General features: G+C 31.9%; 6 protein-coding genes across 9 annotated transcripts in view; 3 read left to right on the top strand and 3 right to left on the bottom strand.

Annotated features, from left to right (window-relative positions):
* Nucleotides 1-2,358: 2,358 nt before the first annotated feature.
* LOC132713596 (dolichyl-diphosphooligosaccharide--protein glycosyltransferase subunit STT3A-like) lies at nucleotides 2,359-17,821 on the bottom strand. Its single transcript, XM_060696237.1, has 16 exons — nucleotides 17,693-17,821; nucleotides 14,081-14,196; nucleotides 13,594-13,776; nucleotides 13,029-13,174; nucleotides 12,050-12,247; nucleotides 11,340-11,450; nucleotides 10,742-10,822; nucleotides 10,141-10,297; nucleotides 9,584-9,736; nucleotides 9,175-9,257; nucleotides 8,594-8,761; nucleotides 7,902-8,090; nucleotides 7,273-7,389; nucleotides 5,174-5,276; nucleotides 4,287-4,475; nucleotides 2,359-3,715 (listed from the first exon to the last, which is right to left on the bottom strand). Exons 2-16 carry the CDS (start codon nucleotides 14,187-14,189, stop codon nucleotides 3,570-3,572), a joined length of 2,133 nt encoding a protein of 710 aa, XP_060552220.1. The 5' UTR covers nucleotides 14,190-14,196; nucleotides 17,693-17,821; the 3' UTR covers nucleotides 2,359-3,569.
* Nucleotides 17,822-18,882: 1,061 nt separating this feature from the next.
* Nucleotides 18,883-21,241, top strand: LOC132713602 (uncharacterized). Its single transcript, XM_060696245.1, has 3 exons — nucleotides 18,883-18,980; nucleotides 20,047-20,201; nucleotides 20,720-21,241. Exons 2-3 carry the CDS (start codon nucleotides 20,058-20,060, stop codon nucleotides 20,909-20,911), a joined length of 336 nt encoding a protein of 111 aa, XP_060552228.1. The 5' UTR covers nucleotides 18,883-18,980; nucleotides 20,047-20,057; the 3' UTR covers nucleotides 20,912-21,241.
* A 5,411-nt stretch (nucleotides 21,242-26,652) lies between these two features.
* LOC132713594 (uncharacterized) lies at nucleotides 26,653-28,684 on the bottom strand. The gene is made up of 3 exons (XM_060696234.1): nucleotides 28,532-28,684; nucleotides 27,724-27,903; nucleotides 26,653-27,178 (listed from the first exon to the last, which is right to left on the bottom strand). Exons 2-3 carry the CDS (start codon nucleotides 27,883-27,885, stop codon nucleotides 26,990-26,992), a joined length of 351 nt encoding a protein of 116 aa, XP_060552217.1. The 5' UTR covers nucleotides 27,886-27,903; nucleotides 28,532-28,684; the 3' UTR covers nucleotides 26,653-26,989.
* A 5,464-nt stretch (nucleotides 28,685-34,148) lies between these two features.
* LOC132713591 (lens fiber major intrinsic protein-like) lies at nucleotides 34,149-41,745 on the top strand. Its single transcript, XM_060696232.1, has 7 exons — nucleotides 34,149-34,297; nucleotides 36,950-37,191; nucleotides 37,861-38,048; nucleotides 38,369-38,573; nucleotides 39,224-39,304; nucleotides 40,148-40,259; nucleotides 40,741-41,745. The coding sequence occupies exons 1-7, from the start codon at nucleotides 34,255-34,257 to the stop codon at nucleotides 40,848-40,850; spliced, it is 981 nt and encodes a 326-aa protein (XP_060552215.1). The 5' UTR covers nucleotides 34,149-34,254; the 3' UTR covers nucleotides 40,851-41,745.
* Nucleotides 41,746-43,221: 1,476 nt separating this feature from the next.
* Nucleotides 43,222-48,569, bottom strand: LOC132713593 (RBPJ-interacting and tubulin-associated protein 1-like). The gene is made up of 2 exons (XM_060696233.1): nucleotides 48,339-48,569; nucleotides 43,222-46,176 (listed from the first exon to the last, which is right to left on the bottom strand). Exon 2 carries the CDS (start codon nucleotides 46,158-46,160, stop codon nucleotides 45,483-45,485), a length of 678 nt encoding a protein of 225 aa, XP_060552216.1. The 5' UTR covers nucleotides 46,161-46,176; nucleotides 48,339-48,569; the 3' UTR covers nucleotides 43,222-45,482.
* A 2,627-nt stretch (nucleotides 48,570-51,196) lies between these two features.
* The window catches only part of LOC132713590 (uncharacterized), an 18,034-nt gene continuing 15,725 nt past the window's right edge, over nucleotides 51,197-53,505 (top strand). For 3 of the 4 annotated variants that reach the window (XM_060696231.1, XM_060696230.1, XM_060696229.1), the window contains exon 1: nucleotides 51,223-51,322. In XM_060696231.1, coding sequence (XP_060552214.1) covers nucleotides 51,299-51,322 — 24 coding nt within the window. In that variant the 5' untranslated portion in view covers nucleotides 51,223-51,298. Of the gene's footprint in view, nucleotides 51,323-53,505 lie in introns of all 4 variants that reach the window. The other variant, XM_060696228.1, reaches the window with a different exon arrangement.

Here is a 53,505-nt window from a genome sequence, read left to right as displayed (position 1 = left end):
AACATAATGGGTTTGCGACCAGCATGGATCCAGACCAGCCTGCGCATCCGCGCAGTCTGATCAGGATCCATGCTGTTCGCTATCAGTTTCTCTACTTGTTATAGGGTCTGTAAGCGAACAGCATGGATCCTGGTCTGGATCTATGCTGGTAGCAAACCCATTACGTTGGTTTTGTCATGACACGGCTCATTTAATAGAAAGTTAAATTGTAAAGTGAGACACACACTGCAAACAGCTACAATGTGGGTTATTAATCAGTCAATAATTGCATAACATGTGAACTATTTCTTAAATTGTGACTATACTGTTCTTGATATCTCAGTACATTTTCCTTGAGAAATATTTTGGTTCCTCTGGAGGCATTTGCATTATAATATCGTCTGAATCATACAGAATATACATGTAGCTAGTGCACTGGTATGTTGCCATGCACGGACAATTCTAGTGTGAATTATTCAATTATTTCCGGTTCTTACAGCCATGCCATAATTAAGTTTGAAAACATTCAGTCCAATGCTACAGTCAACGCCAAACTGTATATACATGTATTAAAGGCTTAAGTTTCTATATAGCCTACCATAGAAAGCAAGCTGATTTGTAAACATGAAGATTACATGCCCCCAGTTAATTGCCCTAAGTGTCAAGATCACTTGCACATTAAAAGATTAGTAATTTTGGTATCTGTTATTTAGTTTCCACAGATGTATACATGTATCAATACTTACCACTTGGACTTAAACCCAGCACCTAGGCGGATCACTTGCATATCAACATAGACGTGTGGTTTCGTTGTATTCTTCCAACAATATCAACATACAGGCATTGTTGTCTTTTTGGTATTTAGGATGCAATATGCAGTCTGTAGATTAGAGTTTGCATCAACACTGGCAGAAAATGCCATCCTGAGCCCAACTCCTTAAGATACCTTTGAATAATGCCTTCCTGGTCTCGAACCCAGAACCTCAGAGTTGGCAAATCACTTGTATGTTAACAGACAATTAAGTTGGCACTGTTTGGACTATATTCGGGTGCTGCAATATGTAGTGTGTAGTTGCAAAATTTATATCAAGAGGTTCGGAAAATGCATTTTGGACGGCCAACTAGAAAGCCTAGGTGAACATGTACGTCAAGTTTGGACTGGAAGTTAACATCGCTCCTCTTAACGATGAAAGTCAATTCAATCTATATGTTCCATCTTGTCCTTATATGAATGATGAGGAGAGGACGGCAAATTGTATCCGTGTATAACTAGGTGCTACAAACAAAAAATGTGGACAAGAAAGATACACAGATTGTTTATTATGGATTTCCTATGCCAATTAAGTTTTTCCACTGTTATGACTGCTCGTGCAATTTCTGATCTGAAATTGATTTATGTCTAGGTCAACGCGTGCAACTCGTAGGACTGTTGAATATCCCAATAGTTCTTATTATAAAGGATATGGTTAGTTTCAATTATACAATGTATTGAATAAATCCTTGAAGGGGTATAGGAGGCAAACTTTCGGTCTATACTGTCTATCATGTCAAGCAATTTCTGGAACGAAATAATTGTGCCCTGGCGAAAGAAACACACATTGTTTAATATGAAAGTTATGTAAATTACTTTTTCAAAAGCCTGCCGGACTAAGCTGGAATTCGATACCTTTCATCTCCTTGATCAGTTGCATGCAGAAAGACGAACAAGTCGTCAGGTCTTCAAGATGGCTTGTTAATAGATGCAATCTTACTGTCCAAATGAACAACCAACAGGTAGTTTATGTCAAATCTCTTGCATGCACTGTCATGTATACTCCAACAGATCCTCGCGGCCACCTTTATACTGTCCCGTGTCAGTGGATTGTTGACAAGGTTCTGTTACTTTGTTTTTGGCATTTATATTTTTCAACATTTTTACTAGCAAGATATATTTATTCAGTTTTGGTGTAATCTATAATCAACAAAAGATTTTTCATCAAGGCCTATTATCTCCCTTTACTTAGGTAATCTATAAAGGTGATATATAGGCCCATCTTGTTAGACTTGGCATGCCATTTGCTATCGAATTATGAGAAAAGTAGTACATTGTCCATTGACAGATCTTGTAATATTTTTTACACATTTGCGTTTAATTTGGCCTTCTTGAAGATCTTGTCTTATGACATTTGTGTCACAGTATTAATTAAGACAATGCAGTCATAGAAATCAAAGTTTGCCAGTTATAGCAAAATTCAAAACAAGTCTTCTTGTCCAGTGGGTTGTTGTGTTCAAGTATGTAGATAATCTGTTAACAACAGCATCATGATTGCACCATGACTGTAGCAATAGCTCTACATTTTTTTCTGGTTAAGTCGAGCTTAAAATGAATAAAAAGCCCAATACAATTCAAAATATTTTATTTGATATAAACCTTTTCTTTTGGTGTCTCATACAAAATGCATCTCAAATGATAGATATTTAAAGAAATAGAAAGTACAATGTAAATGAATGAAGAATTCAGGACTTTAACTTAACGCTATATTCAGTAACAATAGTTGTAATTCAATTTAAAACAATAATGAACATTTACTACAATCATATGTACCTAATATAAGTTATCATGTAAGTCAGGAAATATGGTAAGTAATTGATATATAAAATTCATTTTTTTAACAATTAAAATTGTAAAATACTGAATTTAATATATATTTTGTATGCATTAAATAACTGTGAAACAGTTAAGTCATGGAAGAAAAAAATCTTGCAACAATTTTATTCGTACAACACTTAAAACACCTCTCAATCACATCATAAAGAAAATGAACTTGAAAATTTCTAACTATCTGATATAAAACTTGGTAAATATGAAAATTCCATGAAATTTAATAATTTCACCAAAATATATTTTATTATCTAAACCTTTGAAAGCTTCCTTTTGCCTCGCTGTTATTTAACACTGACATATTTTATTAATCTATACACTTGTCAATGTCTAAGAATTAAAAAGTACAAGAATTCAAGAATATTCCATACAAAAACAACCTTGCTGAGCTATCAGTAATAATAGCTAAATATAAAAAATGTTCTCTCCTTAAAACTACATGTTATGAATATTATTTTGTAACAACTTTTATTAAATATCTGATTAGTTAAAATTCCAAATAGAACAATCCACTCAATCCACTATATAAAAACTTGGGTACCAGTAAACTGTATTACTTCTTTCATATGTGAATTACTCATTATGTCTCTTATTACAGAATTTCTTTTCTTATAAATAGGCCTAAGACAAATTTTAACCAATGTAAGTTATAGAATAACTTTTAAAATTGTTACAAAAGTAACTCAAGCTTTAAATTTTTGTCCTTCTGTGATATGAATGTAAGTTCTTAAGTCATGTTAAATTTCTGACATTCATGTCTACCATAAAAGTCATACAAAAACTGTCAACTTTAAAATTTTCTCATTTATTTTTTATTTTAGAGCAGAAAAAAAATCTTCCAAGCTTATCATTACAGAATAACCAGTAAGGTTGTTTTGAGGCATGAAAACTATATAATGAAATAAAAAACTTATCTAATAACATAAACAATATTTGTGTTGTAAAATGTTTATAGTCCTCTATTATCTAAATCTTTAACTTTATAAATGCGGACAAGCCAGTGCTCTGTGGTATACGCTTCCTCTAACACATCAAGTTCAAAATCCTTGTTACCTATCTCAGCATTTCTAACTCTGTCATAACCTGTTGGTTTACCTGAATAAATAAAATATACATATTTATCTTACTACAGCATTCAATGTTGAAGTGTGGGAAATACCTCTGGCTTCAATTGGGAGAAATTAAACAGCATTCCAGGCAATTTGATAAATTTATATCAGTTGAAAAACTTACATACGCATAGCTCTTAACTTTTATTCATAGTGATGTATGATCAAATAACCTGTCTCTTCTTTTAAAGAATAAGTCAAAACTGTCCAAATTATCTCAGATGCTATTTTTTTATAGATATTTTGGCAGCTTTTGGGAATATTTTATTGAAATTGGGAAAAAATAGGTTATTTTGGATCCGAAATGGAACCTTATATCAGACCCTGGTGATTATGCAAAAATGCCCTGTAAGAACAAATTTATTGTACAAATTCAGAGTTCATAGAGGAATCATCCTCCTGAGTACAGATGGAAAAGTGATTAACTTTGGTATATTACCAATATCTCACACTGAGATAAAAAGTGTAAAATATAGAGACTTTAAGTCTTCATGCAAATGCATACTATTATTGTTAATTCGATAAAATGACAAATACAACAAGTAAACTACAAATACCTTGTTCAGTATACACCTGACCAAATCTATAATAACACATCTTGTACATCAAACAGTTCAGTAGTATAGGGGAACCATCTTTGTCCACACGGAATTCACCCTGTGGAGTGTAATAGTCACTTTCCTTGATATGACTGCCACGATCTGTAGACCCACCAATACGTACCATCCATAAAAACTTGTTTATATCTAAAATATTATACCAAGCAAATCATTAGTTAACTTTTAGGTTTACATAAAACTCATTTTAAAATCTTAAGTGGTAACCTGGTAAAGATAAAGGCTCATGTTTTCAAATAAAAATTCATAATATCTGGCTCTTAAACACATTCAATACAAAATTTCAAAATAAATACTTTCTATAAGTTATACAGTACAGACAAAAAAATATTTGAACTTTTAAAATGTTAAGGAATAGTTCTAAAAAATAAGAAATAGAGGATATTTGTTTAGTTCAGTGTAAGATCGGAATATATTTCACCGAGTCAGCGCCAAAAGGTATATTTCATGAGTGGCGCAGCCACGAGTGAAATATGAACTTTTGGTATTCACAAGGTGAAATATATTTCGATCTTACACTAAACTAAACAAATTTTCTTTTTATTATATGCAAAGAAACGTTTTAAAAAGACATTAAACCTAATACTGAATAAAAAGCGCGCCAAATAATAATACAACGTGACGTCATTTACGACGTCACGTCATTAAGTTGGTACCCAGTACTGTGCACGCTGGTGTTTCACCGAAACAACGTAAGGGGCTTAAATTCAAAACAGTGAAATTATCAAAGTGGTAATTGCACTGTTTGAAACAGTGAAATTACCAGTTTTATATCACTGATATATTTCTATAAACCACCAAAAAGCATGTAATAAAATGAAAACTACCATCTGAAGAATATCCTGTGAGACCTCCAAATATAACCAGTACATAATTGACATCTAATTCTCGCATTATTTCATATGCTTTTTCCTCTGTAGATGACATAGCCTGAAAACATAACAACAATAAATGAGGAGAAACAAGCAAATTCGTTGAATTTATATCCCCCGCCGAGTACTGGTTATTATTAACACAACAACTGAAGACATAAGGCTTTATTTATATATTAATCATGGCATAAACAGTAATATTCTTTGAACTTGATAAATATTCAGGGCAATAACAGAGCCATAATTTTGTGTTAAATAGTAAAATCTGGAAATGCCAATGAGATGTATGCATACTACATAACTAATCAAGGGCCATAAATCTGAGTTATAAGTATCTGACCGGGAACAAGGCGACTATATGCACATCTCCTCTTAGTATCCCATAAAGTTTCATTGAATTCCAGCCAGTAGAAGCAGAGAAGTAGCGAGGAAACAAATATTTTTCTATATGGATACTGCATAACTAATCAAGGGCCATAACTCTGAGTTAAAGTGTCTGACAGGAACAAGCTGACAATATGCGCATCCCCTCTTGGTATTGAAGGTTCCCATAAAGTTTCGTTGAATTCCAGCCAGTAGTTGCAGAGAAGTAGCGCGGAAACGATTTTTATTCTATATGCATACTACATAACTAATCAAGGGCCATAACTCTGAGTTAAAGGGTCTGACCGGAACAAGGCGACGATATGCGCATCTCCTCTTGATATTGATGATTCCCATAAAGTTAGTTGAATTCCAGCCAGTAGTTGCAGAGAACTACTCCGGAAACGATTTTTTACTCCATATGCATATTGCATAACTAATCAAGGGCCATAACTCTGAGTTAAAGTGTCTGACCAGAACAAGCCGACGATATGCGCATCTCCTCTTGGTATTGAAGGTTCCCATAAAGTTTCGTTGAATTCCAGCCAGTAGTTGCAGAGAAGTAGCGCGGAAATGATTTTTACTCCATATGCATACTGCATAACTAATCAAGGGCCATAACTCTGAGTTTAAGTGTCTGACCGGAACAAGCCGACGATATGCGCATCTCCTCTTGGTATTGATGATTCCCATAAAGTTTCGTTGAATTCCAGCCAGTAGTTGGAGAGAACTACTCCGGAAACGAAATTCGGACGGACGGATGGACGGACGGACGGACAACGCCAATACTATATCCCCCTCCCGATTCCATCGGCGGGGGATAATAATGACATAGCCAGGGTTTCATCAATATAGTATACATGAACATGACAAAAGCAAAGCTCCTGTAAAAACTAAACAATCAAAATCGCTGACATTATGTGCAAGGCACTTGATGACAATCATTCTGTAAAAGTTTGGTTAAAATCTCATAAAATGTAGAAGTTGTGTCCAAAAAAAAATTGTTAACGCCTATACATGTAGTTGTCACCTAACATTTATATACATGTAATGGCCTTTACTATAAAAGAAACAGAAGAAGTAATAAGCCTTTTAAATTATGTGCTGAATTGCAAAATCTTCAGGAGGTCCAATGCCAGGACCTTTCCTTAACTTTACTTGTGACCTTACTTAGCATACATGTATTTGCAAAAAGTTTGGAGAAATATACTATTCATAAAGGAAAACTTAACTCGGTAGACAATAATGGGTGTTCTGAATTAATTTAACTTTTGACTATGTATTTCTATGGATCATCAATGTAAAGAGATAATAACTATCTCAGATATAATTAAGGATTTTTGATTGTGTACGTTCAAAACTTGTCTGGGGCAAGCCATTGTTTCCCAGAGCAATCGACTTTACACTTTTTACTTAGTACTGGCTGGTTCCAGGAACGTGTCTATAAGCTTATAGCTTCCTACAAGATTGAACTCAACAAAATTCTGTATAATATAGTTATAATCAATATCAATTTGATTACTGATCTGATATATCAATAATAGATATTAATTCAATAAGTAAGTTAAGTATAATGAAAGGAAGGACATACCTGGAACACCCTGTTGAATAATTTCAAAGAGCATATAAAACATTTTATGCCAACTGAACTGTTACTATAACTACCAATTACAAAATATATGTTAACTTACTTGTCCTACACGAGATATATGTGTATTATTCCAAGTGTTATTATCAACAAGTATAGTTCTGTTTGCCATAGCTGTAATCTGGTAACCGTAATCCCACCAGGACATTACTTTAGCATCCTAGAATATAATCAATCATTTGATTAAAGTTAATCTATATTTGATAGTCATGAATGAATAAGCATAACTTGTTATACTAACAACAAGTCTTCAAACTGCTTATAAAGCTTACATACCAATACTTGGAAAAAAGAAAACACTTGCTATCACAAACGCTGGCACATAAATGTGCTGGATTCAAATGAAATTCAATTTCATGAACAAGTAAGCCTTGTTGATGAAAACAATTTTGAAAACAGTATCATGTACACAACTCTTTTCAATTTTGGGTCATTTTTCACAAATAGAATAATTATTTAGGAAAAACAGAGTGAGCAAATGATCTGAAATTTTGTAAGTTATTGATATAGCCCTACATCAAATAGTACAAAAATGTCGAAATCAATATTTCCAGCCCTGTCATGTCAAAAAAACCTCAGTGGAGTCCCGGAAAAGAACATCATTTTTGTTTGTCTTTGACAACAGCTACTTCTACTAGAGATAATATATTAAGGAAGAAAATGCCAGCTTACCTCAGCTGTGTTGTGTCTCAGCCAGTAGTAAGCCTCCCTGAAATCGTCAAAGATAATTCTACCACCATCTCCAGCACGTGCAGACAACACAATAGAAGGACTGGAGTATGCTTCTGATGTAACCCATGTACAATGGAAGGTATAAGTGATCAGGAAAGCTGCCATCATAAACACAACACCTGTGGCAATCTGAAATACATAACAACAATAATATAAAACAGGGATATCAACTGTTATGAATTCATGGTTTTATGTTAAATTTCACGTCCTTTGTTTAAAAATTTTGCCGTTTTGTTTCTCAAAAAGGGGATTCAAGTTTTGTTCATTAATAGTTCTTAACTGGTAGGAGAGTTTCTAACTCACAAAAACATCAGCAAAAACTCATTCAAAATTAGTGTACATTACTACTTATAAATATTTTTGACAGATAATAAGGCCCAATATAAATGGTTGTTTAGAAATGCGGTATAAATCTAGCCGCTAGGTGCTGTGTATATAAAACTATATAAACATCATGATTATCAAATGAAAAGCGACATTACAAATGTGCAGTATTATAATAACAGATATATTAATATTATACTCTTATACTAAAACATGATGTCATGAATAAACAATTTGTTAAGTAATACCAATTATAACCATTTCATAGAAAAAAGATCATCATAAATATAGAATGGAGAAAGAATTACCTCATGTTTTAATGGGTAAGTCTGGTCAATTCTCTTTGGTTTCTTGTCCTTGCTCTTGTTAGGGTTATCAATATTCTTCATATATGTTGACAGGATACCTGACACCCCTATAGCAGACAGAATGCACATGACCGGTGCCAGAACCAACATCAGACGTACCATCACACCCTGAATTACCAACACAAAATAATAAATTCAACTGTAACACTAATATGTTAACTAAGAAATTTTTTACAAACTGGTCACTGGACTGATTGTTCACTAAAGTTTAGCTACAAATGTATTAATGTTACTGTGTATTTGACAGGCAGTAAAAACATGACCTGTTAATTACAGACAGATTACCAAGTATATCACAAAAGAAACACTTTTAACTGTCCTTCATAAATTCTGTAAATTTATCATTTCAACTGTAAGTTTATCATTTCAACTGTACGTTTATCATTTCAACTGCAAGTTTATCATTTCAACTGTATTCTCTAATACCATCTTGTATTTAGTTCTCCATGTAAATAAACTAGAAATTTGCAAAAACATTTAAATTAACAGTAAAACTTTGTTAAGAAAGTAGGCAAACTTACAGCGAAGTAGATACTGGTAACTCCATACATGATGATAAAGATGTTAGCATCTGTAAGCTTCTTAAAACAGAAGTATAGGCCAGCTGAAATAACAATATATGTATACTTTATCTTATCTTTGACTGCATCCATACTGCTAAATAATCATTTTCTAAGGTTTGTTGTGCAATTTACATGCAATATTTATGTAACACATCTGCCCTACATTAAATTCCCGTATGTCTATTGTTGGTTTTAAAGGATATAAAAACAAACAGGTAATTTAGAAATTATGTAGTTCTAAAGTTAAAAGTCTGGTGATATCTTAATTATGCAGTTCGACCTAGTATAAACCTGTCATAGCTACTAAAACTTTACAAGTTAACTATTTACCTGGGAACATATAAAACTTTACAAGTTAACTATATACCTGGGAACATAAATACAAGCAGTTGAAGATCAAAGTAGAAAGATGACCATGTTGTAGGCTGATGTTCTGATACAGATGCTATAATCGGGATGTTGTTCTTCGCATAAGATGGGTCAAGGAGAGAATAAAAACGTCCAGTCCATGGTGAGATTTCTGTTTAATCTGTTAAGGATCTATAACTGTCTATAGTATAAACTTACACCCATTCCTTATTGCTAGAACTGGAGAAAATGAATTCACAGGTTATATAAAATTGTACCTAGGTGCTAAAATAAACTGTTAACACAACTATAACATATTCATCAGTATGCAAATATGCCGGCTTACTGGGTCAAGTTAATAATCAAGGAGCGCAAGTGTCTAATGAACATATTTCTAGTTTTGCTCCCTTTGTGATTAAATGTTCTCCAGGAACATGATACAACTCATGTTCTATATATCATAGAGTCAATACAAAACTATTGTATCTTCAGAAACAAACACAAGTAGTTGCAACAGTTTTGAAGCAATTATATATTAATGCATTACAAATTTATATTCAGTGTTATAAAGGATACTGCCTAGGGCGGTTGCTATGGCAACAGCTAAAGTACCAATGGAGCCAACAAACAAGACAATACTCTTAAAGAGCAGATTAAACTGTTCACCAGTCAGTTTAGATCTTACATAGTCAACAAATGTATGAATCTGACACAATCCAAACACGCCAAGAGCCTAAAATAAATAAGAGAAAAGGTCAAAATTTCATTTGAATTCTACCATTAAACAATATACAATTACTGACTAGCGAGTCATTGAATATGATGAGATTCATATGCAGATGACATATTGACCGAGGTGACAGTATAGGTCATATGGCAACTTTACTGGACAGGTACAGGAAGACCTCAGGTGTCCTTCCATGCATTATTACAATAAAACTGAGACATATTTAAAACTATAATAAAAGCAAAAATCAGCCTAAGCATAAAAGGGCAATGAATATTGTCCCTACATATCTTCACAAAAATTAAAAGAAAATTTCATTACCTCATATGTTGCACTCAAAATTTATTACATACACATAACACTGTTCATTTAAAAGATCAAAAATTTAATGTACAATACAAAATTAAATATAAAGCATTTTGAGGACAGTTTGGTTCCTAGTATACTTACAGCCATATGTTCACTAGATTGTACAGGCTGGAAACCAACAAAAGAGATCTGCATAGAGAGGATTGTACCCAGACAGTATACCTATAAGTGATAAAAAGAATAAATATTAAAACAACATTCTTACTGTGTGCAATTGATCTTCCTATTCAAATAAATAATTTATCTGAAATTTGGTACTTGCAAATAAAGCTTTTGCTATGAAGTAAATCTATCTTGCTTTGTGGAGGCCATTGAATATCTGATTTGTGGGTGTGTTAAGTTAATTTACCTTAATTGCTGGAATAATTACATTCTGGGTGTCCAATTTGCATTAATAAAAGACATATTTTTGTGTGAATCGGCTGATATAAATAGGATATACAGAGAATAACAATTTAGACAGTGGGTTAATAAACTGCATATATGAAAAGATGAGGACCAAGGTAACCCTTTCCCTTTTTTTCAGGGTTTATTTCTCTGCTAATTCCAAAATACACAATTAATGAACAGTTCAAAAGTGTTTTACAGTAAGTAACATACTTATGTTTGCTTATATGTGGTATTTAAACAATGTGAGCAAATAAAGTGACATTATAAGCATTATCTACATTATACATACTGTTGAATAAGCAACATATATTCTGTGAGAGAATCGTCCAGTTAACATGAGGGCCAGCACATGAAGGGGGATCAAGTTGATAAGGAAAACATAGCCTCCCCATGAAGAAACCTGAAATATAAAATGACTATCACCTTAATGCTGCAACTTTTATTTTATTCTCTTTTTCTTTTGCAAAATATATTTTTTAATGTTTGTTTGTTTTTTCATTTTACGCCTTTTTCCAACAGTATTTCAGTCATATAGGCGGGTAGTTTCCTAACCATCGTTCCTGGAGAGTTACACCAGTACCAGACTTCCTTCCTCCGCGCTAAACTACCAAAGCATCTCCCGGGCATCGAACCCACGCCAGAGAGGTAACTGGATTAGAAGTCTACTCCAACCCCTCGACCACGGAGGCGGTTACTATTTTTTAATTCAAGCGACATAACAATTCATTTTAAGTATGTACTGAATATGAAATTCAGGAAGTCAAAAAAAAACACAATTAACATTCTATTCTTTTTGCTATTTTTAGTATTATTTTTCTGATCTTATATCCACAAGTTAAAATATGAAATCTCTTTTTAAGGTTACAAATAGAACAAACACAAAATCTAAAGGCAAGGCATAACACTCTGTCTACGGAGATATCAAAAAAAAAGAAAATAACTTAACATTAAGTGCTTCCAAAATAGAGGCAATCACCTTAGCTAAACAAGTAAACTTACCATATAAAAGTATGCGAGTGCACAGAGGGAAGCCCAGAATACTGAGCCTGTTTTCACAGATTTAATCCACAACATGTAGGTCAGCAGCATACAGAAAATAGCAATACCCTCGTTATCGTAGGAACCTGCCACGGAACGGGAAATATATCCTGGTACTATAGCAATCATAGCTGCCGCAATCAGACCAGCTCCTGCATCCTGTATCAAATTATCATAAAATTTCATTTTGTTTGGTTTCATTATGGTATGATTTTTAAAACTCATCCTGGTAGAACTAAAGATTATTTACCTTTCTCACCAATATAGAGTCAGGCCGGTCTACTGGAACCAAAAATGATCAACCTTTGCCACCAGTAGAGCCAGAAATGGTAATTGAAAAATTATTTTGTAAAGCTCGAGAAGTTTTTATCCTTATGTCCCACTCAATTAGCTCAGTAGGTTGTGGATAAGGTCTTATAAACCCTAGTCCTATGTATGGCATATGTAGTTTTCTTAATAAGCCCTAGAAGTCAGCAAAATCAATGGTTAAACAGAATCTACTGCTAGCTACTTTTCTTACATAAAAACTTTTGAATCACTAAGGAGCACATTATAACTCAATAAACTGGATACTAACAAATCTTGACTTGCTACATTAAAATTTATAGAGAGCACAGCTGCACTGCATATGTAAAATTAATTATTGACAATAGCACACAATGGCCTTTTAGTTTTATTCTATCCTACTGTTTTAAATGAAGCACACTGTTAGTTAATTGCAGAAAAACAGATAAATACTGATATCTTGATGCCCGATAAAATATTCATGAAATTAAACTGGCACTAATTTTTTTCAAATCAGCATAAAACAAGCAGAAAAATATATAATTCAGCCTGAAAGAATTTTTTCTTCTTCAATAAATGGGGTTCTTTCATTTAATAGGTTTCTCTACCTGTGGACCCAAAGTGAATAAAGAAAGAAATATTGCTAATACTTTACCTTAAGCTCCTTTGTAAGTTGATAAGTGACAAGTACTGTGAAACTAGAGAAGAGTGGGGCAAGGAATACACAAACGTTCCTAATCTCTATAGTAATGTTTAGTAGCCAAGCAGCATGGTAAAGTATAGCTGATGTTACCATTAAACCTATGAAAATATGCATAGTTATATATCAACAGTACAATCATTTATATATAAAAGAAATTATATATTTCATACATTAAGCAGTTCGTAACCCCTTGTATGTGGGTAATAATTTCTTTTTTTTCAAATGTATACAAATATGCTGAACAAACTGCAGAATAAAGAGACTGCTCATTCACTTGTTTAACATTGTATAAGAAATACAACTTTTATCTTGATTCTGCTCATATCTTCAAATATGAAATACAACAGTTTATCTATAAAATGTCATTTAATACCTTTAATACTTGTATTTTTATGGTATTTTGTAAAAGGAAAGATTTCTATAAAGTGGAAATGGCTCAGCAGTGGAAAAATGGTAGGTAGAGAGATTGGAAACAGAACGTTTTTTTATACTTTTTAAGAGTGTGAAATGTGCATACCAGGATAAATAGTTCCGCCAATAATACGTCCTAGTGGGTACCAGGCTCTGTCATCAAACCAGTTATGGAAGCTGTAGAAACCTTCTTCAGTTAAAAACCTTGTGGTTCGGTAGTTGAAATAAGGATCAAACTCGTGGATAACACTCTCAAATCGTAACACAGAAAACAGACGTGTTGAAAACGCTGAAATATAAAACATGAAAGATACATCTATTTCTACTCTTACTACAACATGCATAGTTTTAGATTTGAAATTTGAAAAGAAACAAATCTTTACAATCACGCTCTTTTCAACAGTCACTTTATTAATTTCATACTGAATCTGATTCTTTAACAAAGAAATCATTCTTGAGAAAAATAAGAGAGTTTGGCTTATGTTGCTAAATGTTTTACAATTTATTCACTGTCAGAACACTATATTACATTCATTAGCCGATAGTATATTGTCCAGTCAAAATTAAAAGACCTGACAAAAAGTTTTACTCACATAAAACTGCTGCAATTGTAAGTATCATCATTTTCAACAAGGTGTCCTGTTTGTCTGAGCTCATCTTCAGGAACCATTGTGGTCCAAAACCCGAAGTTGAGGACTTCATTTTTCAACTAAAAAAGAAAAAACATAAAATAACACAAAAAAATAGCAAATCTACTTTTATTATATAGAGGATATTTGTTTGTTTCAGTGTAAGATCGAAAAATATTTCACCGAGTGAACACCAGATGCAATATTTTCCACGAGTGGCGTAGCCACGAGTGAAAATATAATAGCTGGGGTTCACGAGTGAAATATTATTTGATCTTACATGTAAAACAAACAAATTTTCTGTTTATTTCATGATTTTTTAACGATTTTTACACCATTTTACTGATTTTTGTCGCGTAACGTCATGCTCTTATCTTCATGACGTCATCAAATAATGACGTCACAATGTTGAAGCAAAATATAATTCCATGATTATTTTTAGATTTTAGATGTTTTTCAGCACAACGTTCGTAAATATTTACGAACTACAGTTATCACGTACATTTTTTATTATGATTGACATCATTTCCGCTGAAAAAAAACATTCATTAATGATAAATATTTTATTTTTACGCCAAATATAGTTCGGCTACTGTGAAATTATATTTGGTAATCATTACTGTGAAATTATCGGAATATCAGGGCTCATCCTGGGGGGAAATTTTAGGGAGAAGTGACTTCCTCGCGAAAATTAGGGAGAATGGAAACAACCCAATGTGTCTGCATTAACATGCATGGCTATACATCCTTTAATTATAATATAAACACAATTAACATCACATATAATATTTCTCCAGTTTATTAATTAATAGTAGTATTAATTAATAGTAGATCTGGCAATGACATCTAAATGTTTTTGAGCTGCAAATATGAATAAAAAAAATTATTTTTGATATCTATTGATCAGCTATTTATAAGCTTTCTCTAAATATGTGTTTATATATTTTCATGTAGATTTGTTGATAATAATGTGTAAGAAAAGATATGATGATAAATTCATTTTTATATTTTTTACTTTCCTCACTTTTAATAGAAGATGACATTGGATATTGATTAATAACATCTGTTCTATTCTGTTCTGGTAACAGAATTTTCTTTCCAATTCCAAAATGTTGTAATGTCACATTTATATGCATATAATTATGCTTATAAAACAATTTTCAAACATCAAAGAATATGTAAAATATGTACTGCAAACATTTGTGCACATTATATTTGATCACTAAAATTACAAACATTCATTTCTTATTGAAAAATTTGACTGAGAAATTGTAGAAAATTAATTTCTAATTACCTCCCTTTATTTTCATGAAATGTTAAATTCGGTAATATCTTTATATTAGAATAATGCTATTTAACATTAATCTTAATCTGAGCGTCATATTTACGATATTAAAACAAATATATATTGAAACAAAAAGAACACTTCTTTCCTGACAAATTTTGTTGTTATATACATTTCATGATATACGACCGATATGTAGTTTAGCCGGGATGTCGTGCCCACGTGCGTAAACTGTGTCAAATTTGGCATTTAATGCCAAACAGCCCCACTGTCTACAACATACCAATCGCAAGATTTTTGCGAATTGGCTTTCTTAAATTTTCGCGTAGGTGTAACTATCAGAATCAGTAACTTTCTTAAGTTGCTCGGTTTCGGCATTTCGCCTTGTAGCCATGACGTGAGCGACATAACAATTTTACAGTAAAAATTGATGTTAACAGACTGAAATCATTCAAGACTATGATTAAGTTTTTAATCCGGTCGCTGATCATTAATGAAATTGATTATTTTTAATTGAATAACAGTTTTGTGATAGCCGCGAAAAATCCATTGCACATCGCCTTTACTCGGGTTAAAACCCCGCCATCGAAGTGCATCGTGTATATCAATTAGGGAAGATTGCACATGTTTAGATAATCGGGAAAAAACAATCTATAATTATCGCCAAATCCCGTATTAAACTCGCAAAACTATCACACAATTATACCGTTTCGGGCCGATGCTCTCATTATTTACTGTTTAGAGTAGGCGGTCTATCGCTTTGCTTACAGGTAGAAGGGTAGTATAAAGCGACGCTCTGATTGGATAATGATAATTAGCGGTCGTCATATGGGCGGATACAATCTCTGCTCTTTACATCGCTAAGTAATTACTATTTGGGAATTAAGATTTTATCGGCGATGTTGACTTCTCTTTGATCAATCGGGAGAGCGAAATTGGAATATACACGGCGAAGTTTTCGCCTGAATCGCCCTTCCGGATGAGCCCTGAATATAATCAACCGTTATAATTCAGTAATCTACTGCAAAACATGTAATAAATACAATTCACAAATACTGTTTAACACGCTAGTATGAAAAAATCCAAAATGCTCTCACAACCTGTTAGCAACATATATTGTGTGCCTAGTAAATGAGATGTCTGGGGTTCAAAACCATGTCTGGATTTCTTCAGGGTTTCTAATGTGTCATCCTTTATCACGGTCTGTGTCTAGGCTCGATAAATGCAATGTAGAATATGAATGCCCAGAGCTCTTCTCATATTGAATGGTCATGAAGCAGAATCTACTTTTTATATCAATAATTAAAATGTTAATTATAGTAGATCTATCATAATAAATTCTATAAACATTGGTTCTTACTTCATCTCAAAGATAATTCAAAGTTCTGTTGATTGACACCAGGAAATCATGGTAAGATTAAACTAAAATGTTTTAAAAGTTACCAAGGGGTGTGTTATTGTTAACGTCTTAGACTTTGCAATCTTTACTGGACTTGGTGGTAAATGGGATTTTTCAGTGTTGTTATATTTTTCTGGTCCTTCGGGATCATTGATGCCAGCACTATTAAGTGTTGAGAATTGAGTACCACTCAAGCCGGTGCTAGGGGGCGTGAGGGATGTTGCACTTATTCATTATCCCTCATGTACAGACTCAATCAAACTGAGTCTGCAATTCTTATGTAATATTGTTGTGATTAATGCTTACGAGGGATCACTTTGTCTCCAGATTTTTATACTTCACAACAGTAGGTGTCAAGTGATGTGTGGCAGCTGTAAAAATTTGCCCCGTACTTCACTTCAGTGTTGTTATATTTTTCTAGTCCTACGTGATCATTGATGCCAGAACTATTAAGTGTTGAGAATTGAGTATTGCTCAAGCCGGTGCTAGGGGGCGTGAGGGATGTTGCACTTATTCATTATACCTCATGTACAGACTCAATCAAACCGAGTCTGCAATTCTTATGTAATTTTGTTGTGATTTGCTTCCTGTAGATTTTTTTTAATTCACGTAGAAAAAGAATCAAAGCAAATTAATGACAGATGTCCCAGTCATGTAAAACGTTAGTTACTAGTAATAAAAAAGGCTAAGCAAGCACATATTAAGGTATGACGTGTTCTGTCTTCGTTAAACCATTAGACAGATTATCTCCCCTGACAGCAGCCACATCATCAATTCAAATGCGTGATTTTGCAAATAAAGGCGAATTTTTCAAGTTTGTCAACACGCAAACATATAGAACCTCAGTTGAATTCACCAATTTACAACAATGCCAGGAAATTAGAAATCTTACTTTTATCAGAAAACCTTTAATTTCCAGGGACTCGCTCTTCGCCGGGCCTATGTGTCAGCTTCTCCTACGTTAAATTGTAACGAGACCGTTGATTGGTCCAATGTATTGGATATTACCTGTAATATTAAAACGGGATTAAAACGTGTAAATCGTTCCTTATCCGTAAAAATTAAGTTTCTCGTAATCACATTAAATATAGCTCTGCGGTTCTCACTGTTAGAGTTTTATGTAATTCTACAATAGACTAAATGTAATTCTACAATGAACTAAATAAATAGCCCATCAAGCTTTTAGCTTAATGGGCTACCCATAGGTGCATAGTATATATTATATTATTTTTTATGATAAAAGTGTGCTCTTTTATGCTGTTTTTATCTCATTTTATATAACTATATAGATATATATGTTTTTCTTAACTGTATGATATTATTATTGCATCATGTGCTATGTTCCTAAATTAATAAATAAATAAAATAAATAAAAAATAACAAACAAGCCACATAAACACGAGCATTCAGTAATTAATTAGTGCAGACGTTTCGGCTCATCAGAACAAAAATGATATTCTTTATGTTATACGTAATTCTACATATTATTGATTTTTTTTCTAAAACTCTATAACAGATTACATGTTCTTTCTTTCTGTGGAAGATTTAATTGCATTGATCTAATTTACTAATTAACTCGTGTGAAAGAAAAAGATATTTTAACCATGGATTTTTATTTTACCGTTATTAACGTCGATGTTCTAAGTTTTAACATACATGTACATATGAAATGTATTAACTTATTAGATTTTAAGCATGATGTAAGCTCTCTAATAGGTCAGGTTGTGATAAAAAAATCTATTCAATTGATTTTAAATGATGGCCTATGGGGGATGGTAAACATATGAATATCAAATTTTGCCTTATATAATAAGGCGGTTATTATAAGGTATCAGCATTAAAACGTTTACTACAATTAATGTGTATCATTCTTGGTAATTATTTTTTTCTTAACATATCGCACAACCGACATGGAATGTGTTAAACGTTGAGAGCTAAAATGTAACCATGAAGTATCAAATAAGAATACATAACCTAGTTAAGATATACAGTAACACATACACATTATCACAAATGTCAACAATTTACCAACCATGTAAGAAAAAAAAACAGCCATTAATTGTGAGGCAATTAAGTTGTGGTAGTAAAGTAGTTTTATATATAAGTTTGTGAGAGGTTGAGTACAGCATATCTCTGTGTTATATTTTTACATTAATATAATATCTTGATCTTCTTAATTGGTAAGACAACCTTTATTTTATTAAAATAATCATGTGTATTTTTTTTATTGTTATTGACGTTTAAAAAGAAATCATGTAACCAAAGATTTGTTTTTTATTAACCATTCTTAGTTTTTACTTTTAATGTAAAGAATTCGGCAAATTAATTAAGCTATTGTACATTTTCGCTGTCAATTTGACTTGAATTATTAATAAATATTAATAATTTCGAAAGATTACCTATCATAATGGTGACTGACCAATATTTGATAATGAAAATGGTTATGATACAACATAAAAACTACCTAAATTACTAAAAGACTGTCCGCATTTTTTTTTAAATTGTGCGTTACTGATACATTCTTAACGATATTTATAGAAATTTCCGTTAGTCACGTGGAATATTGATAATTTTTTCACACTAAAATATAAAATTGAACAGAAGTATAACAAAATGCCAACTTATTTGGATTTTTACAAGTTTGTTCATGTCCATTTACTCTTGGATGGGCATAGTGTCACTTTCAATAAGTTATTTTCACGCAGAAGGTACGTGTTCATGTGCTCGCACGTGACTTAAATATTGCACAAACATCCTGAGCCTGACAAACGTGTAATGTCGGGCATTAAAGCCATATTAAATTAGCACTTTCTGATTAACTTTTTATAACAAACGTAACTCGAAATATTAAATTTCACAAGAACAATATTATCCATGTAGTAAATATTGTTCTACAATATTTTTTAGCATTGGTGTACATTGGGTTGTAACTGGACTCACACGTGCATATCTTCTTATCTCTTTTCTTCTCCTATTTAAATGACACTGGACTGTGTGGATATCAAGCATGCTAACGAACCTGAATATTTGAAAATGATTATACATCGTGTTTAATACGATTTATGTCACGTGATTGTTTTATTGTAGCTAATAAAAATACTTTCAATGAACATTTGATAAACAGGACATTTCTCATCAGACTGTTATGATAAAAAATTATGAATACAATGTATAATACATATAACGGATGGCACTGCTTCGACGTCACAATATCTGTGAGATAATTGGTCTTTGTTCTTCTTTCAGGGACATAAAAGATGCAGATTAAAGCGAACGTTCTGATATTTTATTGTATATGTTTGGTTGCCATGGTACACCTAACTTCAGCCATGTATGGATTGTGTTCAACAGAACATCATTTAAACAACGCCTGCAATGATAATTATGATCGTTGTAAAGAAGTAAGTTCATTTAAACTATATATTTTACCTTATTTATCCGACGTGCCCTCAGTCCGATTTGTCCTGATTTTAATATACCTGATATTATAAAGCTTCAAAAGTGAAGACGCTCGTTTTAGAGTGTATAATGGTTTTTAGGTAAGCACGAATTATTTTTTTCTAAGAAACAATCATAAGTCTACATGTTTGGTGACCCACATGCAGGTCTTAACATATTCAGTCTCTTGAGAATGGGTCGATCATGTGGTTATGGTTCACGAGTCTCATCAGGGACTTTGGACTATTTCATATGAGGAAGCTATCCAGTATTCTTATGGAAGGCCGGTGGTTCTACTCAAGCAATATTTTATCAGAATATCCAAATTATACATTTCTATTGTTATTTATCTATATTTGTAGTACAAATGTACTTATGGAAAATATGTCCATTGAAGACCAATTCACTTTAAGCTGCCAAAGTTCGCAATATTTGTGTACACAAGATTGCCAACTGTTGACTGTTCATATGTTTATTTTAGGTATACAACGGAACTTGTACATATGGTGCTGGCGACCACAATGAAGGTTGCCAATGTATTGTAAGAACATACAGGAATGGGAAATGGATTGAAAAGATTATGACAGAGAACCATTTACCCAAAGACGTTACCAAGACAACGAACAAACCTAATAAAGCCACCACAACATCGAACAAAAAGACGGGCCCTTGATTGACCTTTTATCAAGAATAGAGGATATGACAATAACAATGAGACGTTTAACGCTACTTTTTTTATCAACGTCGATTTCTCTGGAATGAAATAAAAGTTGTTTCCAGCTGAATATATACTGTTATTGATTCATTTAAACTCGAACAATTTATTTTATTTTTCTTGGCGAATCAGTTCCTACTTTTTACTAAACTCGAAAATGAAATCAAACATATGTTTCTGACAAAAATTGTCTGAGGTACGGACGCGATAACATTTATCATTTCATACATGATATATACAGTGCATGACGCGAACAAAATTATTTTTATCTTGGTATAATCACAATGGGGAAAATATGAATTAACTGATAATTATAAATCATATAAGATGTTATATAACACAAACATTTATCAACTGAATTCTTGAAACTGTTTAAACACCCAACTACTCACATGATTTAAAAGTCATGGCATCTTAGAACGTACATGAGGAAAATATAGAAACTGTGTAATGATCGATTCCATTGATAGACAAATATAAAGTAAAGAGATTGTCTGTCAGAAAAAAGCAATTGCGCCCTTTAATTATTCAGTTTAAATTGTATTTTTTTTGTCCTAAAAATTATTTATCTTGACGCAATATGCAGAATTGATAAAAAAAGGTATAAAATAGATGTAATGACCCAAAGTGACATTTTAGTACACGGAAAATTGAAGTTTTAAGTCATATACATGGTATGTAAATGATACTTCAGCCTCCGTGTCAATGGATGCAAACAAACAAAAGCGGTAATGGGTTGTTATATAGTTTTTCTACAATGAATAATTGGCTTAATGAAACTTATATAACAGTGAAAGTCTAGAGCTTTTACATACGTAATTATAAAAAGTGCTTTATTAATGAGTAAAAAAACAACAAACGAAATGTGAGACCAAATGTCCTATTGTTGCCCATATTCAGTTCATGATGAACTGGTAAAGTAATTGATGTTTTCAGGTTAAAATATCATTCACCGAGTCAGTAATTCAGATTGTACCATATTTTACCGACATATTTACAAAACACGTTGATTAATATACTTGGCCTTCAACAATTTATATTGGATACAGCAATTAATTGCCACATTATCATTTAAACAATTATGATGAAACAACAGCTTGCGATTATGAAGATTGCTTGCCCGCCTTTGCATTCCATTCTGTTTACCATTTCATTGCTTTCCCACCTTTGCTTTACTATCTGTTTGCCAAAATCGACCAAGATTTTAAATTCAAGTTCATATACATAATACATCGCAAAATTCAGGCATATTCTATTATATTTATTACACTTTGCAAAATTTAAGAGAATCATAACTAGTATTAGAACAAGTTGATGAAATAATTTGGGTCACCAAACTGCCTTTTGAGTTTTTGCCTAATAAAGTGAGATTTTTACTCTTTTAGGGTAGGTAACATAAAAATCAATTCATCAATTCCTTATTTTATTCTGAAGGCGTCTGGTAGGGTTACATATAGGCATATAGCAGAATTAAAACTACATAATAGCATTTATCTAAACTCCGCACGTTCTAAGAGTATATATGAACAAGCAAAAACCATCGATTTTGTTTTCGGTTATCTACCGAAATTTTGCTTGTGAATTTTCAGTAATATCACCTATATAGAGGATATTTGTTTTGTTCAGTGTAAGATCACAATATATTTCACCGAGTGAGCACCAAAAGGTATATTTCACGAGTGGCGCAGCCACGAGTGAAATATGAACTTTTGGTGTTCACGAGGTGAAATATATTTCGATCTTACATTAAACTAAACAAATTTTCTTTTTATTATATGCAAAGAAACGTTTAAAAAGACATTTTAACTTAGTACTAAATGAAAAGGGCGCCAAATAATAATACAACGTGACGTCATTTACGACGTCACGTCATTAAGTTGGTTTCCAGTACTGTGAACGCTTGTATTTCACTGAAACAACGTACTGGGCTCAAATATTCAAAACAGTGAAATTATCAAATCGATAATTTCACTGTTTCAAACAGTGAAATTACCAGTTTTTAACTCACTGATATATTTCTATAAACCACCGAAAAGCATGTAATAAATAAATTTATTTTTACAAAATCATCATATATACGTCTTCGAATGTTCACTATATACTTAACATATTTTTTTCACCGAAACCTCCACATTGAAAGTGTTTACATTTAATATGACAAAGAATAGACACGATTGTCTGCAATATGTGACAAGTTAATATCTAGTTCAACACTTGTGTAACCTTTGCTATGTTAATAGCCAGCATTCTTTAAACAATCTTTATAGTCATATATTACAGTTGTTAGTGTCACAACAAGACATAGAATCATCTGTTTGGTAATGAAACACGTGTTTAGATGTCAAGAAAATTATGATGATGGCATTAAAGTATTTATTAATCTAATCTAAAATGACAATTTACCTGTGGATTTGTCAGTTATTTCGTTTTACAATGATTTATTTCATTTCTAGACGCTGAGCAAAAAAAAAGCAACTTCTTTTAGCATATATACTTATTGGTTAGTGTTTGATATTCAGCAATCTGGCTCGGTGCATCTCCTGCTCTAATGGCTGAAATCGGTAAACATTTCGAGTATGATACACTCATAATATAATGGAATTATAATAATAATAATAATAATAATAATAATAATAATAATAATAATAATAATAATAATAATAATGATGATGATGATGATGATGATGATGATGATGATGATGATGATGATAATAATAATACAAAATGTAATAATAAAATAAAAGAATGGAAAGCAATGGAAGCAAGAAAAAATTACTTGTAAATCGCGGACCCGGTTTGATCGAGTCTGCTCATATGAATTATGGAAATGTGTATCATCCCTGCACCCCCCCCCCCAGCACCGGCTTTAGTGGTATTCATTCTTCAACACTTTAAGAAAATCAAAAACATCTATAAAGCTGTTGTATCCGCTGCAAACATTATTTTTCTGCTTTTGAAAAGTATTACTTCCGTAATGCTTGTATGAAAGAAATTATAATAAATAATTAATAAATAATAAAGTTAAAAGGGCATTAATAAATTATTGCTAAATGGATGAATCCGTGCATAATATTTTATTCTGGAACATTTTATTTTGTTTACAAATAATATTTATGTGATGGGCTTTTAAATAACAGAGACGTTTAATGTTACAACTCATTCAAGAATCGACCATAAGGTTATGGAAATAATATAGTTTTACTGTCACTAAATTTCATAAAAAATATTTCAAACGCCCTTTAATGTGCCGCAATCATCGATGTCGAAGGACCAGAAAAATATAGAATATACTAAAGCTGCCACACGGCACTTAAACCTTCTGCTGTAAAATATACCAAAATTGATGCCGCTTTAATTTATAAATTGTACAAACTAATTTGTAACATATAAAAGGCTCTCATTGGCCAAAATATGATTTCAACAATAGGACAGTGATATATGAAGTTCGCTTTCCTGGACGCGTACGTGACATCCACCACGGTACTATTGCCATTGACAATTTGATAAATTACACATATGACGTCGTTTAATGATTGAACGGCATTCTAATAATGATTGATTGAATAACTATGATTGCCCCACACTAAATATGTTACAATCATTTTGATACATTGTAAATAATCGTAACATTAACCTTGAAACCAAAATTGCCGTCATATCACGCCAATTTATGACGTCATGAAATCTATTCTAACCAAAATTCGCATTTTCTTTGTTCTCGATGGCTGGTCATGAAATATTTTACTACATTCAATGTCTTAACATAATAGACAAACCATGACTTTTGAAAAACATAAAAGCGCAATGTCACCTCACATTTTTACCTACCCGCAGAGAATATTGGAACGACCATGCGTTTATGTTCAAATTTATTGCTATAGTTACATATTGTTTTGTCATGTCAAGTGCGCAATGTTTTTTTCTAATACACAACAAAACGTGGAGCCTTACTAACTTTTATAATGACCTCATTATAAAAAAAATGCTGAATGAATATGCTGATATTATATTAATAATTTTTTGTCATACATAGCACTGCTATTTTTTTTTCTTTTGGACAACGGTTTGTAATTTTGACATGTTAAATCAGCCTAGCTGATGCATACGAGTAGGAGGGTTAATTTTTTTACTAACATATAGAATAAATTAAAAGTAATGATGTGAGACTATGATTGTTTCGAATAGCTTATAATTAAAAATCAACAACGAATTTTGAAGATGCACAACAAGGCTCTGTGTTTGACATGTTTCAATCGCAGTAATTTTTTACTTTTAATTGCGCAAAACTGCATCCATGAAAAAGGAATTTCGACAGTCTGATTATTGACCACATATTGCTCTAAGAGTCGTAGTTGTTCACGAAACGATGGCATCATATTTAGTAAGGATCTTGTATCGAATTTACAACGTCAATTTGTAAAGTATGTTTCGAGTCAAACAAAGGTGATGAGAACAAATTTGCATCATATTTTGAAATCTCACTGATTGGAATTTCTTTATGTTTCGGTTAAAGCATGGTGGAACTTAAATGTGCTAATTGCAATTTTGCAACACAATACTTTAACAAAGTACTTAATCACCGAGAAAACAACCACAATGACAAAAGATTACGAAATGAGTAAGTATAAATACTTAACCAGAAATGATCTTATAGAATAATAAAAAAATACTTATTTCCCCGTTTGTAGACATGTACTATTTTTAGTTAAGTTTACCCTTTTTGAAGATCTAATTCAAGAAAAGAAACTCGTGTAAAACGTACATCACAATAATTAAATATGACACCGACTTTGGCAGTTCTAAGCTGTATTTTTTCAGCTTCTACCTCGTTTTGATTTACAGTTACCATTAGCTTACTTTCAAGTCATTATTCAGGAACGACGATTCAAATTATGGTCAAGCTAAAATCACCAACAAAGATCTCAAAATTACATATAGATATACTTTTATCATCAAACAGATCACTGGTCAACTTTTGCTAAATATGATACAAACTATAGCTCAATTTAAAAGCATTTTTCTCATATAAAAACATTCTCCAGCGCAATAAACTTTTTGAAACTGTACAGATATTTTTGGCAATTCCTAGACGAAGACTCGAGTTCACTGCCTTTTGTAATAACATTAACTACTTTACCCAATACATGTACTTGCAATAAAAGCGTAATATTAAAAACGGACCAATTTTTTATTATTCTTTTAATTATTCCATTCCATAAATATAACCATATCAACAAATCAACATTGAAATTCTTATTTTTCAACGCCATTAAGAGAATTATCTACAATTATTAACTCACTAGTATTACGGATTTATTAATATAAATTTATTAATATGATATTGGAATAATGACTGTTTTTATTGACTTTGCTGTTGTAACTGTCCATTCCCCCTCCCTAGCACCGGCAACAAACATACTGGTGAGAATGAAGTCTAATGTAGTATAATTGTCATTTTAAGATGTGTACATATGACGATGGCAATAAAACTTTGCATGAAGCAATTTTAAGATAATTATTCTTATGCGACGTTAGGTCTTGAAAGACGTGGTCTACAGTTAAATTTCTTTTTTTTCTTTTTTCTTTTTCTTTTTTTGGAGGGGGGGGGGGGGTATAAATTGGTTAAGTGTTTATGAAGCTTCGTCTTCGTCTTCGTGGGCTATATATGCAATTCGATATATAAAATACTAGTAAAACACTTATATGTACTTCATAACTTTATTCTAAATGATATGACATAATTAATAGGTACGATAAATAACATGATACAAGATGCTGTATTACTGTAAACAAGGACAGTCTGTAATAAAGTCAATGTACTATATCACAGCAGATTTCATTTATTACATTTCTTACAACACCGGTTGGATTTCACGACATAAGATGCATAAAAGTCATCAATTATCATTTACAAACAAATTCAAACATTTAAACAATCAAAACAACCATGTACGATTGTTGTCAGGAAGTGTGTTATATACGTGACGTCAATTATTGCATGTACGTCATCAAAACATAACATCATAAACACACGAATTAAGGCTTTTTCTTTGGTGGGACTTTGTTTACTTTGATGGGAAATATATCCTTAAACATTCGACCCTTGCCATTAAAGTGGTCCTTTGTTAGTGTCATATATTCCCAATGGTCCTCGCGAAACACTTCTTTAAGACAGACACAGCCCTCGTTATGATCGCCTACTCCATAGTGACAGGAACCACCTTGCTATAAATAGAAAGAAAAATGTTCAATGAATATATTTTATGAAAGACTAACCGGAAGCAAGCAACAGCAAAAAACAGGTGAGTTTATATTTCCCGATTCCTTAAACAAATTAGTAAAACAAAGTGCAATCAAAAGTCCTCTAAACTGTGTGTCATACATCTTTTCTTTTTAAAACCTATTCATAGTTCCTTTCTTGTTTGGCGACAACTGTCAAAGTATGATTTTCAACTCTCTAAGTCACAAATTTATACATACAAATATACAAAAATGTTTAGTTTAGTGTAAACATCCAAGAATATTTTACACTTATTTTCTACCCCCAAAAAGACAGAATTACTTATTTCCCCTTCACCCTAACCACTTAATAAAGATAATATTTGGCGGCAATATTTAGCAAACCAACTAGACATACCAAAAGACTTTCAAAGAACGTCAAGCTTCAATATTGGTCAAATGCATCAGTATATAATTGGTATTGTAGTAATATAACATTGCAAAAATGGTTTCTACCAATTTCCCGCCAAATCTTACACTAATATACTTACAAGTTTACACTCCTCGTTGTTATCCAAACATTTTTCAAAATCAAACATCAAGTCAGAGTAAAACCAGTTAGTCGAGCAGAGACCGTACATTGCCTCGGATAGATTTATCATGGCCATCACACACACCGAGCCGATCACAAGGTCTCGAACTAAATACCGCATGCTGGATTGTTAGATGACCTGCAGGTATACAAAACAAAATCATGCAATTAAATCAGTGATTAATATATGATGTTTGGTGCTTTCGATTAGCTACATTCACAACAATGCACATTAGAAATCGTTTGGATATTCTTATAAAATATTACTTGAAAAAAAATGTTGAAAAAGTTTAAATTGATTTAGTATGAAAATTTATATGATGAAATTTTGTTCCATCTGATCTATTCATACATGTATATGTAATACCGGATCATGTATCTCACACTTAACAATAACATCTACATTGTATATAAACTTATATATTACTCCTTTTTTTGGTTTGTTGTTATATCTTACTTATACTAAAAACAAAAAAATGTTTAGAATTGTCTTTCATCTTAATTTTATCCTATTATTCCGTTACCTCAAATTACAAAGTTGTATACCTTGAGTACAGGTATTTTTACTTAAAGAAGCAGTTGTTTGTAGAAAATCAGTAAATAAATAAATAAATAAATAAATAAATAAATAAATAAATAAATAAATAAATAAATAAATAAATAAATAAATAAACAAACAAATAAATAAATACAAATGAATAAAAAAAACATTAATTCGTTAAGTTTTTTTTCATTTAAAACAATATAACACAAATTATGACAATTACCTGATTATATTCTCAAGATATTTTCCCGAACCTCTGTTTTTTCAGTATGCGATAAAATTCTGTTGTTATACTGTTAACAGTACTATTCTATCAAAGTTAAGCAGCGAAAATGACATCGTGAGGGTAACAAACGGTATTTATATACACAGCGGATAAAACGTCACGCTCGTGTGCGTAACGTGACATGAATTAACCAGCTCGTTAACGTTGTCTTTACGTGCGTTGCTAACTTGTTAATCGTTGCCTTTAATACGTACATTAAAATAAATTTTTAATGAGCCATTATTCAGACAGTTTTAGTATTATTGTTTACCGAATTGGCATGGAATGTCTTGCACATATTACAGATACCAATTTCATACAAAAATAATGTATGTGCATAATTTTTGTTTTTATTTTTCACGTAAAATGGGTTCATTCAACGAGGGTGACGTTATTCCAATGACCTGTGTAATGTAAATAATGTCGTCTTTATATACGAACAATAAGAAAACTGTTATTTTCACAAACATGTTTATGCTTTTATTAAAATTACGTGGTAACGTTATTCAAATTTTATAATTGATTATATCTTAAGAAAAGCTGTAGTTTAATCTAACAAGTGCGAATATTGGAATACGTTCAAATCTAAAACGACAGTCAATAATATCGTTACTAAAACATACTTGTACATAATGTACCTACTATATCAAGAAAATACTTGATAAAGTTTTAACATATTTATTTTAGGACGATTGTGATGATGGTTTGTAGTTGATTTGAACCATTCTTAAGACCGATTCTTGTAATTAGCCAGTACTGATGCTATATTATGTTTGAGTGTGAACAAAGTAGGGCTCGAACCCATTATCCCTAGATAGAGAGGTAGACACATTAACCACTGGTCAACTACTCGCATAAAATGACCATTAAAATCAAGCCGGAATGTTGTCTTCTGTTCTAAAATGTATTGGTATGACGATAAAGTCAAATAGGAGGAAATAAAAATAATACAACAGTCAATTTATGAATTCACTTGAAAACGAGGCTTGTTTACAAACTTTTGAATGGCACAAATAAAGACAGTACATGGAAAAACAAAAACTGACAAGTGGTAAAATATGTTAATGAGAGAGCTGACGTGTGATATTTATACAATTTTACTTTTTTAATAAACCTTTGAAAATTGACAGACGCCATTGTTTATTTGTACTTTACAATGGCACAACGTCAATAATTTAATAGGTGAATATTTCCTTTTTGACATTCATGAAACAATGGCAAAAAAGCATTTGATACACTTCTAAATTATAAACAATGCGGTTTGTTATGTAAAAAATTGAATGCTAATTTGAAATTAAAGCGTTGATCAAAGCAAACTTTGTACTTAACATTTGTTCTCTGTTGCTCGTATTGCATTTTATATCGTTTACGCCAAAGAAAAATCCTAAAGGATATTAACAAAAGTGCAAAACAACATGTTTTGCACATTATGTGGCATTTATGTACATCCCTTATTCATGATTTTATTTTTTTATTATTTTCCTTATTCTAATGTATAACAACAACGAGATTGACGTTCGCTAATTTGATATGGTATATAAGAAAAAGAGGCCACTCAGAACCTTCAACGATTTGCCCAAACCATTTTCCATTCAATCAAACAAGATCCTAGTAATGACTTTGCTAACAAAAGAAAAAAGAAAATACTGAATGATATTATAATGATATCTAACATTGTCCAATCATACAAATTTAAAAATGCTGAGGACTTGGTTTATTAAGGTTTTTTCAGGGACGTCAGAGTGAAAATTATCGCCAATGCCCTATAGCACCGCTTTAAACTTGGTATACAACTGTTTGTCGCTTGAGGCTCCTTATTTAATTTAGGTTACACGCAGTCTGTTGCCAATTATTAACTTCAACTCTCTGTGTCACCATGCAATGATTGTGTATCTATTTACTTGTTGTGCATACTGATAAATCCCTCGCATTTTATACACATACATATATATTATACATGTATATGGTATATAATTGACGGACGCAATTATTTTTACAGTTACGATATAGCCGTTGAAAAGATGTAAAGTGACTCCAATATGATAATGGCCCAGTGTCATTTTCTTTTAAAGAAAATTGATTCCTCGATTATAATATCATGACTTTAAAATTTAAATTATTTTAAAATCCCAAACGAATAAGGATTGTGACATCCGTAACAATAACCATCCTAGAAGAAGTAAAGTAACGTTTCACGAAAAAGAACGCGTTGGTGGCCCAAACTGACTCACTATAATGCATGTTAAATCTGTAAAATAAGACAAAAGAGACACCTTGCATATCACAGCATTTTAGTTTCGTTTTCTTTTCCTCCTTACTTCGTAAGAGAGAGATAGATGTTACAAATCCAAATTTTTGTTAGAGGGTTTTAATTACATGCACATGTACATACAGAAATCACCATAATCAAATTAAAATTTTGGTAAAATTATGACATGAAGTTTTGCCAGCAAGTAATCATAAAATGGGTCACTTTTTCGTTATAATATTGACCAAGCTCAGTCTTCTACATGGCGTTTTCCCTCCGTTACACCGTCTCTTGTTAAACGTCGAGAAGAATAGATTCCGATCTGTTTCCAAATTGTTTTATGCAGTTTATACTACAGCGCATGCTACAAAAGGACCAAATAAATGTATCTATGTCTTTTTGTTTCTTTTTCTCTTAATATAACGTTGAACCATTAATGACAGTTGATGTAGAGTATGTTAATAAAGAAGTTTTTACTGACTTGTATGATGTATTTCTATTGTTACATCTGTTTAAATGATATGTCAGCATTGATTTGAAAATGTTACAATTAATTACGCTTAATGGGTTAATTTACGTCATCATTCAAGCGGGACAATACAATTTACGTTAACGTGAACATCAGTGTAATTGACAAACTATGTAGACTACAAGCCAGTACATTAACGTATACATTTCATATCATCAACAAAAAGAAAGTGGTATAAGTATCATAACACGAAATAAAGTTTCCCCAAAAAGAGAGAAAAAGATGCATCTCATACTTTAAAGGGAAACAATTCATACGGACTTGTCTTGAGTGAGTACCTGAGTAGAGAAAGCTGCCTCACATGAAAACTGCCCTAGTCCTTTTCGTGGCTAAAACCGATGAGGGCGTATGATCAGACAAATTGTGTGTAAATCGTATTGTATGTACATCGTAATGAGCGATAATCATATTAAATGTATATCGTATTGTGTGCATATCGTAAAGTGTATATCGATGAGTGGGTATGATCAGAGATATTGTCTGTAAATCTACTTGTGTGTATATTGTATTGGGTGTTTATCGTATCGTATGTACATCGTATTGAGTGTGTATCTATTGAGTTTATATCGTATTGAGTGTATATCGTATATTCAGCGTATATCGTATTATGTATATCGAAGTGTGTGTGTATCGTATTTAATATTGTGTGCATGTCGTTTTGTTTATATTTTGTTCAGTTTACAGTATACACACAATACATGTTTCTAGTACATTGTACATCGTTTTTTATGTATATCAGTTTTTAGTGTATATCATAATGCATGTTTATCGTGCTGCGCATATAAGTGCCCGGGTATAAATCGCAATCGTTGTGTCTGGGAGGTGGGGGGGGTTATCTAACGGGACAGGCAACTTAAGATGAGCTTTCGTCCAATCAAAAGTACGCGCGCTGCCATTGTGTCATGTTGATCGTTGTGAAATGGTATTTTTGTTTGAAGTAAACGGTGTAAATAATAGAAATATTAGCCAGCTGGCATAAGATTGACATTGTATTTAAATGGCCTTCACATAATGTCATGAAAAGTTGTCTATTCCTTTCTTATATTTTTAATTTATTAAATTATAAGATTTAATTTAACACACGGACAATTTGATACTAACATAAGACCGCTTATCTTGTTGTAAGTCGATTGTCCCGTTATAAAATGTCCCAGGTTGGCTCAGATTTATTGTCATCCATTGATTCAGTTTTAAGTTTATATTTTTTTATTTTAACAATTTGCGTAATTGAATGCTAAACACTACCATTAATTAAATATCTTAATGAAATAAATACACGTCTTAAACGTCGAAATACTGTGGGAAACCTTTATTTTTTTGTAAATATTTCTTTTTTCTTCTTTTTTATGTTTAACTGATAACTTATAATTTCGTTATTACTCTTGCAAGGTATATACAGTTACATTTAATTACAACATACGCAGTTATTGCCAAGCTCGCAAAGGTGAACCATATGGTTTAAGTTACGTTAAACATATCCCTTAACAATGGGATACAAGAAGATGACAATGTCAGTATGAAAGAAGTGCTAGAGCATGTTTTAAATTTTGAACTGTAAATGTCATAAATATCCCTTAAGTCGAATTCGTCTATCTCGTACAAAACAATATCATATTTACAATGTAAGTGATATATGTCTCCATATCGTCTGTTCGTATTAACCGATCCTATACATATTAAAGGTACGTAGGCTTAAGTATAAGCTGATTCGAAATATCCGAAAAAATAAAGCAGGGTAAGTCAAATTTAATTGTTTATGTAATAGCCGAACGATGTCATCTGAATTCTATATAGCACTTGTTACATATATTTCCAAGTTCTGTAGAATATATATAAAATATCTCATGGGGTCTTTTGCAATTAACTTATTTTCATAAATTAGCATCTTTCCTGTCCCGTATCTATGCTTTATTTTAATTCCAAAAGTTTATTTTCTCATGTGTAACATAGACTATATTAAGTTCCATAGCTTTATTGGTTTCTTTTCTTTGGTAGTTCTACTAATCACAAATCTGTTTCAAGCCGTAACAAAAAATAATTAATGTTAAGTATTATTTTCAGAAGAAAAAACGATGTTAAAATAAATATCAGTGTGCGATAAAGATCAAAACTATAAAAAAACTATAATAAGCGGTTTCATCAGTTAAGAAGTAGTAAATATGATACACATACTGTATGTCAATTTTGCACACAAAAAAATAAATAAATAAACAGATAAAATAAAATAAAATAAAAAAATAAAAAAACATGTCTTAAATATATTTACCGACAAGGTAATCTGAAATCCAGCAAACCTAATATAAATAGAATTATGCAGAATTAAAGATAATTTTCAAAAATCAGACCGACAGATTACGTTTTTAAAATGAAACCAATATTTTTGAAAATATATACATGTAACAAAATTCACTGAGGATAAGGGACGTAACAAGAAGTTGAGGAAATAAGGGAGGTAATGAGAAACAACAGAAATTGAACAACATGGTGAACAATTCCATTGACGTAGGCTGTAACAACAGTGGAACTAAAACAGTCTATAACGAGATGGAAATGACAGAATGTGAGAAAGTTTTTTAGTATCATCTGGATACATGTATATGTTTTCCATTTTAACATAAATAAAATCTTTTGTAATTTTACAAAGTTATTACATGTAACACATAAATTCCATTTTAAAATAGAAAACATCATTTGGAACTATACAACAGTATTACTGTCCATAAGATTGGAAAAGAAAAATCGAAATATTAATCGAAAATATTGTAGTAAGCACCTTTAGAAAATGTATTCAAATTTTGAAGCAGGGCAAAATATATGAACATCGCTCCAAATCATCTGAACATCACTTCCTAAATCCCTACCAATGGTGCAAATAGTGTGGCTTGTAGTGGTAACTGTGTTCTCATGACTTTGGCTCAGTATAAATTGGAAACAGAGAACTTCTTACGTGAGTATATTTCTTTCTTAAGAGTTTTAAAGCTCTCATTTCATAATCACATATATTTATAATCTAATATCTTGAACGCAATATTTGTTAGTTTAAAAGCAGATGTAGTATTTAGCCAATGACGTTGCACGACGGTGGAACCCCATATGGATCTCAAAATTGAGCGTTACATTTTCGCTGATCCAGATGTGCACTATCATATGTGAACGTGAAATAGGTCAATCAAGGGATAAATTTTCAACAAATTTAAACATTTATGTAAAATTCAAAGCCTTTTATATGAAAATCGGAATGTAAATTACTAAATATACACTCTTGACTTTTTTCCATGTATACCTAATTTGGTTTGGATTTTTATAGAGTCTTCTCGAGGTATTCTTTCCGTCGTGGGTTCTGGTGTGTCCAATATATACAATGTTTATGAAGAAAAGTTTCTTACGAAATCTTATCACCGAACAATGCTAAACATACAAACACACTCTTACTAAAACATTTATTGTGACTTGGCTCAAAAAAAGAAAATCGCCGATCAAAATTCAAGTCGAGCTTCGTATGTGCTGAAGAGATCCATTGGTGATATAGAAGACTACTGATCAATTTCATATAAACATTGAATAGCAATCTAGAAGAACCGATAAGGTTTCGTAAATTTGACTGCAAGGCCATTATTAAATTCAATATGTTTGAAAATTATATAAATTAATAAAACTACATCAATAGGCTTACTATCTGATACTGCCTAAAGAAATAATAAAAAATACTGTATATCGAGGCAGTACTCCTTATGGGAATTTTTAAATCCGCGAGATTTTATGTCGATTTTCGTATAAAATGTCGCGGCTTATAGAAACTCTCTAGTTTTTCTTTCACACTTATGTCGTACAAAGTCGAGTTTTACGAGGGAAACCGCGACATTTTCTACAAAGCCACACAAACATAGTACCTACTTTAGGTAGCCAATTGCGGCCATTATATAATCCGCGATATTTTGTTTTGATGTATACCTTGTAAAAAGTTGAGTCTAAGCATCAAGACTCGACTTTTTTGCCGGTGTTACATTAATCATTGACCCCCCATGTTTGTAGTAAAGAAACACTTAGAAGAACCAGAATCTTCACAGGGCCCCTGTGACGTCATAAAAATGATTTCACAATCATAATATGGCCAGGCCTGGGCCAAGGCTAAAAAAGACAGTATACGAGGATGCTCGTAATCTGTATGTTGAAGAGGGAACATTGTTGCAAAAGTTTAAGACAATAATTTCCATCACATGGCTATATGTGGTCTGAGTCCTACATGCACAGAAGATTTATCTTTTTTTTCTCAGTGGTACTGGTCATTTAACGGACAACTATAATTAACAGCCATGCTTTTTAGAAATATTCCCTTAACATTGTGTTTAGAAGGACAACATGCTTCAAATATATAGTGTGTATAAATAAATCGATCTATATCCATAAATACATTTATATTAATATCTTCCCGAGCTGTAAAGCCGATTTTACATTGCCACAATCGGTATGTTTAAAGTAATAAAATTTGTACACTTTAATTTATGACTTGTTTTTTTAATGCTACTCAACATTTATATTTAACCCTTAATACATGTACATAATAAGTGGTGTCTTAGCTCAAATCAGCAAATATTTTACGTATATTTCTGTACTGATCAGGGGAAGTAACTGTTGCTGAGATACAAAACACTTTTCGCAGCGGTTACTGCACCTGATCAATACAGAAGAGGTGATGAACGAATTACAAAACATGTTATGAGATAAATGAAAATCCATTACTTAATTTTCTTACTAAGAGCAGCAGACTTTCCCTACCCTTTACACATATGGTGTTATGGTGCACATCTGGATCAAAGGAAATTCACATATATTTTTACCGGTGCTCAATTTTGAGATCCATGTGCGGTTCCATCCCCGTGACTTGGCAGTTGGGTAAATTTAAACTTCTAACACATTATTAAGTTTTGTGAATCGTTTACAATATGCATGGTTTTAAAAGTTTTATTGGTGAAAATATAATAAAACATGTCTGTTCTTTGTGCGTCTTGTGTAAACAAAAACTAAAGAATAAAGAAAAGATATCATAGGTTTTATTGGTATTTATAGTGTACAAATTCAATAATGCTCAAATGAAGAACAATATTAGAAGTTTCAGAATAGATATGGTCAAATATGAAATAAAGGAAGGTACATGTAATTAGAAGAAAATACTACTAATTAATGTTTTTATGTTCTTCTATGGAATAAAATAATTATGTTTTACTTAAAAATAAAATTATGATCAGTTATAAACTAACAATCTGTCATATAATGACAACATTTTTGTATGTTCATAAGTAAATATTTAATTGTATGGGGCCTGTACATGTAAATAATTTACCAAAGTTAACATAATTTACGACGTATCGCAAAGAAATGTAAATTGTATGAAATTCATGTAGACAAAACATGTCATATCTGTATATGTATATTTACTTATTTATTAACTTAAATTATATAATTTATTATGTTTTTTAATTTAAATTATATCGCAGCTTTTTTCTTCATTAGTTTCGGGGTAAACCAAATCTCTCGTCCACACTATCTTGTATGTTTCATCCCTACTTAATATTGCCGTTCACATTTACTTATACTGCAGAAATTCAAGAAGACTATCTACTAAATTGGGACATGGATGGATATTTTGTTGACTTGACGAGGCGAATAGAAAAACTTCGAAATGGAGATCTGCCGTCAGGAATGCTGCAAGAACTAAAGTCTCGTGCACTTTGGCGCGCAGTTTTCGCGGAATTTATAGCAACTATGGTGTTTCTATTTATAGCAACAATGGCGGCTGTACCTCTTTTACCGGTTGAAGGGACGGAGGCTACCATTGTCAAGGTACAAAAAAGCATATATGAGCCGCGTCACGACAAAACCAACGTAATGTGTTTGTGACCAGCATGTATCCAGACCAGCCTGCACATCCGCGCAGTCTGATCAGGATCCATGCTGTTCGCTTACAAACTCTATAACAAGTAGAGAAACTGATAGCGAACAGCATGGATCCTGATCAGACTGCGCGGATGCGCAGGCTGGTTTGGATCCATGCTGGTCACAAACACATTATGTTGGTTTTGTCGTGACGCCGCTCATATCATACTTAAAGTGTATAAATCTATATATCTGCTGTCTATAGTCTATAGATGATTGTATGAATTATTTTGTAAAATAATTACTTCCAAAACACCTGTATGAATTATAGACATGTTTGTATATATCTTAACAGCAAATGGCGTATGCATGAAATCATTGAAAAACTATCTTAATAACAGCATAATGTATTGTTTCTCAACATATTTTTATGTTTTTATATAATATTCATGTGTGCAATATAACAGAAACATTCTACGTCACATCATGATGATAGGGGGAAAAACATAATTTTACCTTTTATAATTTTCTTAAAATATTTCATTAAATAATTAAAGCTTTATACCCTTTAATAAAGAAATCACACCCTTTAATGGAAGGTAGTCAATCACAATCATAAATATTTTCTATTTTTAGAATGCATTGGCATCGGGACTTATGATAGCTATATGTATACAAATGTTTGGTCACGTGTCCGGCGCGTTTATGAATCCTGCAGTTACAATATCGTTTGCTGTTGGTCAGACGATAAGTCCTCTACGCGCGCTCTTCTACGTCATGGCCCAATGCACTGGTGGTTCTCTGGGAGTCTTAATTTTAAAAGGGTAAGAGGTATTGAAGTCATGACAAGTTGATACAGGGTAGAGAGAAAACCTGATACATACATCTCAAGCCAAATTTTCCCCGTGGGAAAAGTTTCACTCTAAAAAAATGCAATAACTAGTAATTATTGGTCACTAAATATCGCTAGAATTAATATAATCATGCAAGTTGCATTTCCACGAGTCCGCACGTCACAACACGAGCAAAGTTGTGGAATCTGGATATTTGTAAAATGTCAGTCTGTTTGTTTGTTATTTTTTCCATAAGAAAACTTATAGGTTATTAGATATATTTGTGATTTACTATACTTCAATCTTTATAGTGTAACGCCAAGCGAGCTTCATGGGAATCTTGGAATGAACATGGTCAACACGAGGATCAGTGCTGTACAGGGGTTTGCATGTGAGGTTGTGTTCACTTTCATTCTTGTAATATCCATATATGGCTGCATTGACTCCAACCGGACATTTTTTGGAAGCGAGGCTGTTGGCATTGGATTCACTATTGCTGGCATAAATTTAGCTGGGGTAATGCTTAAAGTTTATGCATTTTCTTGCACACCTTCCTACTATTTTTCATTATTACGTTCGTTTCGAAAGACTTTCCATACCATTGTACAATAACAGTTTCACTGTGTACCTCTGTGAAAGTAACGCAGGAATTGTGTAGTAGATTACTTAGCGTTGCTCGCTATGGTCATGATTATTTTGAACAGATTCGGCGCTCTTACATTTTATTCAAAATTTATAGGTCACCATTTGACAATTTAATACTATTTAAGGACATGATTGGTGACTTATCCGTGGTCCGTACTCTCTGTGCCTGGAAGGGCGGATGGACCTTTATTAAGCTTAGAACTCTCACACACCTATAGGTTATTTTCAAATTCAAGCGTTATACACGACGAGTATGTTCGAATTTAAAGCATCATATATTTTCACTCAAAGAAAGAAAGAAGAGAGAATATGTTAAAGTTTTAAACGTTTTTCTATTATTCTCATTTTGATGTGTAAAAGTTTTTTTGTAGTTTTATTTCTTCAGAAAATAAATAAATAAATAAATAAATAAATACAGTCATTTCAGGCCACAAGTTCCTTTATTTTTTGTTTTACTTATAATGATTGAAGTGTGCTCGAAATGACCCTAATGTTGCGATATACTTTTGTTTCTGTTGTAGATACCTTTCACGGGAGCAAGTATGAATCCGGCGCGGTCATTTTGTGCAGCGTTCATTTCAAATTCGTTCGACAATCTCTGGGTATGGCATTATTTACTTGATTAATTACACAATGCTTTCGATGTATCAATTTGGAACTGTTTATTGCTTTTTTATGAAATTTACCACCGAATACAGGTTGTTTTTTTTTCTAACAAAAATGATGAAAACTTCTATGAAAAGAAAAACTGCTATAGTACTCCAAGAATCGATTAAAATGATTATTGCAATGGTTGTAAGTAAATTTCTGCATTAATGTGCTGTCATTATATTCTTTATCGTTAATTCAACATCAAACATCATGTTCGCTGTGGTTACCACATATCTAGTACCATTCTAGTGTCGGAACATGATATTCAATGGTTGAAAATATACATTTATTTACATGTACATTATTAATGCAAGAAATATGACATGCTATTAAACAGTAAATAAATGATCTTTAAACCAAGAAGACAAGAAGCGAAAAATTATCACCAACCTTAGCCCAGGTGAGCTTATTTGCCAAAAGGTTTAGGAACGCTCTGTTACAATAAAATTGTCACTCATTCTACTGTTGTTTTTATGTACATTTTCTGCGTTCCGGTAGTTACATGTTCACAATTTTGTATTTTATGTCACATGTTCTTATGAACCATGACAGTATTGAATAAACCTTGAAAATCTTGTCTCCAAGTAAGTATGCCGGACATACAAAAAGTCATGTATTTCTATACACTGTTCCCATTCTTATATAGTATATACTGACATTGTCATAGCAGCAACCGCTTCTAATGATCAAGTTTTCTGAATAAAAAAACCCGATTTTAGTACCACATTAGGCAAAGTCCAATTACTGTTATGGTGTCTAAATTCTTCAGTGGTCTTATTCTTTTATTTGTGTAGGTATACTGGGCTGGTCCGATCCTCGGAGGGAGCATTGGCGCTCTGGCATACAAATATGTGTTCAATCCATACAAAAATATAATGACATACACAGACGCCGCCAGAAAACTGAGTAAGGCATTTGATACAGCTTTTTCTATACTTAAGGCTTATATTCGAAATTTATGAAATATAAATCTTAATTGAATTGTTACAAAGATGAATAAGTCGTATGTTTAAGTATAAAGAAATCTGTTTTTATGTTTTGTTCTTAAATCTTTCTTCCGTAACAAGGGGGAAATGTTTTTTGTTTTTTTTTTAATTAATTCCTTGTTTTATGTTCACTTTCTCAAACTTTGATAAAATGAAGAACATAAACAAATTTATAATTCTTAAAAGAATAATGTATATCATCTTCATTAGCTCGAACCAGCACGTGGGACAAAATTAATGTGCGCAGTCAAAACCATCAGGGTGATAGACCAATGCATTATCAATTGATGGATAAATATATAAAATTTCCCAGCATTAATGACAAGTCACATCTAAATGTATACTGACTTACCCAATCACTCACTTTTTAACCATCTATACAAGTCTCTATTTTCTTTCAGTGAGTGGAAAAGAAATGGTTACATTTCCGATACATGACTTGGTGACCACCACAGAAGATAATGGCTGCATCAAGATTGCAGTGTCTAATAACAATAGAACAGAACTGTAATACCTATGCAAATCCTTCTTTAATCATTAATTAATATACAATGTACATATCCTAGTACTCAAGGCCACAGTATCTTCATAGTGTTGTTAATGGAAACAGTTGGCCAATTCTTTTGTTCATGTTTTGTTGTATGGAGGACCATGATCAACGTTACGGAATGAAGTTTATTGGTTTCTTTTTGGTTCTGTTTACAGTTAATTACGACAATCGATTACTTTTTACTTTTGCAACGTGTAACGTATAGAAAAGAGGAAACAAGGTAAAATATTAGACAACTGCTGTGCTCAAACCTACATCTTCTGTAATGCAAGATCTGTGCATTTTCCGCTGACCCATCAATACAAATTTAATTGTTTGTCTACCGAAGTATAACTGGTTATGCATTTACTCTAGATTAATTAAGGTAAAGTACACTCACGTGACTGATACGATGTGAGATTTATAATACATGTACAGTTAGTCTATATTTGAGATTTATAATTCAGTTAGTTTAATAATGTATGCATAATATTGACATGTCAATTAAATAAAAACAAATGTTCTAAAATACATGAAGCCTATAAACCTATATCTATTGAAATATTTTTATTATAAAATTTATAAACAGTACCTTATATGTATCTTATGGTAGAACGTTGAAAGAGAATGAGTTGAGAGATACAATGTATCTCAAATTTAACTGGCATAAATATTGTACATTTACAGAATAAAATGTTCCAAACAAAATATTATTGTGCTATTTTAAGTAGGATTTTTGCCATGCATCATTCGCTCTAATGAAAAATATATGTACAATCATACTTCTTTTATATAGGTATTTAAGGACTTGTCTTTTTTCAACATTCAAACAATATTTTGTTAACTAAGGGCATTTTAACACCAACTGCCTATCATTCATTATAACAAAAATTCCAGCAATAAATCTTTTATTTTGTTTATCTTACTAATAAAAAACAATAAATATTTACAACAACATATAATTGTTTAGATCAATTAATCCTTACCGCCCTAAAAATCTTAAATGGACAAGTTCAGCTTTTAATATGGACAAAACCATTCATCATCTTTCGGGGATTATAATTATAAAAAGATAATGCAGATCTACAGACTAATAGTGGACAGTGATCAGAAGGCATAGCTGTGGCAGCAGATCATGGTCTACACTGGTCACGTGGGTATATTTGGTTGTCGCAAACGGGCTAAAGATTAAAACACTAATATTTCACAAAGTCATGGTATTCCTTCATCTCTACAAAAAGTTAAAGAACACAAATATTTTACTACACATATCTATATTATCTGTTTGAGATTATAAAGTTTATACATGTAATATCAAATTATAACAATTTGTTACTTTCATATTGATATATTTATCACAGAATTTTTTACACACACAAAAATATTTATATAATTTGTGTTACAATTCAATATATATGTAGTATGTGAATTAAAAGTGAAAACAAACAGGTTATATTATTATTAGCAGCAGTAAACTCATCTAAAGGTACATGATCGATAATGAGCTGTACTGTGTCACAGCTGCAGAATAAAATATCTTGTAAAAAAAATACATGTATCTCTGATAAAGAAATGTGTTGGTGGTGTTGGTAGTTTACCCTTGGTATCATGGCAGTAAGCCACATTGAATATACCAGAGCACAGTTTGGTCACTGCATAGTTTTGGGTAGGCTATCAAGCAGTCTAACAGTACTAGTTGCCTTTACTTTCGAAAGGAATTGTTAACTTCTGTACATGCCAGAGCAGAGGTACAGTGTGAAAAGCTGAAGGAAGGATTTCATGATCAATCACAACAAAAGAGACCTGCACTGTCTGGGAATAGTACCATGAATTACAGTCCAACCCTCTGCTTATTGAGTTAACTGGACCGTTGATTAAGAATGGTTAAATTCTAAATGTAAACGTACTCATTGTAGTACATGAACTGCAATTTTGAATATTTTTAACCCTTAATATGCTGAATTTGTATAATGGATATGCCCTGTTTTGAATTTGGAACAGTCCATTCTAAATTAAAGGGTTTAAATATTAAAATACAAAGATTAAGCTACAAACAGCCTGGTAGCAAAGGCTGATCCCTTTCGTTTTTAGCGGGGTAAAGGTTAAAATAACATTACAATATAGATAAAATTGACAAATAAAAATCAATTTCTTCAAATATAATCAGGTACATAATTTGATCACGATATTGCAGAAAAAAGCATACTAATTTCAACACAATGGTATTTGGTAATATCACAGATTTAAATTGATCATTAAAGTCTGTGGTAATATCAGTGTTGTAAAAGATATCAAAAAAATATTTTATGTGATTAAAAAAATTGGTTTTACTGGCTATGATTTTGAAAAACAACAAAATAAAATCTCCACTTTGAAATATGGAGAATTAAGAATTTAACTCATTATCTTTCTCTTTTTTTACAAACAAAATAGGTACAAATCAAATATCTGAGAACTTCATCTGATTTAAGGAATTAAATATCCATTATACATCTATACTTTTACTACAATCTTAGACAATATTCAATTTTATACTGCTAAAGCACCTTTACAAACTAAATGTAAAACACCAAAACAAAAAGTGTGAAAAAATACAGTAATACTAAAATCATAATTAAATATAAAATATTAAAAAAAAAATTGTGAATGTTTTCATAACACACATGATATATTGATAAAAAGTGAAAATCTCAAGTTTTGGATAAGCTTATTTAAATACATACTTTGCACCTCTTATAATAATTAAAAATATTTTTATTGCAGAAATTTATTGAAATTTAGGAAATTCTTATTGAATTTGACTGACTTATATAAGAAAATGCACAACATATGTTTTGGAAGCTGAATTCTCTATAACTGGTCAAGTTTAGTTAGCTCTTTCTTAAAGATTAAAACGACCAGCTTTTTAATGACACTATCTAATACATATAGTGTGTAGGGTTTAAAACATTATCATATCTTCTCTGTGTATACTCAAAAGATGTTTATTTTACAGGTCACATGCATTAACAAAGCAGAAATACATATTATATTTAATTAATTTCTTATCTAATTTAAAACACCTTTCCCTCAAGCTAAAATATGCTATAGCCATGATGTTCTCTTTTAAATTAGAGTTTTTCATTTGTTAGAGAGATTTCACTATTTAATGTACACTTATCTGTAACAGCTTTGTCACACTAAGATCACATCTACAAATCATAGGAGATTAGCTCTACACTGTGTACATAACCAGGTCAATATAACTTCTAACACTGAACTTTTATAATTGAAATCTTACAGTAAGAAAAAAACCATAACAAAACATTATTTACATTTTACATGTATAAATAAACATTTAACAACATCAAAGATGACGGACATCTGTTTCTTTCAAAAAGACTCGGATTTACCACAAAACAAAGATTAAGAAACAAGTTACACAGAATCCTGAGAGAATATTTATGAATTTTACTGTTAATAAACCTTTAATCAACTTTCTAAATTTATAAAACTGACTGGCCCTGTTTGAATTTTTATCCTGACCCTATTACTAAGGTACATGTACATTGGTATCAAAATGCTTATATTATTATAATACAAATGTACATGTATAAGTCAAAAGTACAGTATGCTCAGATTCGTTATGTGACCCCTGACCCTACAATTATTGGACACAACTTGTAGCTGCATTAGGGTGAAGAAATTTAGGTACCTGGCCAAAATTAAACATGTTTAACAATGTAACATTAGACTTTTTCTGAAAATCATTTATCATCACCAGCATAACACTAGATTCTATTTCCTTCTAAAATAAAATAATGATATAATCTAGATCATTTACATTTCTAACCCACATCCAAACCCTAATATATCTAAACCTTTTTTCTCATAAATAGTTATATAGATTATTCTACATATTAACATAACTACCGGGCACATAATATATATAAAGATTATTTCATTAATTTTGATTTTGGGTTATATGGCCAAGTTTATATGGTTGTAAGCTTATAATATTACCTGTCTAAGCAATAAAGCCATGGTTTTATTGTATACAACCATTATTTTATACACATCCCTATAACTTGTGAAAAATCTTTTTAAAAAGTTTATGATACTGCACAATGTCTTTATTTGTGGAAAAATAAAAAAATGCTCTAAAAATTTAAAAGAACTTCACTGAGGTCTAGAAAACATAAAATTTGAAAATCGTATTAATATCAAGTGAGGCAATTAAAATGGGAAACTCTGCAAAGGATAACAAAGAAATATACTCAGAATTATATTGAAAATCAGTTTTTGTGTGATTCTTAGCTTGATTAGAGTGAAAGGTGTTGCAACGCTTTTTCTTTTTGGCTCATTTTGCACAACATAAAAACAATATGAGGGAATGACCTGAAAATTTGCTCAAGTAATTGATCCAACTCTTCATCAACTGGTACAAAAATCTTAGAAAAATATTTGCAGTCCCTTCATGACTAAAACCCTCAGTATAGTCCCTTTAAGACAGCAGTGTATATAGATATATAAACTTCACAATTATCCTATCAAAAATTACATTACAATAGTGCCATATAACATATAGGATCCAATAAAAATTGACTTTACAATTGTGCAATAAATATATACGGGTTATGGTCTCCAGGTTGGTTTATGAATATCTTCAGCAGATTCTACAGTCACAGGTCTTGTTGAAGCAGTCTTTGGTCGCCTCCCCTGTCTAGATGGAGGTCTCCCGTCCAATGTCCCAGACGACGAATACTTAGCACTCATAGTTGACCCTTCTCGTGTTAATCTGGCATAGTCCAAAGGAGAAAATAGGTAAGGCTTAGGTTTCTTGGTTTTATCAGCCCATGGGGCTTCAAAAGAAGGTTCCTCTAGCCTAGGTCCGAATAAAGACTCATCACAAAAAGAAGGCTTCTGTTTCACAGGCCTATATCTATTCAGTCTCTCTACATCCAATGTATGATTATGTCCTTTATTTGAAGATCTATAGCCCTTCTTATCAGACTGACTAGTATATGTACCGCGATCATCACTTGGAGTCCATAAAAGGGGCTTCATCCTTGGCATCTTTTTACTTTTCTCTATATCTGTGTTACAGCGAGGTGTATTAGACCAAGGTGGTTTGAAGCTTTTCACATTGTCGAGCCTAGGGTGATGAGAAGTGAAAAGTAGTTCATCAACATTGGACTTTTCAGAAACAACATGGTACCCAGAGTTTGGCCGGTTTGAAGTTCTAGATGATGGTCTTGAACTTGCCACTGAAGGGGGCCGGGTCCCAGTCAATTCTAAATCTTCCATCCTCATTGTCTCAGTTCATTTTCTGAAGAATAAAAAAAGTTAATAATTATTTATAACAGTTCAGTGTTTATTTTTCATATATAATGGTAAAGGAATATAAACTACAATGTACAAAAAATACAATTAATGAGACTAAAAGTTATGATTTTTAGCAAAAAATCTATAGCAAAAAATCTAAACCAGAAATTGTCAAATAAGATATCATGTCATTTTCTAATAAACTTTATTAACGAGGCCTGTCACCTCTGGTCATGACAAATTAAATCTTAAACAACACATTCATGTCTTAAATTTTGTCAAACGGTTTCGCTGTCATAGCTATAAATTATAATAATTGTATAGTTGCAGTGTATTTGCCTGGGAGATTTATAGAAATAACTGAATCATATTAAAATGAAGCTTAATTTTTAACTGCATGATTTTTGTGATCATTGTCAAGTTGAAAAAATAAATTGGATAGCTTTGGTTTATTTTCCAGATGTCACATTTGCCATTCAAAATAATAGTGAGCTCGACGAGCTGGCCCGAAGGGCCTGCTCGCAAAGCGAGCTTTACGGTAACGCGAGTACCTGCTAAGTGATGGTTTTGAAAACTTTCGTCCAAAGTACCGAATTGGACACATCGCAACCTTTCGAATTTAAAGATAACGATAAAAACTGAGGAATTCTGACTGAAAACGGATGTCTAGACTGGTCACCCGCGCACGTCTATGGGAACCATAATTAGACAGGGAACCAGAATAACGGAAGCTGTGTATAAAAAAATAATAATTGAAGGCGCCATTTTGTTTGAAAAATCTGATAAATAAGAACAATTTTTTGTTGAATTTTGTTGTGAAAACTATCTAGAATGAAAGAAAATGGTCTAATTAAGAAAATGAATCCGAACACCAATATCTTTTATTCAGTCGTTAACGCTGTACAGACGTTTAAAGTATTGTTTACTTGACGTCACAATGTAGCGCCAAACAGCACGTGCAAAACAAACAAATCAAGTACGCTATTTTAATGTCGCAAACGTTTTAAGTTTTACATTTATTTCACTTTAGATAATCTTTATTTCCCTTGAAAAATTATAGAGTGAAACAAAATAAACAAAGTTTTATCAACGTTTTCAAAACTCGTTATTCATTTCACGACAGGGGCGGAGCCATATTTAACACAGTACGTGTGACGTCACACGCACTCGTTACTGCATTTGAAATAAAATTGAGCGATTATTTCATACTATTTCACGTAAAAAGTGCATCGAGCTCGCTTTGAGGCTTTGCCTTTTTCATATTATCAGTGTTTTTGTAAAGCTTAACCTGTTAGGTTATTTCAGTCCATAGTTCCCAGTAGACATCAGTTTTACACGCCTAATTACTGATGATTGATAAGCAGTTAATTAAACAGTAGCCCGGGGTTCTATGATATCAAGGTACTTAACGTTTATCGGAAAATATTTAAATATAAATATCATAAATGAATGAGATTTTTCTTCCATCTTATAATTGAACCTTTGCCAGAACTGTTTGTCATAAAATTATTTCAAAAGAACCAATAAAAATGACATTTTTTAGAATATTTTCAATGCCTGCCATTTTGGGTTATTTCAGGAGGTTACTACGGTATCAAGGTAATCCCCAAAAAAACAGATATGGAAGAATTGATGGGTCAAAACTTTCAAGTTAAGTTGTGAAAAACTTCCAACAGTTAACTTGCTATAAAATTAAAACTATATGAACAGACTATATGTCAGTATATGTGTTTATAACATATTTTAATTGACTGTGTAAAAACCAAGTAGAAGTGCTATGGAAAATGGTAGTCAAATATGAAGGTTTTATAAAATAGTTTTCTTGCCACAAATACATTCATTATTCACCAAATTAAATTTATTGGCAGATGAAAATGAATCTAGTGTGCAAGTTTTACAAATATTAGCATCACCATGTGTTGCTTTTACTAGCAGTCACAGAAAATTTAAATACCTTGATATCATAGAACCCTTGATATCATAGGAACCGAGTATAAATTATAGATATACCCCACCCACAATTAACAAGTTTTAATCTTTTATACATTTCAAACAAAATATTGCAGCCACTTCATTGAACGTAAACATTAAAGCGTAATTTAAAATGCAGCTTCACTGTCACGTCATATCGATAACACAAGGTTATATTGTTGATAAATAAAATACCTTGCAAATTTGGAAAGAGCACCTGTCTCCTATGTAAACAATCCGGATTACGTTGGCGCTTGCACGATACTTTTTTTATAATTAGATTTTTTTACTTATCTGATAAAAGGAAATAACTAACATCGAATGTGTTTTGAAAAATAGTGCCAATAGCACACAAATGACTTAAAGACATTTTTTTGCAAAGAAAAAAAAAACACATTTGACAATCGTAATTTCTCGGCATTTTCCGTCAAACTTCGGATAAGTAATGAATAATAGCCAAAGTGTTCCGATTAACAATTTGATAAATAAATTTTACCAAAGATTTAAAATCACAGAAAAGGATGACCAATTCCAAAGTGGGTGGCGAATTTCACTGAACTCCGCGCACCGGTTACGCTACGGCCAGTTAGGGTAGGTCACGCGTGGGAGATCTCTTTAAGGGACTGTTTGTATCTCATAGCTGTCTCTTTAATGTATACAATGTATACCTGCTTAGAATTATCGTAAACGATTTTAAAGCAGTATGATGTCAAATCAAATCAAATCAAAATTTATTTATTGTCGGTATACATATATAACATTTTACAAAACATAAGCTATGTATAGCTTTTGACCGACATATGTAGATGTAGATGTTATTGTTCACATTTTGTTAAAAGTAAACGTAAATTTTTAAAACCATATCATAAAAGGTATCCATGAAAGGAAATTCGAAGATGTAATGAATAGTAAAAACAAATCACATTTAAAAAACATTGCTTTGTTGTTAAAGAATGCTTTATTTTGTAGAGAAATCATTACAAAATTCAAATAACAAGTATAATGTTGTACTATCTTTTGTCTCATAGAAAATTTGTTCAAGAAGCATATTTTTTTGTAATTACAAATGTATTAAGAATAAAGTCATGTCTTTTTTTTATTTTACAGGTACAATATAATTGTCACTCATTCTCGTGTTTTATGTATATTTTTCTGTGTTCAGGTAGTTACACTTTCACAATTTTGTATTTTATGTCGCATGTTTTTAAGAACCATGACAGTATTGAATAAAATCTTAAATAAATGCAGTTTAAGAAATGTACAAAATTCAAAATCAGGTAAAGTTTGCAAGGTCAATAACTTTAAAATGAATGCAGATATCTCACACAAGAAAAAAAATGTAGAATATCACTGTTACTTGCCTGGAAGACACTTTATTGAAAGACAGGGTGACACCTTTTTATGTATGTATTTAATTATTTATCAATTTTTTTGAGGGGGGGGGTGGTGTTTCGGGGTACGTTGCTATTATTCATTACTTATCCGAGGTTTGACGGAAAATGCCGAGAAATTAACTTTTGGTGCTCAATCGGTGAAATATATTCTGATCTTACACTGAACTAAACAAATATCCTCTATAAAATTTTAAGTTTGAATTTCCGAATTCAATAACGAATATAATATACAGGTACAATATAATTGTCACTCATTCTCCTGTTTTATGTATATTTTTCTGTGTTACGGTTGTTACATGTTCACAATTTTGTATTTTATGTCGAATGTCCTTATGAACCATAGTAGTATTGAATACATCTTGCAATAAATCTTGAAATCTTGAACTCCGACGCAGTGATCTCCCTTTGCTTTGCTACACAGACCTACCCAATCAAATGATTGTGAGGATTTTGGATCAATGCATTGCAGCGGTTACTTCCCCTGATAATTGCAGAAACCTGACCCTTTAGCAAAGAAGCAAAAATTGACATGAACATGTGCGAAGAATTGGTTTATTCTTGAAATTGAGCGCAAAGATTTCATAGTTACTGTGATCTGCCTAATAAAATAGTTGCTTATACATTTCTGTCCATATCTGAGCAGACATATGAAAACAAAGTTAATTAAGCGGGAAAGATTTTGTTCTACACAGGGTCTTTCAAAAAGAAACTTTTTTTTAAATCTAGACTTTACTTTTTGCAAATAACTTTACCATGTGAAATACCTAATACATTAATTATGTTTGCCTTATTACAATATGTGCATGACTGGACGAAAGTTCGTGAATGTTTTTACTTTTAATACAGCAACTGTGCTAGTCATCAATTTCATACTGTTAGCATATGTAGTCTGTGCATTATGGGACAAAAGAGAACGTTATCTTTTGTCACGGGAGCACTGTTGGCGTCTGACAAATGTTTCCACCTCGTTGGTGGTAGCGAGGTGGTTCTACTCAGGTGCCCCCACTCGTGCATGAAATAATGCACTCCTGAGGTCTTCCTCTAGCAGTAAAGTTGGACAGTCACCATGTGACATCTATTGCGTAACTGCAACGTACCCCGAAACACCCCCCCCCCCAAAAAAAAAAAAAAAAAAAAATAAAAAAAATAAATGAATAAATAAATACATACATAAAAAAGTGTCACCCTGTCTTTCAATAAAGTGTCTTCCAGGCAAGTAGCAGTGATATTCTACATTTTTTTTGCGAGATATCTGCATTCATTTTAAAATTATTGACCTTGCAAACTTTACCTGATTTTGAATTTTGTACATTTCTTAAACTGCATTTATTTAAGATTTTATTCAATACTGTCATGGTTCATAAAAACATGCGACATAAAATACAAAATTGTGAAAGTGTAACTACCTGAACACAGAAAAATATACATAAAACACGAGAATGCGAGACAATAAAATAGATATATCTATCTCTGGATACTGCCAACCCCTCTTACGAGTGTTAAAGGCAGGAATTTATGACTAGATTCTCTATAATAACCGGAATTTATTCTTCAATAACAAAATTTCTAGGAGACTAATGATACAACATAAGTCATAAGATTTCAGATTTTTCAGATTTGTTTTATGCCTTGCCTGAGGTTAGAGAAGTTGAGTTAAATGAGCGCTCAAAGGTGGCGCTTTGGTCCAAAATGGCGTCAGAATGGTGGGACATGTGCTGTTAGAAGAAATGATCATTGTTTACAATCGCTTTAAGTTCGTAAATGACTAGTTTGAAGTTGAAAGATGTAAGATCTTTTAAAGTTTATAGACTGACAACTATTAAGATTCGCGACAAACCCTAACCGTCTTATTGTAACGTAAATTATGCGAACGTAAATTCATTTTCATAGACTAAACCCGTACGTTGATCAGACGTTGTAACGTTATGCATACGTCTGCCGTGATTAGTCTAGGATTTTTAAAAACAGAGGGGATTTTCATTGAAAAGTGAGAATTTATTACATTTGACAATCACTGTCTATGATGGCATCTTCAAACGGAAAAGAGTCAACTCGGCCCTATACCAACTCGGCACGGGTCAACTCGGCACGGGTCAACTCGGCCCCCTTTACAAAATATATATAACGTATTAACTTTGCTTTGCATGTTGTTACGGTAAATGAATAATAAGAAATATCTTATTATTATATAATTATACATTGTACTTCTGCCGAAATAAAGTATATTTAGAAAATTTTTTTTATTTATTTGTCTTATATTTATAAACTCTCTCTGTTGAACTGCGTAAATAACCGAGGTATATCGAGTGAAAAAGCAAAAGTTGTTATCCCTAGTTTCCCTTCGATAGCAAAAGAATGCAAATTTAGCCGTGTTTAAATCGCTAGTTTGGGGCGATTAAATGTCCGATTTTAAAATTTGTTACACCAATTTAAAGCTGGTGATCTTAGCTTTTTCTCAGTATATATTTCAACACATTGTTTGACACTGAATGTATTTAAATTTACGGTAAAACCTACCACCTACCACGAGTCAGACATACACTGAGATACACAATCGGTAATCTTTACTCGCAATTCTACTGATAAGAAAAGCCTCTGAAACTGTCAATCCGTGTTTTATAAATAATTTCATAATAACAATAAATAGTGATAACACAAACCTAAATATTAATAATTAAAAAGTGGGCCGAGTTGACCCGTGCCGAGTTGGAATAGGGCCGAGCTGACTCGGGGGCCGAGTACGTATTAGGGCCGAGCTGACCCGGATTCCTTCAAACATTTAAGCACTATTACAGTGAACAGGTTAAGGTGACAACGGAGTCAATTATCACTGAAAATACCTAAAATGAGATTTTTTGCTAAGTAGATTTATCAACCTTTTCTGAACACATTCGTGATTTAAATTTGGAAGCAGTTAGTACAAAAAATGTGTTTTTAAACGTTTTAAAACGGTACCTATACTATTTGTATCTGCTATTCCCGTAACCTGTCGATTATCGATAACGCTCCGCCCCCTGTTGAGGCATCAATGAGGGAAATCGGTAGTTCCATATATGCGTGAATTACAGGTCCATACTACTCGTAATACATGTATCGTACAACTACCGTACATCTTTTATGAATATCTCAACATTTAGCCTTTTTTATAAATTAAAAAATTGTCGGCCAATGTACGTAACATAATGTATGAAACATAAATAATTAAGCATAGCGGCAAATCGCACGACCACGGGGTTGATTAAAAATGTAGTTGCTAAAATATCCATAATGTGTGAGAATAATTTGTATGTCCGGTTAATCTGATAGATATTACATTGAGTTGATAGACTTTTGTACGGATTCAAGGGTTTACTTTACATTCAACCTCGTTTTCTATCAATGTCAAGTAAAACAATTAACAACAAAAACAGACAACATTTTTTATGTGAACGCCTATATGACTTGTGGTAAGGTGTCCCTGACAAATTTCTAAACCATTTTAGATTGTCTAAGGATGATTATTTCTCTATGAATAAAAAAAAGATATTAAAATATATTTTCAGTGAAAATAAATTGTTCGACAGTAAATCGGACACAGTACTAATAAATCTGGGACAAAGTATGAAATTTATTGTCTATCCCGGTAGAAACTGGATCTTTATGCCGTGCATAGATGATATTCATGATAATATAAGTCAAGAAGGCCAGATCATAATGATCGAGTAATATCTTTTATTTCTATTAAAATATGTGAAGCATTATCAATTTGGTGGAAAAAAATATATAATATCCCGTTCTTATTTGTACATCTACCATGGACTTTAAAAGACTGTCAGAAGCTCAGTTTTTTGTTATTTTATTTTATATTTTAACGGAATTTCATACACGAATACACAGGCAGAGTGACACTGGTATAATACAATAATGATGCTGATGATAATAATTTAATAAACTTCAAAAAGGAAACAATTAAATACCCCGCTAGCGGT

This window comes from Ruditapes philippinarum, unplaced genomic scaffold (genome assembly GCF_026571515.1).
Source record: "Ruditapes philippinarum isolate M1 unplaced genomic scaffold, ASM2657151v2 ctg660_1_1_1_1, whole genome shotgun sequence".
Taxonomy (NCBI): Eukaryota; Metazoa; Mollusca; class Bivalvia; order Venerida; family Veneridae; genus Ruditapes; species Ruditapes philippinarum.
This window is presented reverse-complemented; position numbering and strand designations above follow the sequence as displayed.

What these genes read in the sequence shown, in the direction of transcription:
- LOC132713593 (XM_060696233.1), bottom strand. Translation starts at nt 46,160, where the DNA reads ATGAGGATGGAAGATTTAGAATTGACTGGGACCCGGCCCCCTTCAGTG.
- LOC132713602 (XM_060696245.1), top strand. Translation starts at nt 20,058, where the DNA reads ATGCAGATTAAAGCGAACGTTCTGATATTTTATTGTATATGTTTGGTT. An exon ending in ATTATGATCGTTGTAAAGAA is followed by an intron (nt 20,202 to 20,719) that starts GTAAGTTCATTT and finishes TGTTTATTTTAG; the next exon opens with GTATACAACGGAACTTGTAC.
- LOC132713596 (XM_060696237.1), bottom strand. Translation starts at nt 14,189, where the DNA reads ATGAAGTCCTCAACTTCGGGTTTTGGACCACAATGGTTCCTGAAGATG. An exon ending in TATATGTTGCTTATTCAACA is followed by an intron (nt 10,823 to 11,339) that starts GTATGTATAATG and finishes TATCACTTATAG; the next exon opens with GTATACTGTCTGGGTACAAT. An exon ending in ATATATCTCGTGTAGGACAA is followed by an intron (nt 5,277 to 7,272) that starts GTAAGTTAACAT and finishes TTATGTTTTCAG; the next exon opens with GCTATGTCATCTACAGAGGA.
- LOC132713591 (XM_060696232.1), top strand. Translation starts at nt 34,255, where the DNA reads ATGACTTTGGCTCAGTATAAATTGGAAACAGAGAACTTCTTAC. An exon ending in GGAGTCTTAATTTTAAAAGG is followed by an intron (nt 38,049 to 38,368) that starts GTAAGAGGTATT and finishes CAATCTTTATAG; the next exon opens with TGTAACGCCAAGCGAGCTTC. An exon ending in AGACGCCGCCAGAAAACTGA is followed by an intron (nt 40,260 to 40,740) that starts GTAAGGCATTTG and finishes ATTTTCTTTCAG; the next exon opens with TGAGTGGAAAAGAAATGGTT.
- LOC132713594 (XM_060696234.1), bottom strand. Translation starts at nt 27,885, where the DNA reads ATGCGGTATTTAGTTCGAGACCTTGTGATCGGCTCGGTGTGTGTGATG. An exon ending in ACAACGAGGAGTGTAAACTT is followed by an intron (nt 27,179 to 27,723) that starts GTAAGTATATTA and finishes TTCTATTTATAG; the next exon opens with CAAGGTGGTTCCTGTCACTA.